This window comes from Phascolarctos cinereus, unplaced genomic scaffold (assembly GCF_003287225.1).
Source record: "Phascolarctos cinereus isolate Bilbo 61053 unplaced genomic scaffold, phaCin_HiC Scaffold_7;HRSCAF=346, whole genome shotgun sequence".
In the NCBI taxonomy this organism is placed as follows: Eukaryota; Metazoa; Chordata; class Mammalia; order Diprotodontia; family Phascolarctidae; genus Phascolarctos; species Phascolarctos cinereus.
The window spans coordinates 151,965,379-152,037,467 of NW_027556180.1; the positions used below are offsets into that span (position 1 = coordinate 151,965,379).

The window sequence follows — 72,089 nt, forward strand, 5'->3', positions numbered from 1 at the left end:
AGGCTTGGAAATTGTAGCACCTCTGTAGGGAGACAGAAAAGGGAGAGATTGCAATTGTGAGACAGAAGGGATAATTGAGATAGCAAAATTTTGGAGAAGGTGAGAGCATATTTGATAGAGTTTAGCTTTAGTGAAAAGTAGAGATACCTCTTCTTTGAAAAAGCAAAAAAGGAGAGAGTGAGTGATAAGAAATGAAGGGGAGAAATTAAGGGAACTCATCAGACATTCTCAGTGAAGTAAGAGGTATAATATATCCACTATGTGGAAAAAGAACAATTGGGAACTTGAAGAAAGAGAAGTTTGGAGAAGTTGATTGGAATGAACTGGGAAGGTTAGGAATAGCAAAAGATTGAAGAGTGAGAGAGAGTGAGAGAGGGCAAGGGATTTTAAGCCTGTGGAAGATTATGTGAATCCAATGTCAGGAAAACAGAGTGGGAGAGTAGAAATAGTTGAAGGAATTAGAGGTCGTAATAAAGGTAAATAGTAAGTTTACTGGGAAGGATAGAAGGATAGGAGGTTGTGGAATTACAAAGTTAGGTGATTGGAATTTATACAGTCCTTAGAGAAGCTAAGTTCTAAGGAGTGACCATGTCAGTGTGTAGCTGAGGTGAGGTAGAGAAGGAAATTGGTAAAGTTGAGGGGGTTAATGAATTTTTTGGTCAATTTGTTAGAAGAGTCATCATCATGAATACTGAAGCTGTGGAAAATGGCAAGGGATTGGGTAGAGAAGATAACCATGAACCAGTTTTGGAGAATGACTTAGAGATAGGTAGAAAGAAAAATACAGCAAAAGGAGGGACTAAGGGTGGCAAAAATGGATTGCATGAATATCTATTTTGTTCTCTTTGAGAGCTCTCCTAATGCAGTGTATTGCATTGATGTTACCAGGTTTCCTTTTCTTTCTCTATAAAGTTCCCTATTTTTAGCTTAGAAGAGTTGTTACTCACAAGCTGAGATATAAACAGGATTCCGTAACCCGCACAGTAAACATCTCATGATTAGAGACAGAGTTCCTGGAACTGCAAGACAAGTTTGGGTTTAGTCAATCTGTTAGGTTTCCACACAGGCGCATTTTCTTGTCCCATTATTTAATTTCAGCAGAGGCCTAACAGAAATTTCCATGATGTATTAATGATGGTTTAAAAAAATTCTCAAATTTGTCCCCCATAGTTTCCAGTGGTATTTCAACATTTCCTGAAGAAAATCTGTATGCTGTTGCATGCTATCTGCAAATAGGCATTCTTTCTTTCTCCCCAAAACATAGTCCTTGCATTCCTCAATGGGCTTTAGTAATACTTGCTCTGCTGGAAACAAATGATACATCAAATAGTCTTTCAATCAGTAAGTGTGAAATTTAGACTGGGATTAAACCGGTGAAATTATCATGTTGATCTAATTCTTAGGCTCTTCCTGTTAGAGTTAGAATGGACTTTTGAGGTCATTTAGTCCATCTTCCTCCTTTTACAGATGAGGCAGCTGAGGCACAGAGATATTAAGTAATTTGTCCAACATTATATAGATAATAAATGGCAGAGGTGAATGGAATCCAGGTCCTTGACTCTACCACACTTTCCATTTTTTTTGGACTGGTATTGTTACTATTGCTATGCCTACCCTCTCTAGGTTGCTGACACAATCTAATAGGAGTCCTGCCATACTATTTGTAGAAAACCAAGGCTTAACAGCCTGACCTAGTAGTTTGTGTCCTTGGTGAGGACACAAACTGCAGAAGTTGAGAAGGGAGTCAGGCTGTCATAAACCAAGGAAGTATCATGGAATCACAGAATTTTTGTTGAATTGGAAGAGACCACAGTTGCCATATCCAAACCAAAATCAGTAAAGAATCCCTATTATAACATACCTGATAAAGGGTCATCCAGCCATTTCTTGAAGATGTCCAATAAGAGTAGCCTACTCCATTTTTGGAGTTAGGAAGTTTTTATCCCTGACATCAAGCTTAAATTGATCTCTCTTTAATTTCTATCCTTTGCTCTAAGTTTTGCCCTATTAATCTAAACAGAACAAATCTAATCCCACTTCTATGTGATAACTTTCAAATAATGGAGTACAAATATTTCCCTCTGAGTTTTCTCCAGGCTAAACATCTCTAGTTCCTTCAACTGACCCTCATATGGTATGAATTCAAGTCCTTTCTCCATCCTAGTTCCCCCTATTCTGAGTACTCATTTGCTTATTAATTACCTTCCAAAACTCTGGTGCTCAGAATTGACTACAATATTCCAGTGTGGTTTGATCAAGGCAGAGTAGAATAGAACTGTTGTTTTTCAGTTGTTTCTGTCATGTCTGACTCTTCTTCACCCCATCTGGGGTTTTCTTGGCAAAGATACTGGAGTTGTTTGCTATTTCCTTCTCTAGCTCATTTTATGGATGAGAAAACTGAGGCAAATAGGGTGAAGTGATTTGCCCAGGGTCACACTGATAGTAAGTTTCTGAGGCCAGATTTGAACTCAGAAAGATCAGTCTTCCTGACTCTAGGCCTAGTACTCTATCCATTGCACCATCTAGCCCCAGAGTGGAACTACCAACTCCTTATTCCTGGAATCTGTATTTCTCAACATAAACCAATATCACAGTGAATTTTTTTGGCCACCATCTCACACTATTGACTCATATGGAGCTTGTTAATCCCCAAATTTCTGAAATATTTTTCAGACAACCTGACATCTAACTCGCCTCCCTTATCTTCTATTTGTAAAGTCAGTTTTTTTAACCAATCCAAAGTTCTAGCTAGTCAAGATTTTTTGGATTCTGTCTCTGTCCTCCAAGATGTTAGCTATCCTTCCCAGCTTCATATCATCTCTAAGGTAATGTGCCTGCGATGGTATGCTTTTATTCAAGTTATTATTTAAAATGTTTAAAAGCATAGCACTCAGCAAAGATTCCTGAGGCCTTCCACTAGGGAACTACTTCCAACTTGGCATGATGACTACTCTTTGAATCCAGCCATTCAGCTGGTTCCAAATGCATCTAATTGTACTATTGGCTAGCATACATCTCTGCATCTTTTCCACAAGAATGACATTCCGCTGGTCTCCTAGCCTAGTAACCCTGTCAAAAAAGGAAATAAGGTTAGTCTGGCATGACCTGATCTTGATGAAGCCATTCTGGCACTTTGTGATCATAGCTTTTGTTTTCTAAATGTTCACTAATAACCCCTAACCCATTCTAGAATTTTGCCAGGAATCGAGGGAAGTCTAACTCATTGGCTTACTCAGTTCTTCTCCCTTTTTGGAAAATTAGGACATTTACCCTTCTGTGGTCTCTCTTTCTCAATGATCTTTGAAATAACACTCACAGTGACACAACAGTCACTTCCACCAGATCTTTCAGTACCTGAGGATATAATTAATTTGGATCAGGTGAATCGCTCTCTTACTGTTTTTCTTAATTTAATTAGGCATCAAATCTCCATTAGCTATTTTCATGTTGTACTTATCAGTTACTTTTCCTATGTTCCCATCTTCTGTCTAAATCTTTTAAAAATCTAAGTTGAATGATAAGTTTTTTGTATATTCTTGCCTATATCTTCAGACTTTAGACAAAAAAAATGTTTTGTATGCCTTCAGCATTTTCTTCTTGAGACTTTCACTTCTCTCTGCAGCTAATGTTCCTGTACAGTTTTAGTCCATGGATTCCTACCTACCTTTTTCTGAACCATATGAAAAGTATTTTGAAATCTAGAATGTGTGTCAGACTATGCTCAATTTTTCTCTCCTCTATCACAAACTCTTTGTAAAAAATTTTGTATTTGTTTAATATTTTATTTTTCCTCAATTACATGTAAAAACATTTTTTAACATTCATTTTTTAAATTTTGAGTTCCAAATTCTGTCCTTTTTTCCCACCTCATTCCCTCCTTGAGAAGGCAAGCAATTTAATGTAGGTTATACTTGTGTAGTCATGTAAAACATTTTCCATATTAGTCATGTTGTATCACAAACTCTTTTTTTTCCTTTTTATAAATTTATTTATTTTCAGTTTTCAATATTTACTTCCACAAGTTTTTGAGTTCCAAATTTTCACCCCATCTCACCCCCCCCCCCCCACCAAGATGGCATGCATTCTGAATATCCCTTCCCCTAGTCTGTCCTCTCTTCTATCTCTTCCCCCCTTCTCTTATCCCCTTCCCCTTCTATTTTCCTGTAGGGCAGGACAGACTTCTGTACTCCATTTCCTGTATTTCTTGTTTCCCAGTAGCATGTGAAAACATTTTTTTTCAAACATATGTTTTTAAAACTTTAGGTTTCAAATCTTCTCCCTTCCTCCCTCCCCACCCACCCTCATTGAAAAGGCAAACAACTCAATATAGGTTATACATGTGCAGTTATGCAAAACACTTCCATAGTAGACATGTTGTGAAAAACTAAATCTATTTCCCTTAATCCTATCCTGCCCTCCCGTTGATTCTATTCTTTCTTTTGACCCTGTCCCTCCTCAGAAGTATTTGCCATCCTCTCTATCATGCCCCTGCTCTCTTGACTACTTCTCCCCCTATTTTCCCGCAGGGTAAGACAGATTTCCTTACGCAATTGAATGTGTATGTTATTCCCTCCTTAAGCCAAATCCTATGAGAATAAGATTCACTCATTCCCTCTCACCTTCCCCCATTTCCCCTCCACTGTAACAGCATTTTCTTTTGTTTATTTTTTTAAATTTAAAATTTAAAATTTTTTATTTTTTTTAGGCAATTGGGGTTAAATGACTTGCCCAGGGTCACACAACTAGTAAGTGTCAAGTGTTTGGTCTGAGGCCGGATTTGAACTCAGGTGCTCCTGACTTCAGGGCCGGTGCTCTATCCACTGTGCCACCTAGCTGCCCCTTGTATCACAAACTCTTAAGAGAAAATAATCACTTCTCCCAAGGTCTTGAACATTTCACCTCAGCAACTAGTTCCTCCTTGTCAGTGAGAATCAGATCTGAAAAAGAATTTTCCCTTCTTGGTTCTTCCACATTTTGAATTATCATTAAGGAGAATCGAGAATTATGAGCTTCTCTGCTTTTGGCTCCAGTAAGTGTCCCGTTAATTGAAATCTCCTTCCACTATTATGCGATGCTTATGTGCCAGGCTTGAAATCTCTTTCCTGAGCCAATACCCCTCTTAGACTTGAGCAAGCAAGGGCCCTGCCCTAGGTCCCAAGCTTCAGAGTAAGAGGGATTGCCTAGGTCTTGTAATGCTGACCTGCCTTATGGATTTTTCTTTCTGCCGTTCCCGTGCACCATTTGCTGTGCTAATTAATACATATTACTGAGATGTTAAAAGTAATAAATATGAATATAAGTATATGCTTTAGAAGAGGGTTCTGTAGTAGACTAAATTTGCTTAGTTCATTATAGATAACAAAAAGTGAAGTATTGATATTAATAAAATATTTTAAGAATCTATTTAGGCCTTTAAAACTATCCTGAGCCTCATTTAGTGAAATTATTTAATGATGTCAGTGAGAATTTTGAATATTTTAGAAGAAACAACATTTTAAAAATATTTAAAATTATAATTAATTTTAAAATTTAAAATTAAATTAAATTTAAAAATTTTAATTTTTAAATTTATGATGTATTTGCTTTAATTTACATTATAATGATAAATCAGTATACGTAACATGAGCCCATTAATTTTGTAATACATTTTAAAATCAAGTTGTTTACGTAGTCAGGGACCCCAAAAGAAATATTTGCAGGCATCCTAACACCTTAGAAGCGGCCCTCTTCTGAACTCATCTATTTCTTCTTTTTCTTTAGGTGATTTGCATAGTGTAATGACAGTGTCACTTCTATTTCTTCTTTCATTGATCTTTACCCAAATGCTCTTTACCATGCTTTCCCCTCTGGTTCCTGTCACATTCAATGTTATCCACCTTTCATTTTACTTATCCTGTTTCTTTTGAATAAAGCATACCCAAACAGAGCCATATCTATGCCAGGTTTCAACTCGCTAAGTCTCAATGAGACACTCTCAATCAAGTTTGTCTCTTTGCATTAGTGCCTTTAGTTTATCTTGTTTGTTGTTACTTGACTGTGTGTATTTGTATGCAGACATTTGAGGCCATGGATTTTGCTACTGATTTCTTTCTTGAATTTCGTCTCCTGTTAACTTCTGCATTTCTCAACTATTACTCTTCTTCCTTCATTGTAACCATTCTGTATGGTGTCTAAAATGATGGGAGTACGTAAGCAGTTTTCTCCCCCACACATAGCTTTTACTCTAAAACATCTCTGATTACATTCACAAGACACCAAGCAAATATATCGTCCACCCGCTGGCCAGGGCCTTCTCTTCTCTATGCCTTAGGCTGTGGCCCATCCATAGAAGTCATTCTTCCCAGACTGCATTTCGGCTCACTCTCAGGATTGCTTCAGCTTACCAGCAGCCTGGCTCCCAGACTGGAACCGTTCTCTCCCTGCCCCCTTTCCAGTTCCCTTTTATGTGTTGTCTCCACTCATTAGAAAGCAAACTCCTTGGGGTTAGGGACTGTCTTCCTTATATTTGTACTTGTATATTGTATATTGTACTCTTAGCATAGTTCCTGGTAGATTATGGTTATTGTGGTTCAGTCATGTTGTTCATTCATTTATTCAGTTATGTCCTACTCTTCATGACCCCATTCGGGGTTTTCTTGGCAAAGATTCTGGAGTGACTTGCCATTTCCTTCTCCAGTTCAGTTTACAGATGAGGAAACTGAGGCAAACATGGTGAAATGACTTGCCCAGGGTCACACAGCTAGTAAATGTCTGAAGCCAGATTTGATGAGTCTTCTTGACTCCAGGCCTGGCACTCTATCCACTGTGCTGTCTAGCTGGCCTGGCAGATAATAAGTGCTTAATAAACGGTTTATCTATCTCTCTGTCTCTAGCACCTAGCATCTATCTGTCTTTCTATATAATCTGTCTAACTCTCCATTTGTCTATCTGTCTTCTTAGCTAGCTTTTTATTTCCCAAATCAGTTTTTCTCTTCTGTATCCCTTGCCTTTAGTGGACAGCAATGATGAAAACACCACTTGTGTGCCTGTGGCCTTCAGTTTCTTGACCACAAATAGAAGTTGAGAAAACTAAAGCCAAAAGAATAGCCAAGTATAGATGTAAAGGAAATCAAAGCCAGTTTGAAGGATTAAAACCAAATGCCAGGAAAGCAGATCAGGGATGTGGAAGGTTGTAGAGAACACCGGAAAATGTCCCAAGGTGGCATGTACCTCTCCTCTGATGCCATTTTGTGAGTTGTCACATCTAGCCACATTCTATTCCTCTCGCCCTTAAAGGGAATGGGGTGCAGAAACTCAGACCATATGCAATAGGAAGCACATGAAATGCATCTAAAGGAGAATACAACTAAGTGCTGTATTGTATAGAACAGACTGTAATAAACATGAACATCCTCCACCTCACTCCCTTCCTGGGAATAAAAGAAATTGGGCAGTAGGCATGTTGAAAGAATAATATACTCAGCTTCTCCTGTATGTCCTTTCATATATGTTTTTCATATGCATCTGTTTATGGAAAGAAATTTGAGTCTATTTATAACAGACCAGTATACCTATCTAACCTTTTATGTTAGTAACAGGAAAAAGATAGTGTTGTATCCTTTGAGTTAAAAGGATAACAAATATTTTTTTAGAATTTTTTTTGTTTCTTTTTTTTTTTTTGAGATACTGTATCATAGAAGGAGCATCAGACCAGGAATCTTGAGAACTGGGGTCTATATCTGTCTCTGCCAACATTTAGCTGTATAACTAAAGACAAATTAAATGAACAAGTATTTATTCAGCACCTACCATATCTACAAAACATTGTCTGAGGAGCTCTGGGGGGAAAAAAGAGGACTAAGATGATTTTCATCATGTTTAGCTCTGATCATATAACTTTCCTACTTGATTAAATATATGAACGTATGAAAATTAAATAACAATGAAATTTAAATATTAGTTCAAATTATCAGAAGATGAGATAGCACTAGACATTATTAGATTAGTTACCAAGAGAATTGTAGAGATAATAATTGTTCAGAAGAAGGAACAATCCTTTTTTAGGCACAAGAGGTGGGATTTCAACTAGATTCTGAAGAATGGGTAGAATTTGGATAAGTGGCATTAAAGGATGGAACAGTTTAAGAAAAAAAAGTCCTGAAGGCGGGAGAGCACCAAATGTCCTGGTAATAGTGAATAAACTGGTATTACTCAAATTGAGGGTCCCTGTAGGGGAGTAGTAGTGGTTAAGAATAAATAGGGTTAAGACCAAATTTTGGAGCCCTTAAATGCTGAAGATGGGAATTTAGAATTTATTCTGTTAGCAGCTGAGGACTATCAGTGCTTTCTACCATCCCAGGTCACCTATGGGATGTAGGGTGGTAGCAGTAAAAGTGAGAAGAAAATGGATGAATATGAGAGAAATTTGTTACTTTGGGCAACTTGTTTCACCTCACTGAGTCTCAGTTTCCCCACTCATCAAATCAAAGATGAGGTAATTGCTAACTTTTACTCTCTCCTTCCAAAGTTCTCTGATTAAATAGATTTCAAAGGAAGAATCAACAAGACTTAGTGGCTGATTAGATGGCAACAAGAGAGAGGGAGGAGTCCAAGGGAATTCTTTGTGGATGTAGATGAAGTGAAAGTTATCAGAGGCGCAGCTCCAAATATGAGGTCTGCAACATGGAACATTGCCATGGGATGATGAATTCTGTGATGTGGTCATGTTGGACAAATTATACAACTTTTCTGGGCCTCAGTTTCCTCTATAAATTGAAGGTGTTAAATTAGATGATCTCTGCAGGTACCTTCCTAATCTAATATCCTATGATTCTAATAATTTACAAGGCTATTTTGTTATACTTTATTTTTTATTTTATTTATTTTAGGCAATTGGGGTTAAGTGACTTGCCCAGGGTCACACAAACACTTACTAGTGTCAAGTGTTTGATCTGAGGCTGGATTTGAACTCAGGTCCTCCTGACTTCAGGGCCAGAGCTCTATCCACTAAGCCACCTAGCTGCCCCTATACTTTCTTTATTTTAGCTTCAGTGAACAAGAAATCGGGAGACAGATTCAAGCCTTACCTCTCCTGTGGTCTGGCTTGGGCTAGTTAACTTCTCTGAACTTCACTATTCTCATCTGCAAAATGGGCCTAATGATACCAACCCTGATAACCTCACCCTGTAGTCCTTCAAATCAGAAGAAATAGTGCTTTTGGAAGGGCTTTGAAAACTACAAATCACAATCCTCGCGTAAATCATAGTCTATGATTACCAGCGCAGATATTGATATAGTTTGTGATTTCAGTTTTGAAAGGAAATTAAGAGAGCCTTTAGGCTCAAGAATACATGGATTTAAAGTCTTGACCCTGACAAATATTGACTATATAACCCTGAACAGGTCACTTAACTGCTTGGTGCTCCCAGGCACCTTTCTAAACTTAGCTGTTTGGGAGCATGTGTTGATTTGTATTGGTACTTCACTCTATACCTATAAAATTATGTTTTATAGGAAAGTTAAAAAAAAACTTACTCCATATTGGTTAGGAAATCAAAATCAACTAGTCATTAATTCTGTTAACTCACAGCCTTTGGTCCCTCTATTAGAAACCTATTGCAATGCCTCATTGGGTGCAGAGGTGATCACAGGTTCTTGGATTTTTTATTGGAACATAAGCTCTGGTAAATTCACTGGTGCAGCTCAAATGACCCAACATTAACTAGGTGTCTAAGAAGGCAGTGGGATAATGTGGGATTTTGAGTCTAAAGATGAAGGATCAAATTCTGGCTCTTACACTTATTGGCTAAGTGACCTTGAGTAAATCTCTTCACTTCTTGGAGGCTTTTTCTTCATTTATAAAATGAGGGATTGAATTAGATGACCTCTGAGGTTGTAGCTAGGTGGTGTAGTGGATAGAGTGCTGTACCTAGAGTTGGGAAGACTCATCTTCCTCAGTTCAGATCTGACCTCAAACACTTATTATCTGTGTGACCCTGGGCAAGTCACTTGTCCCTGTTTGCCTCAGTTCTCTCAACTGTAAAATGAGCTGGAGAAGGAAGTATCATTGCCAAGAAAACTCCAAATGAGGTCACAAAGAGTTGGATTTAACTGAAACAACTGAATGAAACAAAACAAAACAAAAGGTCACTTCAAGCTCTCTCATGTATAATAGCAAGTAGCCAACTGGAAAGTCTTCAACTGTGGGCTCATTAATGGTTGTGTGCCATCTCAAGACCAGCCTCATTAATAGGGGAGGGGGCTGGAAGTTTGGTCCCCAAAATGGGAGCAATGTGAACTTTTACAGGATTATAATCCATTTCCAGTACATGGAACACCCATACTGATTAAGTCAAGGATCTTTCAACATATCAAATTTAAACATCATTTAATGTTCCTTAGCACCATGATTTTAATTATGAGTTAGAGAGAGGTCTGCAAGCTTCAGATTCTGTCTAAACTTCTCTCCCATTGAGGATCTGGTTTTGGTGTGATGAGAATCATTGCTTTGTTCTATCACTCTAGGGCCCAGTGTTACTCATATATGTGCTGCAAGTTCAGAAACAGCAGAAACAGCATTATAGTTTTTCAGTTTTAAAGTCTGAGCTTGCTCTCTCTTTTGCTCTCTCTCTCTCTCTACTTTCTTAAAAATGTTAAGTGATAGCTTTACATTGGAGCTAGTTTTGGCATAAAAATTCAAAACTAGATATTTGACAGCTTAATTCAAAGTGATGTGATGTCTTACATTCTTTTTCATGTGATGTTGGGGCTCTAACATAAGAGCACAGATTTAGGAGGGGGAATGGCCTTTAAAGGCCTTCAAATCCAAATCCCTCGGTTTATAAATGCAGAATCTTTGCTCCCGAAAAGGTTAAAGGTCCGCAGGCTTACACAACTAGTGAGTATCTGAGATGGGATTGCCCCTTAGGTCTTTCCGACTCCAAGTCCTGTGCCCTATCTACTATGCTACATTATCAACTGCTTTATGCTTCTTACTATTGAAATTTCAGTGATATTTTCCGCATCAGTCTTTTAATTTTTTATTAGTTTGTTTACCCCAAGGAGCAAGAGTGTGTGAGATGTAATGTGAAACATAATGTACTAGTCTTCTTTGTATTAGAAAATTTTGTAGGACAAGAACTCTCTAGTTGACCTACCTCCAAACTTTTAAAAACACTGTAAACTATCATTTTCCTCTACACAATTCTGTGCTGTTGCAGCAGTATTTTTCTTTAAAGGTGGGACATAAAGCTAGTTTTTCCTTGAAAATGTTAGCTAGATGAATTAGAAAGATCCAGATGATAAGCTATTGACCCCACAAAAATACCAAACTAATATTTACTTCAGTAGAGTTTTTGCTTTGGCATATGGCAGTGCCTTTTCATGCATCTCACTAGAAAGTTTCATCTAACATTTTCAAAACTGCAGACTGTAAGACCAACACTGCTCCTGTTTCTACCAAACCTGTCAACACCAGGCCATTTTGCTTGGAAGAAAACCAATATTGTCAGCCAGATCAATCAGACCATCTTGAATTTTCTCCTTTGGTAACATATATTTTTCCAGGGTTTTAACTCCATATAAGGAGGCATACATAGTCCTTCTGTTTTTAGTTCCAAGGTGGGGGGAGGGAAGGGTAGTTACGAATAGGGGTGGTGGTGGAGGCATTATTGTGCAATTGATACAGGGTACAGGGTATGTTAAAGAATCCTTGAATCTAATGATGGTCTCTACTAACTACTTCTCTGCTTCCTACTCCATTAGAACAGCTCTTCAGCTTATGGAAAACACAAGGCACCTAACCTGCCTTCACTTTGGGATCTTGGCATTTGGTTGGATAAACTAGTGTCTTATTGTGTCAGTAATCTATGCTAATCCTGTAAATATAATAAACTAGAAGAGCATTCCTCCATATCACCCAGGGCTCAATAAACATCATCATTATTATTGTTGTTATGTTGTTTTTGTTGTTAATGATAACAATAAAGTATTATAGCATTTTATGTGATATATAAATATATTTGGTTGGCATTTCTAACTGTCTTTCAGACATCTTAAACTAGATGTCTTATAGACATCGTAAGCTCAACATGTCCAAAACTGAACCATCTTTCCCTCTAGTTCTCCCCACTTCCAGACTTCCCTATTACTATTACAGTATTGTACATCCTTCTAGTCTCCCAGGCTCACAACATAGGTGTCATCCTTGATTCCTCATTCTATTTAAGCCCCTATATCCAATCTATTGCTGGGGCTTATTGGTTTTGCCTTTGTTGTTCTTTCTCACACTCTCTTTTCTCCTCTGATACCGCCACTATCTTGGTACAAGGCTTCATCTCCTTGTGACGAGATTCTTACAAGGGTCTGCTTATTGGTCTCCCATGCAACAAGTCCCTCCTACTCCAGTCCATCCTCTACTCAGCTGTGAAAGTGATCTTCCTTAAGAACAGGTCTGATCCAGTCACTCCTTTCTTCAGTAAACTTTAATGCCTCCCTATAACCTCCAGGTTCAATGATAAAATCCTCTGTCATTCAAAGATCTTCATGCCCTCTCCCTCCCTTTCCCCAACCATTCCAGTCTTCTTACACATTACACCCTTCTGTCCTATGTTTTCAGTGATCCAGTGACCCTGGTTTCCTTAGCGTTCCTTTAATAAGACACTCTACGCTCTGGGCACTTTAACTCACTGTTTCTTACGTCTGAAATGCTTTCTCTCCTCATCTCTACCTTCTGCCTTCTCTGGCTTCCTTCAAATCCCATCTAAAGTCTCATCTACTGCAGGAAGCCTTTGCCAGTTCTCCTTAATTCCAATGCTTTCCCTGTTGATTATTTCCAGTTTATCCTGTATATGGTTTGTGTATCGTTGTCATGTTGCCACTATTAGACTAAACTCTCTAGGAGCAGGGATGTCTTTTTGCCTGTCTTGTCTTTCCAGTGCTTAATATAGTGCCTGACACATAGTAGGCACTTAATACAGAAATGTTTATCGACTAACTGACCAGCCAAGCAGTTTATAAATGTTATCTCATATAATCCTCACAACCTGTGAAGGACATGTTATTTTTATTCCCATATTTATAGGGTTTTTTTTATAGGTGAGGAAACTGAGGCTGGAAGAGTTAAGTGTGTTGCTCAGCGTCATATAGCTAGTAGGTTTCTGAGGCATAATTCATATACTATAATTAAGTCTATAAGATTGTAAGAATTCATCTACTGTAATTCGAGATTCAACCAACTCTAATCCATTCTAAGCTAGGTTTAGATGAACAAGAATTCCTCTATTAAATGAGAAAGGTCTACCTAGATTTTGACTTTCTTAGCCAGTGTCCCAAAGTGTCCTGCGTTGGCATTGCCATAATTGGCTCAAAGTCAGAGAAGCTGAAGCGGGGAGAGTGATCTGGTAGGCTATATAGGAAAAGACTTTTTTTTTTTAAAGTTTTCTTGTGTTTTGTTTTTACATTACAAATACTTGAAGATTACTCCCACTTCACAAGAGGTCCCTTGTAACAGAGTAAAGTTAGTAACAGTGATCTCATTTGAAAGTACATACAGTATTTCACATCTGTAACTCCCCCCCTCTATTTTTAAAAGAAATTAACAGAAATTTATTTTCTTATCCTCTCATTCCCCACCTACCCCATTGATAAAGAAAAACAAATTTATTGTATGCATAGTCAAGCAAAACAAACCTATTGAGATGTTATGGAAATTGCACTGGACTTGGCAATAATCCCTTTATTACCTACCCCTCATGGTTTTTATGAGGCAAAGCATTTTGTAAATTTTAAAGTCTATATTAATGTGAGATGTTATTTTTATGTGTCTCCTCCTCCTCCTCCTCCTCCCTATTTTCTTGCCAAGACTGCTTTTTAAAGGCTGACTGTGTTTAGAGTGTCAGCTCCTTCTGGGCAGGGACTATTTATTTTTGTCTTTGTATTTCCAGAGGTTAGCACAGTGGCTGGCACGTGATAGATTTTTTAATATGCTTGTGGAATTGGAGTGTTGAGTGTTCTACTGCACTTTCGGTTGAATCTTTTTTCCATTAAGCCCATAGGGAGAAAGGAAGGAAATAAACATTTATTAAATGCCTACTCTGTGCCAGGCACAGTGCTAAGTGCTTTACAGATGGTCTCAGCTGATCCTTGCAACAATCCTTGGAGGCAAGTGCTATTATTTTCTCTGTTTTACAGTTGAAGAAACTGGAGCCAGTGGAGGTTAAGTGACTGACCCAGGGTTACACAAGCTGCTAAGTATCTGAGGATTTGAACTCAAGTCTTCCTGGCTCCAGCCCTACAGGCATACCTACTGTACCCACCAACCTTTGCCAATAGGTTGGAAGTGGAGGCTTATTTAAAAATAGTGTCACATTAGCCTATAACATTGTTTACTTTTGATTAGGTAAAAGTCTCTAGGTAGATTTCCTAAATCTGTTCAACAAAATAACCTCTCTGAAATAAAGGTGCATGGAGAGAAGATGATTCAGTTGGATTTTGTGATTAACAAAGTAGTTTTATCAAATATGTGTGCATATACATATATATATGTGTGTGTATGTGTGTGTGTGTGTATGCATGTGTGTGTGTGTGTGTGTGTGTGTGTGTGTGTGTGTGTGTGTGTGTGTTAAACCTTTCCATAATGAGTTCCCAAGTGCTTTTTGGCCGTGGTTATTAAAGCTTATGTGTTTGCAATTTCTTTGGCGAAATGCCTTTAGTTGAGAAAGGATATAGTGTTTTCTTGGTTCTTTGCCCAAAGTAATTTTGGAAAAGTCTGTGACTGTATTTCGTGCATGTCATTCTTTGGAGACAAGTCATTGTAATTACATTTGATCACAATCAGTTTACAGTTGTTTTATCGTGTTTTCATGCTGCATATCTACTCAAACATCATAGCAAAACTTAATGGCTACTGTTTTATTTGTACATAAAACATTTTATAGCCTTTTTGTGCCATAGACATCAGGTTTCAATCATCACTGCTCCACAGAGAGAGGGAAAAGTTGGATGAAGAACTATCAAAAATTCTCATCTACATAAAATTTTATTTCAGGTCATTTTGCCATAAAAGATATTGAATGTATTTTGTGGGTTTTTTCTCTGCATGTTAACAATTTTAGAAGAGTTATAATATTTGGAGGAAGCTATATTGAAATGGGGAAGTTGACTCAAGAAGATGTTTCCTATTTGGGTTAGTTTTCCAATGGAAATTTATATATTAACATTTTAAAGGGCTCCTGGATTTAAAATAAAAGCCAATAATACAGCCACAGTTTTAGGATTTAAAAAAAGTTGTCATGGGAAGTATCAGAACTACTCATTTTTAATTATAAAATGAAGTATTTTCTTGTGTTATTTGAGGTCTGCAGTGAAGATTAGAAACCTCACTTTAAATGAACTTTAGGTGAAGATTAGAAAGCTCACTTTGTAGTTCAGGGTTGTCTTACTTAAATGCAGTATAATTTCCCCCAGTGGCCAAACCTTCCATCCTGAGCTATCTGAACATCTTGATTCACCAGTCAATCAAGGAAATTCATAAGTATTCTCTTCAAATGATAATTCTCATTATTCCTTGCTTTTCCAAAAGGTTGGTCCAAAACCCTTTGGAAAATCGGTTATACTGATATGTTTTAAGTAGTCACTGTTAAAGAAGCTCGTATTTGAAAAGTTTAATTAACAGGAAACTTTGATATCCAGCTGGGAAAATTAGTTTGCATCAAAAAAGGCAAGATAAAAGATTAAAGAAAATTTCCTTCTAATCTAATTAGCACCAATTAAAAGATGCAGAAGAATTTGCACCAGCAAATTGTTAATTATGTACCAATTTGCCTTTTCCCCAACCAAACTAAAAAAATAATAAATTATTATCCTTTTTGCTTTAAGGTTTTATGAATAGTATTTGTTACAATCATTTTTTTATATGATCATGGTAGAAGTTACCAATGTGAGCTATTTTATCTTCCTGATGTTTTGATTTATGTTTAGATTTTGACATTTAAAATTTAATTTTATCACTTATAATTTGAAAATAGCAAAAAAAGAACAAAAACTTTTCCCCCAAAGCAGTGATAAGCTTAATAAGTATACTGTACATAGCTGTGCAATAATTTAACTACTACAAAATATTTTTTCCGATATGTTTTTTTCTGATATGATATACCAAGAAAGGAATCTTTTTGTCGCAGTCATTTCAATGATTAAATAATTTTCTGTATAAAAATGATATGTGATTTTTAATCCTTCCTACCCATTGGAAAACCAGAGTCTTTTGGGTGGGAGTGGAGTAGAGGAGACAGGCACATCTGGCATTTAATTTTTGTTGTTATTAGCATACATTTTTGAGGTGGCTAACTAAAGGTGGCAGTTGCTAGTCTTAGAACAGAGTTTTTCCTCTATGTAAAAGAATGAAACCCTAGTCTCAAAAGTGTCATGTTAAACTAAAGGTGTCTGGGTATAGAGCTCAGTCCACATGAAACACATTTTGGACTCACTGGGCAGTGGGTCATGAAACCAAACTCTTTGGATTAAGAGGAATCTTCTTGCAAAGATGACATGTATGGATTGTAGGGTCATAAATTTAGAGCTGGAGGAGACCTTAGAAGACCATCTAGTATAATTCCTTCATTTTACAGATGAGGAAACTGAGGCCCAGAAAGATAATGGGTGACAGAGCCAAGATTTGAACTCAGGTCCTTTGACCCCAAATTAAGTGCTCTCTTGTTGGAGGCCAGCACCTGGTAGTGGGCCCCTAACCCCGTGAGAACACCACACCCCAAGCAGCTTGTTCCGGGGCAAACCGTACCATAACGTACCAGGTCAACAGATGTGCTAACCGCAAGATGCTGGCACACTGCCCTGGAAAGTCCTGAAGGCCTATCTTCCTCTTTTGCCACGTCAACAGAAGTTTTGCTCCTCCCCGCTTCACCCTACATAAGCTTGTAATGCTAAAAAATAAAATTAGACCTTGCCTACCATCTTTTTGGTCTCACTCCTCCTTTTCACCCATTCCTTTCAGCCAGGGTCCTCCTCGACCCCCCCACGTATACTGGCCCTGCAGGTCGGGGCACTCTCTCCATGGTTAAGGAACACTGGGAGGAGCTGTTTTAACTTAGGAAACTTCATTTCACTAGAGAAACCGGACTTGTAATCAGGAAGATGGATTCAAAACTCCCTTTTCACATTTACTGGCTGTCTGACTTCGGGCAAGTCAGCTACTGAGTACTTTAGTTTGTTGAGGAGGTTGGACCCAGGCCACTCTCTATGATCCTGTGACCCACTTAAACATGGACGGCACTGGAAGATCGATACTGCTTTCTTGCTTCTGTGGTTGGTACATGGCTTTAGTTGGTAGAAGTGCATTAGATTTGAGGCCTCCCAGGGTAGTCTGTGATGCACCGAAATCATTTTTTAAAAATAATGTGGCTTGAAAGGACTAATGCACCTTTTAAATTAGCTAACTTACAAAACCTGTTTACATGCTCATCTGTGTTCCTGTTTTTTAGAGCCTTTATACAAATTTCTATTACCCTAACATTTTTCCCTTTAATCTCCATTGCAGGTAATCGTCTAGTGGGTGGGTGGAGGAAACACAGGCCTGTTGTATCTATTTGAACACGATACATCTGCCAGAGCACAAGCTACTTTATAAACTAGCTTTTCTGCATCATGAAGATAATTGGAGTAAGCTGTGTAAAGGTATCCTCAGATATTATGTGCATGTTGATACAGATACCCCAGAATTCTTTCTTTTAAATAGTGCAATGAAAAGAACATTGGATAGAGTGGGAATCAGGAAATAGGCAAGTCATCCTTTTAACTACTGTGAGTCTTGGTTTCCTTTTTTTAAAATATGGTGTTTTTTTTTTTAACATGAACTAAAACATCAGGAACATTATTATTTTGATATACTAAGAACAAAAAATTGTGTATGGAACTGTAAATGTTATTATGTATATTCTTAAAGGTATATATTAAATTCAACATGATAGTGCGATATAATTATACTTCTTATTTGTCCACATCATTTTCTGACTTTCATTCAACTCTCTCCTAGGTATTTTAAACAATTTTCCGTAACATTCTTTTCTTCTTTTTTTTTTATCACTATTACTGTCCACCCATACCCTTACAACTTTCTCTCTCCCACCATATAAAAACTCTACCTTGTAACAGATAGATATAGTTGAGCAAAAGAATACATTGACCGCACCTGAACCTGAAATCATTCTGTATTTCTAGTCCAGGGGTAGGGAGCCTGCGGCCTCAAGGCCAAATGTAGCCTTCTGGGTCCTCAAGTATGGCCCTTTGACTGAATCCAAACTTCATAAAACAAATCCCCTTAATAATAGGATTTGTTCTGTAAAACTTGGACTTGGTCAAATGGCTGCACCCAAGGACCTAGAAGGCTACAGTTTCCCCACCTCTGCTCTAATCTATCAGTTCTCTGCCCAGAGTTGGGAAGCATGATTCATCATTAGTATATTGGAGGCATGACCAGTCATTGCATTGATCAAAATCTTTAAGTCTTTCAGAGCTGTTTACTTTTACAGAAGGAGTTCTCATCCAGGGTCTATAATTTTTAAAAATATGGTTTGATCATTGATCATATAATTTCAATATAATTGATTCCTTTGTAACCTCATATATTTAAAAAAAACATTATTCTGAGAAGGGGTTCATAGACAATCAATCAGTGAACATTTATTAAGTGCTTTCTGTATGCTAAGAGCTGGACATTACAAAGAAAGGCAAAAGACACCTCCTGCCTTCAAGGGGCTGATAGGCTAATAGGAGATCAGATGGACCTTTTGTTCTTCCAGATGAATTTTGTTATAATTCATCTGAAGAACAAAAGGTCAAGAATATCAAGGGAATTAATGAAAAAAAATGTCAAGGAAGGTGAACTAGCTATACCAGAACTAAAACTATATTATAAAGCAGCAATCATCAAAACTGTTTGGTACTAGCTAATAAATAGAGTAATGGATCAGTGGATAGGTTAAGTACTAAATGACTATAGTAATCTACTGTTTGATAAACCCAAAGATTCTATGTTCTGGGATAAGAACTCACTATTTGACAGAAACTGTTGGGAAAACTGGAAAATACTATAGTAGAAACTAGGCATAGACCAATATCTCACACTGTATACTGGGTACATGACTTACACATGAAACATACCATGAGCAAATTAGGAGTGCAAGGAATAATTTACCTGTCGGATCAATGGAGAAGGGAAGAATTTGTGACCAAATGAGAGATAGAGAACATTATGAAATGCAAAATAGATAATTTTGATTACATTAAATTAAAAGGTTTTTGCACAAACAAAGCAAATGCAACCAAGATTAGAAGAAAAGCAGAAAGCTGGGAAACAATTTTTATAGCTAGTGTTTCTGGTAAAGGCCTCATTTCTCAAATATGTAGAGAACTGAGTCAAATTTATAAGAATGCATGTCATTCCCCAATTGATAAATGGTCAAAGGATATGAACAGGCAGTTTTCAGATGAAGAAAATTAAAGCTATCTATAGTCGTATGAAAAAATGCTCTAAATCACTATTGATCAGACAAATGCAAATTAAAACAACTCTGAGGTACCGCCTCACACTTAATCAGATTGACTAATATGACAGAAAAAGAAAATGATACATGTTGCAGAAGACATGGGAAAATTGGAACACTAATGCATTGTTGATGGAGTTATGAAGTGATCCAACCATTCTGGAGAGCGATTTGGAACTATGCCCAAAGGACTATAAAACCTTTGATCCAGCAATACCATTATTAGGTCTGTATCTCAAAGAGATCATAAAAAAGGGAAAGGGACCCACATGTACAAAAATATTTATAGCACTCTTTTTGTGGTGACAAAGAATTGGAAATTGAGGGGATGCTCATCAATTAGAGAACAGTTGAACAAGTTGTGGCATATGAATGTAATGGAATACTATTGTGCTATAAGAAATGAGCAGGCTGACTTCAGAAAAACCTGGAAAGGTTTACATGAACTGATGCTGAGTGAAGTGAGCAGAGCTAGGAGAACATTGTACACGGTAACAGCAACATTGTGCAATGACCAACTCTGATACACTTAGCTCTTCTCAGCAATTCAAGAATCTAAGACAGGTCCAAAAGACTCACAATGGAAAATGCTATCCACATCCAGAGAAAGAACTATGGAGTCTGAATGCAGATTGAAGCATACTATTTTCTCTTTTTTTTTCTTTCTTGTGGTTTTTCTCTTTTTTTCTGATTCTTCTTTCACAACATCACTACTGTGGAAATATGTGTAATATGATTGTACATGTATAGCCTTTTTCAGATTGCATACTGTCTTGGGGAGGGGACAGAGAAGGAAGGGGGGAAATTTTAGAACTTGAAATCTTATAAAAGTGAATGTCAAAAACTAAAAATAATTATAAAAAGAAAATTATCTTTACATGTAATTGGAAAAAAATAAAATACTATTAAATGGATAAGAGATTAGATTGAGAGCTTCTTGAGAGTAGAACCTGTCTTCACCAAACTGCCAAAGAGGTCCATGAGACAAAAGAAAAAGGTTAAGAATTCCTGTTTTACTATCTTTGTTTTCTTCTTCTGTAAAATGGTGAGAGTGGGAGGGTGGTGGTGGTGGTGGTGGTGGATGGATTGGGATTAGATTAGATTAGATTAGATAATCCTTAAGGGCCCTTGCAACTCTAAATTCTGTGATTTCAAATGTCAACTATTGAGGATTTAGTTAATTTGAAAAATTAAACTACTATTTAAGATTCCTAATCCACATTTTCTCTGACTTGCTTGTCAGAGAAACCATGGTCTCCAACCACATGGGTCAAAGTTAAGCTTTGATTTGATGTGATATAAATCTTGTTTTCTAGCATCATGACAATATTTTATCCTTGGGGCATCAGGCATTTTAAAAATTAGGAATGCTCAGTTTGTATTTTTCAGTATTTATGCCTAAAACTTTAGCATTCACAGCTTTAGCTGAAAACAAACTGCTCTGAAATAGCTTTTACTGTCTGTTGTTTCATGAGCAATGCCAGTTTGAAGTTGGCTTGCTAATGGGAGATTTTCAATATGGCAGTGCCTCTGTAATAAAAACCAAATGGTAATGAAATCTCATTTTAAAAGGATGATGGCAGTTCTCTTGCTGGAATATATTCAAAAGGTACTCTCTGATCATTTGCTTTCTTATGCCGTGCTTTGTGTTTCTGTATGTAGGGAGCTGTAAGTCTTTGAGGATGTAAAAACATCCTTCAGAACACAAGGAGAAAAAAACCCCCCACACATACCAAAAATAACTAGGCCTTAAGCCGATGAGGGTTGTAGTTTGCAGTTTTGGTAAATAATGTTTGGACTTGGACCAGCTCAGCCTGATGAAAAGACAGTGGTAGTAAAAGGAGAGCAGGATTACATGATCACTGTTTCAGACGTGATGAAATGAAATCCACTTACTCCAAATGATAAGACCCTGTAAAATAAGATTCATTTTTTAGAAGGCCCTAAAAATAGCTGACAGAGTTGAGAAAACTTAGCAGAAGGTCAAAGAGGGTTTGATAGCTCTAACAAAACTGTTATAAATAAAAATGCTATGAAATAAATAAAGCTGTTAGAAAAACTGCCTGTAAATACGTGAATAAAGCATCCTGATCTAGTCTTAGAAGAATATTTTGGTTATTTTTCTGGTATTGGTGATTTTAAAAAATCAAACTCTATATCCATGCCCAGTTCTCCTCCTATTCACCAGCCCATTTGTGAGATAGCTGCATGGTATGGCCTTGGATAAGATATTTTTCTCCCGGTGGCAGAATGAAACCTTGATTTCATTAAACCTGTTAACCAACTGAGCCCAGATACAGAGCTTAGATAGCAGAAAAGCATATTTCATTCTAATGTCTTGTGCTTTCATCCTTGAGCCTGATGCATTGGCGAGAAGATTATAGTTGACTTACCATTCCTCCAGCTTGTCTTGTCCTTTTTTTCTTTTCTGCCCTATTCCTAGAAGAGACTCTTGTCTCTGCTCCCATCTCCACTTGTTGAATGCCTCCTTTGTTTCAAGGCCTACCTCAGAAGGAAGCTCCTCTTATAGTGCTCAGAATTTTTTATACATGTGTATTTTCGAGGATCATAAAATCATAGGGTTGAGAGGTGTGAAGGTTCAAATAGATCAGATATTATAATATCTCTTATTTTATAGATAAGGAAATTGGCATAGAGAGTGTCATTGACTGGCTAAGTTGCACAGTGAAAAAGAGTAGAATTGGAATTTAAACCCATGTTTTCTGATTTTAAATCCATTTCTTATTTCACTAATTCAGGTTGTCTTTGTTATAACTTGTATTATGATTATTTGTGTATTTCTCTTATCCTTCCTCCTTCAGTTGGGGGCACCTAGGGGGCACAGTGGACAGTGTGGGGTCTAGAGTCAGGAACACTCACCTTCCTGAGTTCACTCAGACACTTACTAGCTGTGTGACTCTGGGTAAGTCACTTAACCCTGTTTCCCTCATCTGTAAAATGAGCTGGAGAAGGAAATGGCAAACTACTCCAGTGTCTTTGCCAAGAAAACCCCAAACAGGGTCACAAAGAATCTGAAACGACTGAACAACAAAGCTCCTTCAGGATCACCTGCTTTAGGGCATAGATTATGTCATTTCCCATTTTTGTATTTTCAGTGTCTCATACATTTTTCTGTTGCTGCTAAGACATCACTGAATAGAGTTCAAATTTAGCCTCAGGTGCTTACTAGCTATTTGACCCTAAACTCTTTCTGCCTATTTCCTCAGCTGTAAAATGGGGATGATAATAGGACCTACTTTACAGGGTTATTGTGAGGATTAAGTAGGATAATATTTGTAAAGCTCTTAGCACAGTACCTGGCACACAGTAGGCAGTTAATAAACGCTTATTTACTTCCTTCTGTCCTAAGAGATGACTGTTTTCATGGACGAGAACATAGGTAGTAGTTACAGGAGCTGTCTAGTTGCAGAAAATATAGATGGAACTGCACTGCAGAGCTGACCTCACATGGTCTAAGCATAAAAAACTTGCTCACACCGTCCCCCCGCCCCCAAATCTCCATGCAATGGAAGAAAATGTTTGTGGAATAATAATAGAATCATTTTTGTTGTTCAGTCGTTTTCAGTCATGTCTGACTCTTTTGTTTTTGTTTTTTTCTTGCGAGGCAGTGGGGTGCCCAGAGTCACACAGTTAGTAAATGTCAAGTGTCTGAGGTCACATCTGAACTCAGGTCTTCCTGAATCCAGGGCCAGTGCTCTATCCACTGCATTATATAGGTGCCCTGTGTCTGACTCTTTGTGACCCCTTTTGGGGTTTTCTTGGAAAAGATACTGGAGTGGTTTGCCGTTTCCTTCTCCAGCTCATTTTACAGATGAGGAAACTGAGGCAAGCAGGGTTAAGTGACTTGCCCAGGGTCACACAGCTCATAAGTAAGTGTCTGAGGCCAGATTTGAATTCAACTCTTCCTCACTCTAGGTCTAGTACTCTATTTACTGCACCACCTAGCTGCCCCAATCGAATCATAGAATATAGCAACAATAGAACCATAGGATGTAATAATAATAATAGAATCTTTATAGGCTTAAGAATTTAGAGATTGTCAAGTTCATATTAACTTTTCCCATTTTACAAATGAAGAACTTAAGACCCTGAAAAATGAAGAGATTTGCTCAAGATCACACAGATAGTAAAAAAGCAGAGTAAGGATTCAAACCAAGACTTCAAAACCCCTGATCTTTCCACTATGCCATGCTGAAATTGTGGTCATTGCGCACGCTTGTGTAGTTGGTCAGTGACTCCAATTTAAGGAGGAGGTACAAGCCATCCACGTCTTCATGCCTCTCCAGTCTGCAGTTCTGACTCATCTCCACAGGACTTTCTCTTCCCTAAATGACCTTCACACCCCTTCCCTTTTCAGCTCTCTTTTATGTGTTGTCTTCAGAGACTATCTTTCTTTCTACTTGGATTTCTATTCCCAGGGTGTAGCACAGTGCTTACCTTGTAGTTAGCCCTGGATAAATGCTTGTTGATGATACAAAGTGAAGTGAGCAGAACCAGGAGATTAACTTATATTATAATGGCAATATTGAAAAGATAATCCACTTGGAAAGACACAGTAACACTGATCAACCCAGTGATCATACGTGCAATTCCAAAGGACTCACAATGAAGCATGCTATCAACCTCCAGATAGAGAGTTGATGGACTCAGAGTTCAAATTGAAGCTTTCTCTCTTCTTTTTTTTTAATTTTATTTTTGGACATGGCAGCTAGGTGGCTCAGTGGATAGAGCTCTGGGCAACCTGAGTTCAAATCCAGCCTTAGAAATTCATCTGTGTGACCCTGGGCAAGTCATTTAACCTCTATTTGCCTATCCCCTGGAGAAGGAAATGGCAAACCACTCTAGTATCTTTACTAAGAAAACCCCATGGGGCAGCTAGGTGGTACAGTGGATAGAACACCAGCCCTGGAGTCAGGAGGACCTGAGTTCAAATCCAGGCTCCCACACAACACTCACTAGCTGTGTCACTCTGGGCAAGTCACTTAACCCCAACTGCCTCACCAAAAAAAAAAAAAAAGTACAGATAACATTTTTGGGGCAGCTAAGTAGTGCAGTGGATAGAGCACCTGCCCTGAAGTCAGGAGGACCTGAGTTCAAATCCGGCCTCAGACCAAACACTTGACACTTACTAGTTGTGTGACCCTGGGCAAGTCACTTAACCCCAACTGCCTAAAAAAAAAAATTAAAAAAAAAAAGAAAACCCCATGAACAGTATATATTGCCACAGAGAATTAGATTTGACTCAACAACTGAACAGTGTTGTAATTTGTTTTGTGTGACTACTCATATCTGCAGCAAACCACTCTAGTGTATTTGCCAAGAAAATCCAAATGGGGTCAGAAAGAGTTGGAGAAAACTGAAACAACCCAACAACAACAACAAGAAAACAAGTATTTGTAATAGGTATTGTTTTTCTTGCCTTCTCAGTGGCTGGGAGAAAAGGAAGAGGAGAAAGAATTCAGAACTGAAAATAAAATAAAATTGAATTTTTAAAAATGTTTGTTGACTTGACAGGTTGTATAGGCACTTGTTTGTGCTAGATACTGTGCATGCTACTAGGAATACAAAAATAAACATGAAACAGTCCCTCCCTTCGAGGAACTTATATTCTCTTGGGGAGAAAATATATCTGTATATAAGTACATATAAAATATTTTCCTTTTTTTAGATTGTCAACAAACTTTAATTTGACTCAGTATTAATTTATTTTTCGTTTTCAACAATCACTAGCATGAGCTTTTGAATTTTAAATTTTCCTCCCCTTCCTCTCCACCTCCCTCCTTAAGATGGCATACAATCTGATATAGACTCTACATATACATTCCTATTAAGCATATTTTCATTAGTCATGTTGTAAAGAAGAATTAGAACCAATAGAAGGAACCACAAGAAAGAAGAAACAAAACAAAACAGAAGAAAAAAAAGACCAAATAGTGTGCTTTGATCTGCATTCAAACTCCATATTCCTTCTCTGGATGTGGATAGCATTTTCCATCATGAGACTTTTGGAATTGTCTTAGATCATTGTATTGCTGAGAAGAGCTAAGTCTCTCAAAGTTAGTCATCACACAACGTGGCTGTTACTGTGTACAACGTTCTCCTGGTTCTGCTCACTTCACTTAGTATCAGACCATACAAGTCTTTTCAGGTTTTTCTAAAATCTGCCTGCTTATCATTTCTTATAGCACAATAGTATTTCATATACCACAGCTTGTTCAGCCATTCCCCAATTGATGGGCATCCCCTCAATTTCCAATTCTCTGCCACCGCAGAAAGAGCTGCTATAAATATTTTTGTACATGTGGGTTATATAAAATATTTTCAAAGTAAGTACGAGATGGTTTTTGTGTGTGGTAGGGAGAAGGTACCAGCAACTTGTAGAGATCAGAAAAGACCTCACAGAAGGAGATGTTTGGGTAGAATTTTGAATGAAACTAGAAATTCTGATGGGCAGTCATGTAGCATAATAGAGCACTCAGCCTGGAGTCAGAAGACTCATTTTCCTGTGTTCAAATCTGGCCTCAGACACCTGGCTGTGTGACCCTGGGTGAGTCACTTAACCCTGTTTGCCTCAGTTTCCTCTTCTATAAAATGAGCTGGAGAAGGAAATGGCAAACCATGTTAGTATCTTTTCCAAGAAAATCCCAAAAGGGGTCAGGAAAAGTTGGACACGACTGAACAGCAATGAAAGAGATTCTGAAAGGCAGAGGTGAGTACAAAGAATGATCTAGGCTTAAAGGAAAACCAATTCACAGGCTTGGAAATAAGAGATAAGGAGTATTGAGTAAGAGTAAAAGTAAGAAGACCAGTTTTTCTATGAAACCAGGTTATGAAGGGCTTTAAATGCCAAACAGAGGAGTTTGTGTGTGACCCTAGGTGTGAATTTATTGAGCAGGGTCGTTGACAGGGTCAAACCTATGCTTTAAGAAATCACTTTATTAGGTTTGTGGTGAATGGAAGAGAGACAAGGCAGGGAGACTAACTATTGTGATAGTCCAGCTGAGAGATGATGAGGACTCGAACAAAAGTGCTAGCCATGAGGGTGGTGAGAAGAGGCAGACTTGGCATATATTGGTTGGATATATTGGTACATATATAGCTCTTCAATATTTGAGAAGCAGTTGCATCTCAAAATCCCTATGAAGTTGGTAGTGGGAATATTGTTATCCCCATTTTACAGATGAGAAACCTGAAACCCAGAGAAATTAAATGCCTTGCCTCCTGATGCCAGCCCTGTACTCTTTCTACTACTGTACGATGCTACAGATCCCCATTGTCATTTAAATTTTGAGTCCTGCATCCTGATTCTAGAACTGCAGGTCTCTTGCCTCATTCCTCAGATGTTGTTGTTGAACCTGGTACTAACCCTGTTTCTAATAATAAGCACTAGCTGCCACCTCTGGTCCCTTCCCTGGTTATTGATTTTGATCTGTTTTCCTCTTGACCCTCCCCATGCAGAAATTTTCTACCACCATCTTTTCTCGCAACCCAGCTGAGAGAGGCTTTGGTCTGAAGCATGGAACCTGCTTGGCACCATTCAGTATCAGGACTGGGAGGAGGAACGTTGTATTTAGTTGGTGTCTGTCTGTCCGTCTGTCTACCTATTACTTTTAACATTCATTCTAAACTTAACAAACACCAAATAGAATGGAAATTTCCATATACATAGTGGAAGAGGAAAAGAGGATTGTTCATGAGACAGTAGATCTCCATTAGATAAAGTTTGCTTTTCTTTTTAGTATATAATAAAGTTCAGCTAGTAGCTTTCAAAACTGTCCTGGTTGTTTATACTCCTTTCTGGCCTTCTATTCTCCATGTTAAAAAAAAAAAAGATGCCTCAGTGACACTCCTTTCCTTCCTTCCTCCCTCCCTCCCTACCTTCCTTCCTTCTTTTCTCCCTTCCTTCCTTCTTTTCCCCTTCCTTCCTTCCTTTCTCCCTTCCTTTCTTCCTTCCTTATAACAAACATGCATAGTTAAGCAAAGCAAATTCCCACATTGGCCATGTGTGAAAATGAGTTTCTTATTCTTCATCTTAAGGCCAATATCTCTCTGTCAGGAGGTGGGTAGCATGTTTAATGGTCATTTTATAGACTTAGTAAATGTTTAGTATTTCACATCACTTGGAAAGGAGACAAAGTATGTCCTGCTATGGATTATATAAAAAATTCTTGTTCTTGGCATGACTCCTGGTAATAAATGATTTCCTGTGGAATCATGGACACAAGCATCAGATATATGAATGGAAGTTAAAACTGACTCTGAGGCTTTGTCTACTCATGATGTCAGTATATTTTGATTGCAGGCTAATGTCTGCAAAATCCCTTGGCTTGTCTATATATCCAAATCAGGCTCTAAGACAAGAAAAATAGCCAGATGATTTATGCCCAAATTCAGTTATTTCTGATGCCCACTATACCAGTTAGATTGATCCATAAGTTTAATGGTCAGCAGAACTAAATTTCACTGTACTGTATGGTCCCTTTCATACAGAATCTTACAAAGGCCCTCGTTTACAAAGGAAATAAACCAAGCAAATAAAACAGTTCTAGGGTGTATTATATATGTGACCAATCATTTTATAAAATCTCATGTAAGCCTCCAGGCATAATTGGAGTTCTTTGCAAAATACTCTGGTTTTTAATATTTCTATGACCCTCTTAGGGGGACTGAGCAATTGCTCTTAAATTTTCAAAGTGGTGCATGGAGTTTTAGCAGTAGGACTTCCATTAAAGTCCATAGGAGTCTTGTAGCTAAAACAGCACACAACTCAGGGAAATGTGCTCCTTTTTGTGAAAATGCTAGGAAGTAATAGCATAGGAAGTATAACAGAGATATTTCTGGTGTGCCTTCTAGCTGGCTCTGTATACTTGTTTAGCATTTTACAATTTTATGGAAACTCAGCTGTTTAGTGGGACTTGCAAAAGGAATAATGAAAATACTACATGTATTCCAAAGTGGAAGGCCACAAGACATAGTAGAACTGTGGAATAGTCAGTTCTTTTAAAGTTTATTGCTTTTTTAGATTTTGTTTTCAAGTTTGGGTCTCCCTATCTTGCCTCTGCCAGAAATACAGCAGCCTCTCCTGGCCCCAGTACCATTCCTGATTGACACAGGAGCTTGACTTGCTTTGTTTCCAGAATGGATTAGTTAGCCCCGCCTTCAGCAATCTGATGACATCCTTCTCCCTGCTCCTGGGGGGCTCACTATATTGGTGACTTAGTAGGGATACCTGATTAGCTTTTTAGACCTACTATGAACTCAAGTCATCTACCAGCTTCTGCCTCACTAGTAGCAGGGACCATAGGTACATGTCACATGCCTGCCAGTTATTTTTGTTATAAAGAAAATTGTTGTTGTTGTTTGTCCTTTCAAAGAGGACCAGTGATGAATACAAATGCTTCAAAATATTTATTTTTATTTTAAAATGAATCTATCAAAGACAACATAAAAATACTCATTAAAGGTTAATGTCTTTGCTATTTCATGGCTGAATTTCATTGCAATAATATGCAGTATTTTTTAGCTATCGATACTCATTTAAAAATGCTCTAAATCACTATTAATTAGAGAAATATGAATTAAAACAACTCTGAGGTACCACCTCAGACCTGTCAGAAAAGGAAAATGATCCATATTGGGGAAGATGTGGGAAAATTGGAACACTAATGCATTGTTGGTGGAGTTGTGAACTGGTCCAGCCATTCTGGAAAGCAGTTTGGAACTTTGCCCAAAGGGCTATAAAACTGTACACACCCCTTGATCTGGCAATACCACTACTAGGTCTGTATACCAGAGAGACCATGAAAAAGGGAAAGGACCCACATGTACAAAAATATTTACAACAGCTCTTTTGGTAGTAGCAAAGAATTGGAAATTGAACAGATGTCTATCAATTGGGGAATGGCTGAACAAGTTGTGGTATATGAATGTAATGGAATATTATTGTTTTATAAGAAATGATGAGCAGGCAGTCTTCAGAAAAACCTGAAAGACTTGCATGAACCTATGTTGAGTGAAGTGAGCAGAATCAAGAGAACATTGTACACAGTTAACAGTAACATTGTGTGATAATCAACTTTGATAGATTTAGCTTTTCTCAGCAATACAATGATCTCAGACAATTCCATAAGATTCACAATGGAAAATGCTATCCACATCCAGAGAAAGAACTATGGAATCTGAATGCAGATTGAAACATGTTATTTTCACTTTGTTTGTTTGTTTGTTGTTTTCTGGTGGTTTTTCCCTTTTGTTCTGATTCTTCTTTTACAACATGACTAATGTGGAAATATGTTTAACATGATTGTATATGTATAACCTATATCAGATTACTGTCTTGGGAGGGGGGAGGGAAGGGAAGGAGGAAGAAAAATTTGGAACTCAAAATATAACAAAAATTAACGTTGAAAACTATGTTTACATGTAATTGGAAAAAATAAAATACTATTAAGTGAAAAAAAACTTTAAATATGCAGTATTTGGAATTCCTTGATAGATTTCCATTATGGAAATGGAAGCAACTTAAACATCTCGAGGAAGTACTTTCCTAAGAGAAGAACACTGAAAATGACAATAGGTGCTTATCCAGCTTCAGATACTTGAAGAAAGGCTTCAAGGTAGGAAAAGATATAAGTGCCCGCAAGAAATGAAGTGCTTTTTTTGTAGTTGCAAAGAAGTGGAAACAAAGCAAACGTTCATCAGTTTAGGAAAAGCTAAACAAATTGTGGTACATAGATGTAATGGAATATTATTGCACTGTAAGAAGCATTGAATATGAAGAGTAGAGAGAAGCATGGGAAGGCATGAACTGATGCAAGCTGAAGAAGAACCAGGAAAACAATATACATAGTGACCCCCCCCCAAAAAAAAAGGAAACTCAATTCTGTGAAATTATAATGATCAGGGGCAGCTAGGTGGTACAGTGGATAGGGTACTGGCCCTGGAGTCAGGAGGACCTGAGTTCAAATCCAGCCTCAGACACTTGACACTTATTGGCTTTGTGACCCTGGGCAAGTCCCTTATCCCCAATTGCCTTGGGGGGAGGGAAGAATCAAAATTATAATGATCAAATTTTGCCCCAAAGAAGAGATATAAGAAAGCACTTCCTCTCCCTTCATCGCAGGTATAGAAGACTATGGTTGGGACACGTTGCACATAAAATCAGACTTGGTCAATGTGTTGTTTAGTTTCACTGAATTGTTTTTTCCCCTTTTAAAAAAATTATTATAAGAGATAAATCTCTGGGAAAGGAAGATGGGGAAAATAGATTCAGAAATGATTTTTTTGTAAAACAAAAGATATCAACTTTTAAAAAAGTAATCAAGTGTTACCATTTGTGTGAACTCTGTGCAAACTTCATATTTTCTCTTTTATCCTAATATTAAGGCTTTCAGCCTGATCCCCAGACTACATCTTTCCACTTAGTCATCAAACTCTATTTGATTTCCGGTACTGATTACTGTTTCTGACTCACATACCGCCTTTTGTCTCTGGTGCCTCAGTTCAGCATCTATAGCCCCAAAAACAATTGCAACCTGATGTTTTGAGGTTTTTTGCTGGCCAGGATCCTTTTTTTCCTTGATCTTTCCTTGTTCCCTTTCCCAGTAGGCTTCAGCCAGTACAATGGAAGTTTTCAGCCTTAGTCCATAGTAAATCCCATCCCTGAGCTTAACTCTAGGGAGGAGGGCCAGAGGGAACGATACATACATCATCAGTATTGCCCATTTTAGATGTATGTAATACACAGGATATAAAGAAGGATCTTTTTTCTACCCATTAAAACAATATAACACAAAACGTAACACCAAATACCGATGTTACTAAAATGTATTTATATGATGTTATGAGTTATTCTACACAATTTTAATCTCATGCTTCTCATTGCCAAACTACAGAGCATCCTTCCTATTAATATAGATCTACTTAGCTATAGTCTTTAAGATCATCTAGTCCTTTCCTCTGAATGACAAACCTGAATCCCAGAGAGGCTGTCACTTGCTCAAAAGTAGACAACTAGTTAAGTAGTTGTGTTGGAACTCAGACCCAGGGTCTCTGACTTTCAGATCCAATGCTCTTGTGAATATACCCATATAAGAAGGCTTGTTTAGATATATCAGCTTTGCCATAAAAGAGTAAATTTTTCATGTACATCAAAAATAATCAAAGAAAATATAGGATTTGAGTATTATAATATGTTGTGTGAGGACTAGTAAGTGGAATGCGTAGAGTGTTGAATTTAGCATCAGGAATTCCTAAGATCAAATCCGGTCTCAGACACTTCTAGCTATATGACCCTGGTCAAACCATTTAACTTCTATCCTTCTCAGTCTACTTATCTATAAAATGAGGATGATAATAGCACTTATCTCCCAGGGTTATTGTGAGATAATATTTGTAAAACACTTTGTAAAACCTTAAAGTGCTATATACATGCTAGCAATTTCATTATCATCATCATCATCATCATCATCATCATTAAAATGAGAAAGTTTTCTTGAATATCTAGTTTTAAAAATGAAATTAACAAATTTTCATTTCAAAAGAAAAGGGATTTTGTTGAGGGAATATAAAGAATTTATTTTTTCAACTGCTTTGCCAAGCCTTTCTGGTATACAGTTTGGGGTTTTGGTACCCTCCAAGGGATGCGTGGATAGATTTCAAAGGATCTGTGAGCTTTGATAAGGAAAAATAAAACCACATCTTTATTTTTACTAACCTTTACTTTCCTTTGTAATCACATGTCATTTATTTTATGCATTTTAAAAATAATATTCTAAGAAGAGATCTGTAGGTTTCACAAGACTGCCAAAGGGGTCCATGACACAAAAAAGGGTAGGAACCCCTGTGTAAAGGAGTTAGCTGTGAGCTACTTCTTTTCCACCCTGAACTCCACAAGATTTTCATAGCATTTTATGGATTTTCTTGTTCAAAATATCCTGATACAAAATTCCACTTAACAGATGCCTAATACATTCTTGTTGATTGAAGAACAAAATAAAAAAGAAAGCAAATCTATTTCATTTTTATAGGTGAAGAAGCAGAGATACAACCAATATCATTGAATTCTTGAGCTAGGAAGAGAACTCATGAGTCATTACCACCAGCTCATACAACAAATTTTTTTTTACCAGCTCACTATCCCAGATGTATGCAGAAAATGAATAAATGGATTCAATATTCTTTACTATTCATTCAGGAAAGCAAAACAAAAGAGCATCACTTGATTTAAAGTTGCTTTATTATATCAGTCTCTGACCAATTGATAACCCTTGCTCCATTCCTAAATTCAAACGCATTCCTGGCATTTTTCAGTGAAGTTTTATGAATTTGATAGGTCATATAATTTTTTGTGGTCATTACATCCAATTTCTTTTTCCTACCCACTGCTGTATAGAAGCTATCAGTGAGCTAGTGGGAATAATGTGACTGTTTTAGAAGGCTTCACTCCAAGTTAGAGCCAACATCTTTGAGTATACCTGAGGTAGCACATTTCAGGAGGGGTTTCAAGGATAATTTCAGGGTACAAAAAGAAGGAAATAAACTGCAATTCTTTTTTTAAAAAAAAAGAGCCGTGAAATAGTTTTTATAACAGTGACATTTTAATTTCACCTCACTGAGAGCTCTATTGGTCACTTACAAAGAGCCTGAGGGTCACACCTGCCTTGCATAGATTAGGACAGATTGCAGCTGCCCTCATTTGCAAGACTAAGGTGTGGCCCAAAGGGGCCAGAGTCCCAGTTTGGAGTACTCTTTCATGATCTTAGTGGACAGGTTGCTCAGATTAAGATGGTCATTGCAAGCCAAACCCATGAGGTGCAAGCAAATAAGGGCTGGGTCTCCGTATCCAGGAATGCCCATGTCATAGACTTTTCTTATCTATTGCTTAATATGAAGCAGCATCCTTGAACAAGCCTGAACTGAATTAGTTAGCTGTACCTTTGAAAGCCCTCCAATTGACCAGCAGCTGCTCAATGCTATCTTCTATATCCATGGGATCAAGCACTTCCTGGCCCGAAAAACACATTTGTAAAGGCTTGCTGATAAATGTTGTGTGGATGAAGACAATAGGAAATGGTCTTTGGTCCCAATAGTTAATCAGCATTGGTATGCGCATATGTGGGTTAGGCGTACTTTTCCTGTGATTTGGATTTGTTTCACAGAAAAACACAATTAGGAGAAATCTTGGGTGTGCTCTACAGGAAGGAAGAAGTACACTGCCTGTGAATAGTGGAATAAATGAGGGAATCATTAAAGTGTTTTTAATGGACTTTTTGAACCAGAAGACATAAGGGATTATAGTTATGTTTCCATAATTGAGAAATATTTTGAAGTATGTAGAGACTCAATCAGATTTTCATTATGTACCAGGTCAGGGACCAGGCTGAATGTTTTTTTAAGCAGTTTGATAAAATGTTCATCGAAGAGTTGTGTGAGAATATGTATTAAGCACTTATCGGCTCTCCTGTGGGTAACCAAGTATCTGATACTTGGTGTACTGTGTTAGGTTTTAATGCTTCTGTTCTAATTTCTAATGAACTTTTACCACCAGACTACTTGATCATGACTAAGCCTAGGAACAATGCAAATGGAATTGCCCCCTGATGGTGAGGAATGGGGCCCAGATGGCCCTTAAAAGGTGATAATTAGGAAATATAGCATATCTGAGTAGCTAGAAAGAGAGAAACTTGTTAAAGGCAGTCAATCTGTTTGAAGCAATGGTCTTTCCCTTAATTATATGCATTTTCATTTAGAGTTGCTTTAAAGTAAATTTTCCCAGGGAAAGAAAATTATTAGAAACAGAAAATGAGAAACCACACATTTTTTTTGCTACTCTTGTATCATGTTATTTGAAAAATTCATTTCTTCATAAATTTCCTCCCAGATCTGAGTAACAGACTTGCTGGGTGTGTTTTTAGGGGGCTATTTGAGGTTATTTTAGCTCTTATGTTAAAACAGTGGGGGAGTGATTAAAAGTGAGAAAAATATTGGTATATATTTGTAAACTAAGCTTTTAAAAATTGAGATATCAGTTGCAAAATATCACAATCTGTGATTTTGTGTAGTTTGGGGAACAGTTGTTGGGGCTGCCTTGAATTCATTGGCCTCTTGTGGTATGATGGCCAGAATACTCATAACTGTTGAAACGGTCCTCAAAATGATTTTTATGCAAAAATGATTCTTAGAGGAAATTGCCTATTTACATTGATAATAGTGTACTATAGTAAATTTTTATTTTAAAATCTTTTTTTAGTGTTTTAACTTAGCTTTACGCGAGAATACTATATGAAGTAAGGATTGGGAAGTGGTAGTATTAAAAGCAAGAGAGGAGGTGATATACCCCAAATATTTGATCCAGTCTCTAAATTGTATGGAGTTAACATGAAAATAATATTCCTGAGAATTTTGATATTTTATTTGGACCATGGAGTTATTAAGGAAAATGCAACACCCTTCCCCTATTTCATAAATTGGCAAATTATATCATTCCAAATGTTCTGGCTGTAATACCTGGCAGATAAGTTGCTTTGCTGGAATTACAAAACACCATTATTTATCCTGACAAAAACCCAGTTGTACAGATGTAGCTTTGGGACTGAGGCCAAGTTGAGGCCTGGATTCTAGGATCTGCCCATGCACACAGGGTTCTATGGGTTCCGTTTTCTCTCAGTATTCTTAGAAAATGCTCTGTGGTTGAAGTATTGGAACTTTGTATGTCCCTCTCAGGTTCTGACACTGAGGCTTGGGTTCTTGTGACCTAGAGAGCAGACTATGTGCTATGGTGGCAAAAATTCTGTATTTACAGAAGACCTGGGTCAAATCCTGGCTCTGCTAGTACCACCAGTGTGACCTTGAACAACTTATTTCTCCTCACCGGACTTTAGTTTCCTTATCTATAAAATGAGGGGAGATAACCAGATAACCTTTAAGGACTCTTCCAGCTCTAAAAGCTATGATCCTATATATTCATTCCCTGTACATATAACTCTTTATTGATACAAAAAAAAATCCCTCCTTGGGAATTTGCTGCTTGGAGTTCTTCAGTTGAAAAATGTTAAAAAGGGGCAGCTAGGTGGTGCAGTGGATAGAGTACTGGCCCTGGAGTCAGGAGGACCTGAGTTCAAATTTGACCTCAGACACTTGAGACTTATTAGCTGTGGGACCCTGGACAAGTAACTTAACCCCAATTGCCTCACCAAAAAAATAATTGGAAAGCTCATATTCAACTTTTCTAGATCAACACATACTAAGAAAGAATGAAAAAGTACCTTGTCTGCAATGAGTTTCTTCTGTATTTATTTCTTTAGGATTTTGTATCCCAACTACTCTCATAAAAGATTTGGACTGGCTGCAGAAGAGAGAAAGAGCAATAGACCTTTTCTTAGCAATAGACAGATGTCCTTACCTGTAACAGCGAAGGATCACAGAAGCTATCTAAGCCAATTCCCTTAATTTACAGATGAGGAAACTGAGGCTCAGAGAACTTAAGTGACTTGCCCAAGGTCACACAAGTCGTAAGTAATTGAGACAGAATTTGAACTCAGGTCCTCTAGCTCCAAATCCAACATGCTTTCCACCGTGGCAGAATGGAGGATTGGATTAGTTTATCCCGAAAATCCATTCTAGCTCCAGCAAACTGTGATATCGTGAATGTTGTTCACTGGAAGCTTAGAATTTGATCCCAGTAATTATTGACAGGTAGTTTAGAGAAGATAATCTGGCTATTTTGTCTTCTCTCTTAACAATATGAAACTAAAGTTATATAGTAGGAAAAATACTTAGAAGGAGACAAAAGTTATAGGAAAAAAGAGAAATAAAAATCATTCCTTCTGTTTAATTACACAAATGTTCACAGCAAGGGTGGGCCATGGTCTAAAGCTGCATGACTGTATCTATAAATGAGGATTTGCTCTACAAAGACCCTGGTTTAATTATTTCAATATGTGTAATTGAAAAAGAAGGCACTGTAAGCATGTATGCTTTTTTAATGAGCAGATATATAAATAAGTGAGGGATATCTGCTAAGACTCATTGTAAGATGGTTTCAAGTCATCTAAACTATAAAGTTTCCATTTAATAATCAATTTAACAGACACTTATGAAGAGCCTACTAAGTATGTGACACAATGCTAGGTGCTGGGACACAAATATGAAATAAGAGTCTCATGGGCATTGAAAGTAATTTGGAGGAGAGAACAGTTCATGCTTTTTCAAGAAATTAATTTGATCCAATACTCACTTAAATTTTCTTTAGCTGAAACACATTTCTTTAAACCACATTCTGAAGAATTTCTTTTTGACATGAAATGTCAACAAAAGAGGCAAAATTGAGCCCTAAAGACATGACAGTGATTGTTATATTTATTTCATACTGATTAATGAATTAGCTATCTGTCCTGGAATGGATAGCATCTTCTATACCTTCATTCAAGTCCCACTTTCATTTCATACAGAGGAAATTTGCAGGTGGTCTTGAAAGCTATTCACCTTGTTATATCAAAAAGCAGGTTTGGGTTTTTGTTTTGTTTTATTTTGAATCTCTTCAGACTGTTCCTTTTTCCTTCTTGGGCTGCTTCCCATAGAAGGTTTCACCCACAATTCTGGGAGGAATGGAAGCACTCACTTAATTTTGTCACTGGCTTAACTGACTGAAGGCCCTTGGGTGTCATCTTTTTTTATTCTGGCAATTGTTAAATCAAATAAAGCTGGTCACGCCTGGTGGCAACAACTGAGCTCTTTCCTACCTTTCTAGTTGGATAAACACGTGCAGTTCTGCACTATTTATTTACATTGAGTGTTGTCTGCTTCTTCTTCTTCTTCTTCTTCTTCTTCTTCTTCTTCTTCTTCTTCTTCTTCTTCTTCTTTTTTTGTTTAGGAGCTGCTTACAAGGGGCTGTAAAAGAATTTGTTTATTTTGCATAGATTCCAAAAAAATTCTCAAGGCTCCCTTTCTCTATTGTCTCCCCCTCTTACATTTTATGACTTTATAAGTAATTTAAGAAGGAGTTTAATTCTGCACAGCTTGGAGGACAAGGCAGAACTGGATGGAACCTTCATTACCGATTGATGGAATCATTAGTGTCTCAGTTCTGTTTATTATAATGATTTGAGAATGCTACCTAACAGCTGCACACTATATTGTGTTGATATTTATGTAGAGCTGTTTATAATATATCTGAATTGCAAGCACACAATTTAAAAAACTAATAATAACAGACTTGTAAAAATCTATGATTTATAATGAACTGAGTCTTTTAAATACATATTTTTCATTTCAATAGAGTGGATCCTGCCTATTTAAAAAAATAATTAATCATGTACTTCTGACATTTTTCTCTTTGAATTTCCACAGGGGGAAAAAGTTATTTGAATAACAAACAAATGAACAAAAAAAAAAGCCCTCATCACAAATAGCTGACAACCTCCCACCCCAACAAAAGCTTTTCTCCCAGGCTGAAACCAAGACTGTTTTGTTTTGGTTAGAGGCAGCAGGATAGTATAGACCAGCACTGCAGAAAGGCATGGGTTAACAGGCACATTCCAGGCTTAGTGTCTTTCCTAATTAACTCTTGGATAACTGCCTCCAGTTTAGTAACCCAGTATTACCCTCTCCTCCAGTATTTCCAACATGGCGGTCTCTTCTGAAGATATTGCTCTACAGATGCACAGGTGGGGGATTTGACAGTGTGAAATTGTAATAATATCTTAGATTTATAGGGTCATTTTCATAATGAGCACCTGATTTATCCTAGGCTGAGATTTGGAATCCATGATTAGATTCTTTCCTGTTTCTGTGCAGAGTCAAGTCTGGAGGTTATTTGAACTGACACACCCTTTAAACTTCATATTAGAAATCAGTTTGATGGGAAAGTTTCCTAGTATCATAGAATTTAGAATTGAAAAGGCATTACTGGTCGTCTAATCAGATTCTTCACTGAGGCAAAATGACTTGTCCACCAGCAATAAAGTAGCAAAACCAGAATTCAAACCCAGGGCAATTATATTGGGCAATATATATACATATTATAGATGTGGAAACTGAGGCCCATAGAGGTTAAGCGCTTTGTCTAAGGTAACACACGTAGTAAATAGTGATGACAGTTCTATATATGAGGCTAATACCTTCCCTATTTGTGGTACTATCTGTATGATTTATATTTACTACTAGAGCCCATTAGTATTTTGTTAAGTGTACTATTCTATCATCTTCCTTTAACTGATGAGAGGCACCATGGTACAGTGGAAAGTGCCTGTCTCTGGAGTCAAGAGGCCTACTTTGGAGCACATGCACTAGTCCTATTTCATTAGCCTTAGAGTTTTGTGATTGGTTAAAAAAAAAAGGTGGGGGGAGGGCTCTAATAATACTCTAACTGCCTATAGCAGGGTTACAGTGAGGAAAGTGCTCTGCAAATCATGAAGTGTTATATAAATGTGAGTTATTATTATTATTTTCAGTGCCTGTTATATTGTAGGTGCTCAATATATATTCACTGTTAATGAAGAGGACCCAGAGCAGGGCCTTCCGTAGAAGTTATAGCAGCATTTCATTCCCCTAAGTTCAGTCTGTTTCTTTTATCTGCCACTTCTTCACACTGATACTGTGGATTGTATCTCCAATGATAATAAATAGCTTTGGCGAGGGCAGACTCTGACTGTCCATTCCCCACAGCCAGGAGGCACCAATGCCCTATTTTCTAAGGTTGGCCAACCCTCTGCCTGCTTTGAGCATTCACCTTTCCAGAGGAAAACCTTTGAGATCCTTAGAATGCTCAGTACAGGCAAGGATAGCATGATGGCGGCTCTCCCTGCCCACTGCATCACTGAACCTGCACAAGAAACATGGGGCAGAGACATCATTTCCTTTGATGGTGGCAAGTGACAAGTCATGTCAGTCATGGGAGGAACACAGTTCATCAGCCAGGCAACCGACCCTCCCTGTCCTCTGTGCAAGAGCTAACTAGCAGCTTTGGGGTTCCTCAGTCCACCTCATTACATCCTGCAGCAATCCCATGACCGTGCTTTGATTTATGCAGGAAGCTTTAAGAGAGATTATTTTAAGAACCATAGAAACCCGAAGCAGCCACGGCAGCAGCATCTTTGTGTCTCACGCTCTGCTTGACATGGTTCAGTAATGATTTCTAACATCTATTTTAGTGTGGATTTGGAAACGAAGCCAGCCTACACTAAAGTACATGGCCATGCTTTGACTCGTGAGTATTGTGTGGGAGGTTTAAGGAAGATTATTTTAAGAACTGCACAAGCCTGAAGCTGCATCTTTATGATTATAGCCCCTACTATCCTTTACACACAGTGCCATGGTGATTTCTAACATGTATTTTAGGTTGGATTTAAGAGACAGAGCCTGCCTACCCTGAATTGGCCACCTTTGATGTTACTGTGTTGAAGGAGGGGAGGGACAGATGGAACAAAAGTCCTAATTGCCCAAATTTACAATAGGTTCCCAGCAGCAGCAGCCAGCACAAAAGAATTGTTAATGCAATAAACTGTAAATGGAAGGAATCTGAGCCAGTTTTATGGATGGCTCAAAAACCTTCACCAAAGTATTTTAAACTCCTTCCTTCATTCGTGGAGCATTTTGATTGTCCCTGGAGCATTTAGTTCATTTGCTTCTCTCTGTACTCCCTAGGGTACATTCCTTCCCCACCCCCACCCATACATGTAATAAGCTGGAAAATTTGGTAGAATGGTTGGAGAAAATATTAGTCATGGAGGCCTTGAACCTAAAGTCTTGGCACTGTCCAAGATTTCACATCAGTTATAAGCATGTGTGTGCTCCAGCTGCAGCCAAACCATTAATTTTTCTTCCACTGATATGAGTTGGGGATCTCTGTAAAGACAACAGATGGCTGTAATGTTTCCATGTTTCAGCCACGAAGTGAGAGGGCAATATGTCATTCACCATTCATGCATCCATCTATCCGTCAGCAGCACAGTTATAAATGGCTATTTCTCACCTTTGAGTTTGCCCTGGGTTTCATTTCCAATATACCTTACCTATGTTATGGTGTGTGGGCTTTTTGTTGTCACCTTGTGCAAAATGTTGTCCCATTTGGTTATGTAATTAGTTTAAGAGCAGATTTTAAATTGAAAATTGCTTTTTGGAGACATACATGCCCCAGTTTCATGCTGTGAGGAGCTCCCTGTAATTAAACACATTTTAAAGTTGTTCTCTTGCCTACATGCACTGGACATCATTACCTTTTCTGATAATCAGTCCAACTGGGGATTGCCTTTCAGGTCTTAAGTTTGCATATTAATGAGTGGTTAATTAAAACCAAACTTTCATATCAATTTATTGAGTGTGAGGATTAATTTTTCTTCTGAAGTTAGCAACAAACTCATCCATTGGGAGGGTATTGATAATTTTTAGTGCTTTAGGAGATGGGAGAAAATGTTTAAATTGTTGAGGTGAAGGGAGGTAAGACTGAGTGTCAGGAGAACAGGATCTACTAACTAACTGTAATTTTGGATAAGTCACTTACTTCTTATGTGTATCTCAGTTTCCTTCCAATAAAAAAAGAGTATTGGACTAGATGATCTCTAAGGTGCATTCTAGCCCTAAGATTGTATGACTTCACATTTCTATCGCTTTCTTCTCTTCATATCTTCTTACCTAGCCCTTCTCAATGCTTTCAAAATTGTCAACCACTAGAATTTTTAGCAATATCCTGGTCAGGTGTTGTTACAGTGTTTATCCTAAAGTAATGAACAGAAATGTCAAAGTGTTCCTTTAAGTGAAAAGATTAAAATAGGATGAAAAAGATTTGGGAATCTTTTACCCTTATTCCAAATAATCATTACTTTTAAAACATTAGAACAATTTGGGGAAATTCCATTTATTTGTAATTGTTTCAAAAGGATATAAGCAGGATGGTGTAGTGGAAAGAGTGCGGTTGGTTTGGCATCAGTAAAACTGAGTTTGAATCCCTTCCACTTATACCTGTACAACTTTGGACGAATCACTCCATCAACAAACATTTATGAAGTGCTTACCACGTGTCAGGCTCTGGGATAAGTACTGTGTATACAAAGAAAAAACAAAAAGTCTCTGCCCTCAAGGAGTTTACATTCTAACGGCAGAGACATGTACAGTCATAGGTATATAGGATATTTTTTAAAAGACATTTTTGTTTGGGACCCAAAATGTCCATTCATATCACAGGTGCCTCAATCGCCATAACCCCTAGAGAGATTTCAGTTTCAGGTCAGGTTCTTAGCAGTGCTCTACCAATTCTGAACAAACTTTTAGATAAAGATGACAGAACTGTTCTGACAAAGTTATGAAAGCTAATGTTTGCAGGAAAAGTAGAGCTCCCAATGCATAAAATAGAATATTTTGGATTGATGAAAGCATTGGAATATAGAGTAGATGGAAGGAGTCCTTAGAGGGGAAGGATTAGCAGCTAAGTTTGATGGAAAGGAACCAGGAATGGCCTTCTGGTGTTTAAACTGAGTCTTGAAGCAAACCAGGTATGTTCTTAGAGGTAGAGCTGAAGAGTAAGAGCATTGCAGGCAAGGGGCACAGCCAGTGCAAAAGCATAAGGGTAGAGATTGAGTATTGTGTGTATAGCAGAACTGTAGGCTATGTATGGGGGAATAATGTGGAAGAAGACTAGAAAGATGGCAAGGGATCAGGTTGTAAAGATCTTTAATTGCCAAACAAACCTCAGTTTCCTCCTCTGTAAAATGAGAGAGTTTGACTAAATGAGCCTGAGGGCCCCTTGAACTTCCTTATATTTCTTAGATAAGATAGAAAAAGGGAACAGAGTGAGTAAAAATAGGATGGAGGGAAATTCTCAAGTTGGAATTATAACTTTGAATGTGAAATAACCTATTTTCATGTCAACAATGTGTAACCTAGAGGAGAGTTGGACATGAGCTCTGCATCTGGAACAAGTTCATTCAGCTTGTCTTTGGCCGCCCTAAGAGATGATCAATAAAGTTTGCCATCCATCAAAAAAAAAAAGGGAACAGAGATCTTAGATATTGGTTCTTGAACAGCACTGCTAGAGAGGTTTCCTGATTCTAGTTCTGCTTTTCCCTTTCTTTTTAATTTTGTAACATTTAGCTTCCTTTTCCCCCCACCCCCAACATTTAAACTGTACCTGTTAAAATGAGACATATGACATACAGCACATATTATAGTTGTACATGCTGCCCAGGCAACCGCACCCTAGGCCAGGGGTGGGAGACCTGGCCCCTGGTCTAGGTGGGAGACATGGTCTGTGTTCTTGGTGGGGGAATTTTGGAAGGGAGTGGTAATGAAAAGAAAGATTTCCTCCCTTTGCTCGTCTTCTGATTAATAGAAGGTTACAGGAGTCCTTGCAGAAATTTTTGTTTGGTGTGGTGGCAAAGAACTAGAAATTGAGGGGATACCTATCAGTTGGGAAATGGCTGAATAAGTCATGGTATATGATTGTGATGGAATACTACTGTACTATAAGAAAAGAAGAGCTGGTTGATTTTAGAAAAAAAAACATGGAAAGACTTAACATGAAATAATGAAGGGTAAATGAGCAGAAGCAAGAGAATGTTGTATACAGTAATAGCAGTATTGTTGAAAGAATAACTGTGAATAAGTAAACTATTCTGAGTAATATGAATATTCAAATCACCTACAAAGGACCTATGAAGGAAGATGCTATCCACCCTCAGAGAAAGAACTGATATATGGATGAATGTATTATGTGGTTTTACATATATATATATATATCTCTGTGTCAGATGTTGGCCTTCTCCAGTGCAGGGTTGGGAGGGAGAAAAGGAGGGAGACAGCTCAGAACTCAAAATGTAACAAAAGGTAAATTTAAAACAATAAAAAATACATTTTTGTTTGGTGCTGGGGTATGTGGGAAAATCAGGACACTAATGCACTGTTAGTGGAGCTATGAACTAGTCCAAGCATTCTGGAGAAAAATTTGGAACTATGGCCAAAGGGCTATAAAACTGTGCATACCCTTTGACCCAGCAATATTTCTGCTGTCTGTATCCCAAAAAGATCAATGAAAAGGAAAAAGACCAAGATATAAAAATACTTATAGCAGCTCTTTTTGTGGTGGCAAAAAAATTGCAAACTGAGGGGATGCCCGTTAATTGAGGAATGACTCAAGAAGTTCTGGTATCTGATTGTGATGGAATGCCATTGTGCTATAAGAAGTGATGAAGGGTATGTTTTAAAAAAAAAAACCTGGAAAGGCTTATATGAACTGATACAAAGTGAAGTGAGCAGAAGCAGGAGAACAATGTATGCAGTAACAGCAACATTTTAACTTTAATCAACTATGAAAGACTTAGCAACTCTGCTCAATATAATGATCCACAATAATTCCAAAGCACTCATTCTGTAAAATATTATCCACCTCAGATAGAAAACTGATGGACTCTGAGTGCAGAATGAAGCACCTTTTTTCCTCTTTATTTTTCTTGGTGTTTTGTTTTGTTTTTACGACATGGCTAATGTGGAAATATGTTTTGCATAACTTCATATGTATAATGGGTATCATATTTCTTGCCTTCTCAATGGGTGGGTAAGGGAGTAGAGGAAGAGAGAGGATTTGGAACTGAAAGTAAAAAATTTTTAGAAAGGAATTTTTGTTTGGGGCCCAAAATGTCCATTTATACCACAGGTGCCTCAATCACCATAGCCCTTAGAGAAACTTCAGTTTTGTTATGGTCAGGTTCTTAGCAGCGCTCTCCTCAATTCTGAACAAACTTTTGGATAAAGATGGAAGAACTGTTCTGGTAAAGTTATGACAGTTAATGTTTGCAGAGAGAGTAGAGCTCCCAGTATATAAAATAGAATACTTGGATTGATGAAAAGCCTTGGAATACAAATATGCTATTTGTGGCCTGACAAAAGTTTAAGGAACACAGTTTTAAGTGGAGTACTTCAGTCACATCACCGAAAATGGAATAAAAAACACTTGCAGAGATACAGGCTTCATAAATTCTCTCTCCCTCCCTCTCTCTTCCCCCCACCTCTCTCCCTCTTTCTCTCCCTCTCTCCTAATACAACCTGACCCACATTTTATCAGATCTACTTTACTATCACTTTCAGCCTTATTTATATTTCCATGGAGTATTTCCATTTTGCTGTAAGTTTTCCATTTTGGCCTTTTCTGGGTTCTGTGTCCTTGAGCCTGCTCATCTGACTAACCTCTTTCAGTTCCTTTTGTATTCTTTCAGGATCTTAGCAGAGATTCTCAACAGCCTTCTAGTTTAGTCTTAAATGGAAGTTCTGCTAGCTTGTCCTTTACAAGCTTTTTTGTTAAAAATCATTAACCTCTTTTGTGCTGACAAAGGCTTCCTTTACAGGCCAGAGGCTGTATGGAAAACACCAGATCAGCAAGACCGCCTTATATGCATGTTCCTAGGAAAGTGCTTTGGAAATCATAAAGTGCTATAGAAGTGTGAGTGAAGATGACTGTGATGTTTGATAAGGTTTTGCAATAAGAAAAGGTAATATAAAATGTCAAAACAATTTAATAGACCTAATACAATCTCACTGGACTCTTAAAAATAAATCATGCAACTCTGTGTATATATGTATGCATATAGAGATAGAGAAATATATCTCTGTATACACACATATCCCTTTGAATTTTTGAGAGAAATTTCCATTCTGATGTCTTCATATTTTTACTTTAGTTTTAAACCAGATATGCTAAATGCCACTATTCCTTGATGCAATTTATTCTGGCCCTGAGACACTTAGATCTTAGTGTCCTTTATAGGTCCCCTGCCAGAATTCACTTCAAGGTATATGTAGTTATGTAAAGCCATAGGTTAAATGATTTGGGAATAAAATGTCATTTGACATGACAGAAATGAACCCTCCGAAGCTCACATGTCCTTGGGGATTTGCCTTCACTTACATGTTTAGTGTTAAGTGATTTTATTAACTGAGGCAAGGAGGGGCAAAGACTGGTAGGGGGAATATTTTTTTTGCTAACATTTTTATCCTAATCACAAAATTTATTGTGTGTTGCTTTATAAACATTTTAAGCTAGCAAGACCTGGAAGGCGATGAAAGTAAAAATTAGAATGTGCCTTTTTTTCTTCCCAGGTGTTATTTAAAACATGGTATGAATCGTCAGAAAGATTAATTGTTGTGGCTTGCAGCTAAACAGATGATAAATTTAAAAATTATATTATTACAGTGTGTCAGCATAAAAGCTCAGTGTCCCAAGTGTGTCACCTTTTTATGTGGCTGTTGACAAGGTTCATGTTTTATAGCACGCCACCAGAAGGTGTTGACATATATTCAGATCACTGATTAAATGTTTTTAAAACGTGCCACTCAGAAACTAACCCTGATGTTCTTTGAAATAGTCATTTTTAGGAGTACGAATGTGTTTTCCCTCATCATTGACATGAGAGGGAATATAAACAGTGCTATTAAGGGGGAAAAAAACACCCACCAACAAAACCCTGCAATGCTTTCTTATTTTAAACATAGCACAGCAAAGAAAAATACTTTCTGCCTCTCCAATTTCTTCTGTTTTCCTTCAGAGGAAAAGTAACCTAGTGTAAAAATATCCAACAGGAAGGTGCTAAATGGCCACTTGTAAACACCCCTTGTTAGCCACTAAAATCTGTGATGTAGGAAAACTGGTGACCGTAGCCTGGTTGTGTTTCCTTGTGAAGCTGGGCATTTTGACTCTTTCATGCTTCAGTCACTGTGACAGCCCCTTGGTTACAAAGACTAATCAGCTGCCCAACTTTAACAACAGCTGCTGGGTGCAGAATACTGCATTTCTCCTCTCAACACAACAGCTCAGAAATTGTGACATTTTGTGCAAAGCATGCTGGACTGGGTTCCAAGAATTTTAGAAGAGCAACAAAGTATGTTGGTTTAACAAGTAAACTTAATGCATCAAAAATCAGAAATCTTGCTGTTTTTCTTTCCTGTGCTAAGGAATTTATGGGACACAGTAAGTGTGGTTCCTCTGTCTTTCTGAACGCAGCAGGAAGGAACTTTAATACAAAGATTTTAAATTCATTATGGGAAACTTGGTATAATGATGCAAGTTGTCAAGAGTGTCACTATTTTTTTAAAGTTCCTTTGTTGATGTTAATTTTTTTGAGTATTAATTTTTTTTCTGTAGTGGAGAAGGAATTGACATTCATTCAGCAGAGTTAAAAGAAAATAGTGTAAAGTATTGATTTGTCCTTATCACCAAAGGTGCTAAGTCTTTATAGACTACTGTCGCTTTCCCATAGCCTGATACACAGATGAAGATTTTTCTGTTGGCTACTTATTTTACCTTGGTGATTGCCAGGTAGACCAAATCTTTCCATGAGAAATATGGGACCAAAAAGCAGAGTTGATCCTTGCAACAGGAAATAATTATACTTCTTAACCTGTGTTTACTTAAATTGAGTTCTTTGGGCTTTTAGGAATGGACCATCCCCAGTCCTAAGTCTCATGCACAGTTCTATACCAAATTAAATATGTAATTGTTTTTGATAGCTGTCATTTCCCCCGTAATCTGCTAACAGTTGTTCAGGTAGGCCAAACACCAAATTTTAGAGACTTTTTGTTTTATAGAAGGGTTACAGGAAATTTAAGGGAAAGTTGCCAGGATGAGTTTTCATTTTAAATAGACTTTTAAAAAACCCACATCATATACACCATATCATACTTACATTAATGGGTTTGAAAAGGTAGTACCCTTTGAAACTGTATTATAGAGTTGGTAGCATTTGTGTTTGTGTTTCTAAAATCAAGTATTTTGAAGATATTTTTTGTTTAATTCTCCTTATAGAAAGATTACTGCACTCATCAAAAAATTCCTAACTTCCAGTCACATCTAGCTTGATGTCAAACTGTTTAGAAATATCTGGAAGTTAAATGGTATTGGGAGAAGACTCTGGAACTTCTAATTGAAGAATCTCTTTGTCTTAGAAGGATACACTCAGTAATCTGATTGAACTGGAAAAAAGTACTGGGGCCATAAGGGGACTGGTCATTATGCAAACTTTGCTAGTTTCCTCCTTTGGTGTCCATTGGCCCACTCAGCTGGGTTATCTCCATTCCTATCTTTAACAGTCTCTTCCTTCCTCTTTTCATTTGGCTTGTGAATCCATACTGAATTCCTCATTGAAATGAAATTAGCCTGTAATAATAAGGCTGTTTTTTTCTATGTAACCAAGTACCTTCCCTCCCCTAGAATTTCTTAGCTCTTTAAAAGTTCTGATCTATATGAAGATGCCTCAATTTCTCCTATTCACTGTACACATAGGACTCAAACCTAATTTTAAAATTAAAAAGATTTTTCCCCTTTCATGTTTTCCCCCAAATCTTTTCCTTCGGTACTACATCTTTTGCCCCCCCCTCCCCAAAGCACCTCTTTGGGTTGGGAATGAAATACAAAAGATGGCCTTAATCTTTTCCCATCTAATGCATACTTTCTTTTTTTTATGTTTGCATAAACATGTTTTTTTTTCCTGTAGATTATAGTCTGTAGCATGCACAAAAGAATGTTAGAATATTCCACCAAAGGTAGACTATTAATTTGTTTATAAACTAAGTTTATACATAGAGAGTTATTTCTGTATTCCCAATTGTTAATAAAATCTAGAGAAAGCAGTTTTCCTCTAGAGGAAGAAAGCATCAATGGAAATTACTTATGTAAATACCAAAGACATCAATAGGAGAATAGACTTCTTTATATTGTTAATGACATTTAGATTTTTCGTTTCCTGTCTCTTCCCTACTAGTTTTGTCATTCCTTCTCACATGGCTTCAGATGTCTCTCGCCTTTATCTTGAGACTTTCAGAGGGAATTGGAAGGAGCACAATTTTCTTTTCTTTTCTTTTCTTTTCTTTTCTTTTCTTTCTTTCTTTTCTTTCTTTTTTTTTGGCTTTAATGATTTTCTTCCTCTTTGGGAAATCCAATGGATCTGTTTAGGTGGGGGTAGGGAGTGGTCCTGACTATAAACTTAAAACTCAATATTGAATTGTGAATATTTCTATCCTGTAGAAAAATCCTTGATATAGTAAATTGAAATTATCATTGTAAGGGTAGGATCTCTGCCTACCTAGTGAATCACTGGTACTCAACAGATGTTCTGAGGATGGTGATGAAGCCTACTGCTTCTTGCCTTATGTCAAAATTGCATTCATTTTCTTAGTTGGTCGTTAATATTATGATATATATATATATATATATATATATATATATATATATATACATACATATATATAAATGTTTTGGTTAAAATTTTATTCATAATTCTGGCCTTATTCAATTCATAGAATCATAGATCTAGAACTGGAAGAAACCTCAGAAGTCAACTCGTCTATCCCTCTCATTTTACAGATGAAGAAACTGAGGCCCAAGGAGGTTAAGTGACTTGCCCAAGGTTATGCCAATATTAAATTTTTTTTTTTGGCTAGGCAATGGGGTTAAGTGACTTGCCCAGGGTCACACAGCTAGTAAGTGTTATGCGTCTGAGGTCGGATTTGAACTCAGGTCCTCCTGAATCCAGGGCTGGTGTTCTATCCACTGTGCCACCTAGCTGGCCCTACCAATATTAAATGTTTAGGCAGGATTTGAACCCAAACCCATTCTTCTCCAGAGCCAATACTCTTTCCCTAGCAGCATGCAAATTTAAAACTAAGAATAAGTTTTTATATAAAGAGAGAACTATCCTTGTTTACTTGGGATTAAGGTATTCAACCTGAGCATATTTTCAAAGATGACTATTATTAATCATAATCTTGAAGTCATATTCTTATAGTAGTAATAATAGTGATAATAAGTGACATTTACATAGTGTTTTAAAATGAACAAAAATGCTTTCCGTGCATTATCTCATTGCAAACTAAACCTCATTCCTCCTAGTGGAGAAGATTAGCTTTGGGCCAGGACTTTTGGCACCATTCATTCTCACAGAGACTAAAACTTTGCACAAAACTCTGAGCTGGTACTATCTCCAAACCAGATTTCAGACCACAGGATGAAAGAATATTAGGCCCACCCAAAGACTAGAAATGCCGACATTTGATCCTAGACACTCAACTCAATTCAACAAAAGTATTTTGGAAGAGGAGAGGAGGAGGAGGCAGCCTGCAGTTATGGAGAACTGAGTTCAAATCCAGCCTTAGATACTTACTAGCTGTGTGACCCTGGGCAAGTCACTTAACTCTGTATGCCTAGGTTTCCTCATCTGTAAAATGAGCTGGAGAAGGAAATGGCAAACTGCTTCAGTATCTTTGCCAAGAAAATTCCGATGGCGTCATGAGACGTGACTGAAACAACTAAACGTGAACAACAAAAGGAGTCGCAGTAGTATAGTTGTTATTGGTAGTGGTGGTGGTGGTGATGGTGTTATTATTAACAGCTGGTATTTATAAAACACTTTAAAATTAACAAAGCACTTTACAGATGTGATTGAATTTGATTCTCACAACAGCCCTGTGAGGAAGGTGCTATTGTTATCCTCATTTTACACATAAGGAAACTGAGGCAGACAGAGGTTGATGCTGATGCTGATTACAGTAGTAACTCTTATATAGCACCTACTATGTGCCAGGCACTGTGCTAAGCACTTTACAAATATTATCTCATTTGATCCTTGTAACAACCTTGGGAGGGAGGTACTATTATTATCCCCATGTTATAGATGAGGAAACTGAGACAAACAGAGGTTAAGTGAATTACTTGGGGTCACAAAGCTAGTAAGCATTTTAGACAAAATTCGAATTCAGGTCTTCCTAACTCCAAGTCTCATGCTCAGTTCACTTCATGATCTGGCTGCCTATTACATGCAAAAGCAGTGTACTTTGTTGTCTCCAAACAACCCCGTGAGAAGTAGTGTTGACAGTGGTTAGAGCAATGGATTTGGAATCAGAGAATTCATGTTCAAATCTCACCTCTGCCTCTTACTATCTGTGTAACTTTGGATAAGAACCTCTCTTGGTCTCAGCTTCCTGTAAACTATAACCAAAGTTTACACGAGATGATCTCAAAAGTTCTTTCCAGCTCTAAGGATAGCCTTCTCATTGCACCTTTGTTTAAAACAACATCAAAATTAATGAAGAGGACTAATTCTACCATGTTGGAATTTCCTATTTGGGAGTGGGAGGTAAACATTATGTTGATAATTTGGTTTTACATTTTATTTTACTCAAAGGTTTTCCTCAACAGTTTTAGCCTGAACTTTCTGGATGTGAAGACCAAACAAAACAAAACAAAACAAAACACCTTTCATTGCAATAGCCACTGATAATATTGTAGCTATTTATAAGGAGCAGCTAGGTGGCTCAGTGGATAGAGCACTGGCCCTGGATTCAGGAGGACCCGAGTTCAAATCCAGCCTCAGACACATAACACTTACTAGCTGTGTCCCGGGGCAAGCCTAATGAAAAAAAAGAAAAAAATAATATTGTAGCTATTTATGGAGCACCTGTTACTGTACAAGTAAGTGGTGGTATTATGTGACATTCCAGAGCAGCGTGCCTAAACTGGATGAGTACTTATGAGAAGAGTCCCACTGTCAAGTTTCTATCTATCAGTTTTGTCAAAATATGAATGAATGAATGAATGAATAAAACATTTATGAAATACTTGGTATATATTAGGCATTATGTTAAGATATGGGGATACAAATAAAAAAGCAAGAAAATTCCTGCCTTCAAGTGGCTTACAGTCAAATAAGGGGGAAAAAAAGACATATTGAAGAGGGGCATTCTGGTCTAGGAATGCACAAAAATGGATTGAGCATTAGGACAATGATATAGAGTTAGAAGTGAAAGGCACTGGGGGAGAGGAGGAAGAAAGATGTGAGAATGATTGAAGAGGAACCATGAATATCTCTCACCAACCTGGAGCCCAGGGTCCTAAGACAGTTGCTAAAGTGCTGCCTTTCAAGGCAGAGACCTAGGCAAGCTGAGATAAAGCATAATTAAAATTATGCAGACTCACAAACTGCTTTATGTTCTGATGAGATTTAAGTATTAACTTCCCTAACAGAATATAACTGTAGTTATAAATTACTGAATCCTATTTAAAATTTTTCTATCAGTTGTACCCTTGTGCTTTTATGTTTAAGTATTTCTTTTGAGTGTAGCAAATAAATGCCTGCCCCATACTGGATTCATATTGTAGATTGGATAAGCTTTCTATTTCCCACTTTGAGATATCCTAAATATGAGCCAAAACCTAAGCCTCAAACAATTTTTTTAGTTGTTATTTGCATTAATCATGCATCTCAGTGCATTCTGGAGTTTAGTATTCTTGATATTTTCTCAAGAGCATGCAACTTTTAAAAAAATTGATCTTAAAGATATGGGTCCTTGATTCTATCTTTTTTTTTTTTTCAAAAATCAGTCTCTTTAGACATCCTCCTTCCTCACCTCCATTTCTTCCTTACTGGAGTCATTTGTGTTTTTTCATAGAAATCTAGCCCCCATAATGGATACTCCCATTGATCTCCTGGTGGCAGGTGGTTGTGAAGTTGGATAAGTGATTGAATAATGGCTCCCTGATACAAGGAGTAAGAATGGCTAAGTAGGTTCAGGATTCCTCCAGGTGCCTTTTCTTCTCTGTCCATGTCAACAGCCTTCTGCTAGAAAGGCAGTCCTATTTGTGCCTCCTAGGTCATCCTGTTTGTCTGTTTCTTTTTCAATAAGCACTTTTCTTCCAGGGCCAGTTTTCCCATTCTAAGGGCATGTCCACTGAAGATTTTCATAACATCATAGGTTAAGAATTTAGAGGAACCCAAGAGGTCATCTCTTCCAACTCCTTCATTTTACAGATGAGGAACCTGGGGCCAGAGTAAAATGGCAGAGCTAGAATTTGAACCCAAGTCTAGATGATGCTTTTGACATTAATATCAGTACTTTTGGAGGATTTCCCCCCTTAAACCCTAGAAGGACAGAAATATTTATTAACCATCTAATGTATGTCAGACACTGTACTTTAGAACATTTGATCCTAACAACAACCCTAGAGGTAAGTTTTATTGTTCTTCCTTTTTAACAGAGGAACAAACTGAGACAGACAGAGGTTAAATGACTTGCCCAAGGTCAAACAGGTAAGTATCAAAAGTTGGATCTGAGTTCAAGTCTACCTGAATCCAAGCCCTAGTGTTCTATCCACTGAACCACCTAACTGCCTAGAAGGTCTGGCAGGAGTAGTGAGCCTCAAGAGGGAAAGGAGAGAATGGGGAGAGCAGCGACAAGATCTTCAAGGAGGGAAAACTGAAGCAAAGAAGTCTCTCTGGGACCATGATTGTTTATACCTCCTGATTCCATCACTGTCTTCCCACCCACATTGCAGGAGGCAGCAGAAATGGACACTGGTCTCCTTAGGTCAGTGTTTAAGGGAGTTGCCAGTAAAGCCCAGTTCTGAAGCTTTGCTACATATCAGGCTAGGGTAGCATTTTTCATCATCAAAGAGGGAGGGGTCACCTTGGACTAGCCTGTTCCTTTGATGGGAAGAACTGAGTCTTTGCTGAGGAATTTCCATCCGTCCAAAGGAAAGTTCCTTGTGGTTTTTAGGAATCTGAACAGAAGACATGATATAACTGCCATGGTGCTGGCTTTACTTGAATATATTAATAAATTTCATCAGCTACAAACCATCTAAGAGTAGGAAGAGCTAGGAATGTTGGAAATATTTTTTTAAATTATATTTATGTTCTTTAAAAAAGTAATGCTGTCATTTCTTAAAACAGCCCTGATTGATCGCTCACTGTCTTGGCAGGGGGAGGAGGTGGAGAAAGAGAGGGAGAAAAATTTGAAACTCAGAAGCTTATGATTGTTGATAATTCAAAATAAATTAATTAAAAAAAATTTTTTTAAATAGCCCTGATCACTAAAATAGAACCATCTTGTAAGAGATCATCAGGGAAATGTATCGGGTAGAAGGTGGTATTTAAGCTAGCTTTGAAGGAAGCTAGAGATTTTAAGAGGCAGAGGGGAAGAAAGAATGCAGAATTAGGGGCACAATCTGGACAAAGTCAGGGAGAATGTCTTGTGTGATGAAAAGCAAGAAATCCAGCTTGCTTAGACTGTAAAGTAGATGAAGAGAAATCTATAACTAAGCCTGGGAAGATAGGCAACAACCAGATTGTGAAGGGGCTTGAATACCAAACACAAGAGTTTAAATTTGGTCCTAGATCAATAGAAAGCCACTAAAGCTCTTTGGGGTATGGGTGTATGTGTGTGAGGAGGGGGTAAGGGATAGTGGAAATTGCCAGATAGATCTGTGCTTTAGGAAAATCACTTTGGAAGAAGTATGAGGGAATGGATAAGAAAGGGGAGAAACTTTAAGAAGGGAGATCAGTTAGGTCCCTATTGTAATAACTCAGGTAAGAGGCATCTAGAGTCTGAATTAATGTGGTGGCTACTTGAGTGGAGCAGAAATGAATGCCAGAGACATATAAGTAGAAGTCATATAACTTGAAAAATGGATGGATCTGGTAGGTGAGGAATTAAAATGACTTTAAGGTTGCAAGCCAGGGTGACTGGAAGAATGGTATCCTTTACAAATTTTTCTTTTTAATTTTACAATTAATGGGCATTTGTTTTATTTTCACTTCTTCCCATTTTCTTTTCCCAGACTTCCAACTGAAAAAGAAAAATTAAGCCTTTGAACCAAAAAAGCATAGTAAAGCAAGACAAATTCTCACACTGGCCATGTATAAACATATATATTTCATTCTTTATTGAGCCCAGGAAGTGGGTAGGATTTCTCATCATTAGACCTCTGCAATCATGCTTGGTAATTGGTCAGAGTTCTTAAGTCTGCTAAAGTTATTTGGCTTTACAATACTGTAGTTAGTGTATAAATTGTTCTCCTGGTTCTTCTCGCTTTATTCTGCATTAGTTCATACATGTCTTCCCAAGGTTCCTCTTTTTCACAATTTCTTATGGCACAACAATAATTATATTAATAACAAAAACAACAACAATAATAAATTAATTTGCAAATCATAATTTGTAGATGGATAGATAGATAAGACAGATAAGTAATGCATTTGCTAAATGCTTGTTATATGCCAGGTACATAATAAGTATTATTTACTGATTTGTTTATTCATCATATCATTTATACCTAAGTGGTGTAAAGGTAAACACAAGAAAAAGAAAGACAGTTCCTGCCCTCAAGGAGCTCACATTCTAATGAGGGAAGACTATAATTCTTTATTATAAAACCGAGAAGACCTATGTGACCTGGGTCTTTAGACACTGGCGAAGAGAGACATTTTTGGGACTACTTAGGGGGATGCAGTTTGGTTCTTTGGTTCCTAATTTCCATGGGCCCTTAATTCTCTTAGAGTTGAGTTTAGGATTTGAAAGTGGGTTGGGGAAAGACAGCTATGTGGACTGAGCTTTGACCTTTAGTGTTCTTTTCTTTATAGTATTTTATAGTATTTATAGTATTTTCTTTATAGTATTATGGAGCTTTGTCTTTGGTTCTTACTTCTGGGTTTTTTTTGTTTGTTTGTTTGTTTGTTTTTGCTAGGCAATGGGGTTAAGTTGGTTCTTACTTCTGTATCCACTCATCCAAGTCTTCCCTTTGTCTGAATTCTTCTTCATCTTCTTATATGCCACAGTTTGTTCAGCTATTCCTCCCATTGATGGCTATCCATTTCTGCACTATAAAGTGCTGATATAACTATTTTGTTACACAGGATATCCCAAAAGTCTTAGTGCAGCTTTAAGCTTTAATAGCTTAAATGTAATTGAAAAATAATTAGGTCTTGAAAATAAAACCTGTCATTTACCTCCTTGGGGTAATGGGTGAGATATCTGAATCAAAAATTAATATGCATATGTATACATACACATATGTATTTATGTGTATATATATTTATACCTCTGTGTGTGTGTGTGTGTGTGTGTGTGTAGCGACCTTCCTGGCATAGTTCCTACTGGAGATTTTTAAGGGAAAGCTAAGGAAAGAGATTAAAGATCAGTTGGTAGGACAGTCTTCTGATGAACTTAGCTGGCTTATTTGATATCCTGATTCAGCTGAATGGTTGCCCCAAAGAGAGGATTGCCTCACTTGGGTTTGAGAATATAAGGAAGAGCTACAGATGAGCAGGAAAGCCCCAAGCTTATTCAACTAGGAGTCAGCCAGAAACCTGTTACCCTTCTGGACCTCATGCAATGTGAATTTGTAAATCAGAACCCACTGTTGTCTAACTTGGCAATTCAGACAGGAACCAACCTGCAGGGAGAACAGGTCAGAACAGCCAGAATGAAAGGGCAGTTGTTAGCAGGGGTAAGAGTCAATGTACCTTTCCTAAGTGGGCCCCAGCCTGAGCAAACATTAGAATACTACTCCCTCCTTGCACACATACGAGTTGCCGACTACCATATCACAAGTAGGATTGTCTTTTGAGCCTTTTCCAGGAACTCAGCTTCCCCTGTGGTGAGATTTAAGTGTTAAGCAAACAGGAGCAGAAAGTGATCTGGACGGAGATCCAACTGAGAGAGAAGGGCTTTATCTGACCCTCGTGGTCACTGGCTGGTCCTTCATTGTTCTTCATGTCCTCCTACAACAGCCTCTGTGGAATTAATGCAGTCACTGAACTCAGTAGCCACCATGGGCCCTTCCAACAGCTAACCGTTCCTCTTAACTTTGGATATTTGGGGAGTAATCCAGGGGCCTAAAATTTTGTTTGTTTTTATTTTTAAATAAACATTAATGGAATCACACAGTTTAAAAGTTCAAAGGCACCCCAGCAGTCATCTTGTCCAACCCGTAATGGAAAAGGAATCCAGAATATTATATACCCAGTAAGTGGCCCAGCCTTTGCTTGAAGGCCTTCAGGGAGGGACAACCTACCACTTGTAGAGACAGCCCATTCCATTTTTAGATGGCTCTTTTAGGGAGTGTTTTTCCTAACAGCAAGCCCAAATTTCACCTGTTGTTCCTGATTCTGTCTTCTGAGGCCAAAACAAATCTAATAGCTTCTTTAACAATACTTGCCATGTCCCCTTTCATTATTCTTCACGACAAACATCCCCAGATCCTTTTAGCTGATCTTCAAGGCTCCATAAGTAGTAAATAACTGAATCAGGATTTAAATCCAGTTATTCTGAATCCAAATCCAGGCCTCTTTTGGCACCAGCCAAAATGCATCATCATTTAATAAGTATTTAGGTACTTAGCACTCTGTCAGGTGCTGGGATGTTATAGAGTTCCAATAAGACATAGTCTCTGCCTTCAGAGAACTTATACTCTAGAAGGAGAAGATACAAATGGATCATAGGATCATAGTTTCAAAGCTGGAAAGAACCACCGTAGACCATCAAGTCCAACCCCCGCATCTTATCAATGAGGAAACTGGTGTGTGAGCGGTAAAATGACCTGCCCTGTGTCACATGGCTAATTAACTATAATTGACAATATAAGATAAATACATTAATGAGTTGGTAAAAAAACAAAAACAGAGAGAAGAGAGAGAGGATTACAAAATCATTAAGTTTTTTAAAAAACAGAAATAGAAAAGAACACAGCCACTATCAAGGCCATAAGTTCTTTACCTTTTAGGGGGTTCATGGAACACTTTGGCAGTCTGGTGAAGCCTATGAACCTATTCTCCTAATAGCTAACATTCATGTAGCATGTGCTAGACACTGTTTTAAGTGCTTTACATATATTATCTCATTTGATCCTAATAGCCCTGGGAGCCATTATTGTCCTCATTTTACAGATGACGAAACTGAGGCAGAGGTTAAGTGACTTGCCCAGGGTGACATAACTAGTAAGTGTCTGAGGCTGGATTTGAGTTCAGCTCTTCTTGACTCCAGGCCCTGTGCTCTATTCCGTGGGCCACCTAGCTGCCAGAATAATGTTTTTTCAATGCATAAAATAAAATGCATAGAATAACCAATACATTTAAATAGTTATCAAAATATTTTTTAAAAAACAAGTTCATAGACACCCACTCCTCCTCCCCCCACCCCAGGTTAAGAACCTCTCCTAGTCCAACTCATTCTCATTAACATGCTAATGAATTGTCATCCAGCTTTTGATTAATTTACTATTTTTTTTTGGTTTTGGGTTTTTTTTTTTTTAGGCAATTGGGGTTAAGTGACTTGCCCAAGGTCACATGGCTAGTAAGTGTTAAGTGTTTTGTCTGAGGCTGGATTTGAACTCAGGTCCTCCTGACTTCAGGGCCGAGTGCTTGATTAATTTGCTTTTGAATAGGGTTAATTGTTAGCTTTCCATGACAGCAGGCTTATCTGGATGGAAGCTTTGAAACTTCTACTCATTTTTCCTAGTTCCAAATGGAAGAAGCCTAGTCCCTTTACCAAGAGGGCTCTTCAGATACTTAGAGACAACTGTCTCTTCCCAGTGTTCCTTTCTCATGCTAAATATCCCCACTTCTTCCAACTAATCCTCATATGACATGAATTTAAGAACCTATGCAAGACAAATCAGCTGAGGAAGAGGTAGCTAAGGTCCTCTCCACATTGATTACCCAGTGTCTGTGGATTGAGAAACATCTGACCTTCTCGAAAGAACCTTTTTGCCATAATACGTACCCTATCTTTACGCCTAGCTGCAATCCATGGCCATTGAAGATAACATTTTCCAAGATCTCATTAGACTGTGGCATGTGGTCTTATATTTGGATGACATGCTGCTCTGTTTGCCACCCACAGAGGCTGATTTGATATGATTGGGTTCAGTCCAGCACGAGCTCACCCCTAGCCAAGAGTGAGAAGCACTGGCCAATGGCCAGCCTCTGTCTGCATTGTGGTCAGGCTGGAAACTATACCTTGTCCTGCTCTGCCAAGTAGCACCCACTGCTCCTGGGAGAAACTTCCTAACCCTGTTTTAGAGAGACCTAAAAAATTGGAAGTCCTTTCAAGTCTGGCCTCCTATTATGTAATATTGATTTATAGCTCTTGGTCCTCCTGAAAACGACCAGGGTGTGATAGATATGGGTACCTCAAGGAAACATATTAACCATAAGCTGTTGTTATGGTTGTTTTGAGATAATGTAGTTATCTCATTCTGATAGAAGTCACACTCAGAGGTGGAAGAAGCCATTGGATTAATGAGTATTTATGATCATTAAGAGGAACCATCATTATATGTGACAGGCAGCTGGTGGTACAGCCAGTGAAATCTAGCAATTGCTTGGTGGTCTTAGACCACAGCTCTGGACTTCAGTTCTTGTCTTGAGCAGTTACAGGAACTCTTGTACCTCTTGTACAGTAGTCCTCTTCCCGGTTTAAAAAGGCTGGTTATCTTCATGATGTATTTAGCCAAGTCAAGGCAGATACATTGCCCCTAAATGTGAGTGATTGATCTTATACTATATATTTTGGTCACTCAGATTTCTTTTTCTGAGAGAACCAGAAGTAACAGTCCTCATTTTAAAAAAACAAAAAACAAAACTGAATCAAGCCTCCAATGAGGGTTCCCAGTCCAATTCATTTAGAAGGAAGCTACATCTGTATAAAGACTGCATGATACTGTATTCAACCACCAAGCCTCATGTCTGATGCCAGACCTTCTGGAGGTATACAACCTAGTCAGAATCAGGAGTAAAGAACATCTCACAGTTCTGCTATGGTCAATTTGAATGCACAGGAATGCTGGTTGGGCTAGGTAATATACCAGCTGCTTTCTAACATCTCATGGGAAGCATCACCTGGCAACTGTAAGATCATAGGATTATGTATTTGGACACCATCCTGATCTGTTCTCATTTCTTGAATAACATACAACTCACTTCCAAATAGCACTCCTGTTCTGAGAATACTCCCTCCACTTATACATGCACTTGTAGGTAGCTAGATGAGGTTCTTGGGGCTTTTCATCCTCTCCTCTTGGGGAGACAAGAATAGTATAATGTTGTACTGGCAATTTCTCTTGGAGACATCCAAAGTCCTAAAATTCAGTGCAATACCATTTGCCATCCATCTTAAGGGCCTAAAGGGATCTTAGAAAATATCACTTTCAGCCTCCTTATTTTATAAATAAGAAAACTGAGGCCCAGAGAAGTCTTTGACTAGCTCCAAATGACCTAAGTAGTAAGTGATAAGAGTCAGGATTTGAATCCAGGTCCTCCAAATCCAACATTCTTTACAGCGTATCACAAACTTCACTTTCAAACACTCCTTCCTACCTAACCATGGGCCCTCCCTTGCATCTCTCTTCTATACAAGAACCAAGTCTTTTTTTTTTTTTAAGAACCAAGTCTTTCACCACTTATCAGCAACCCGGTAGGCTTTCATGCTTTTTAAATTACACATTTAAATTTTTTTCAATTACCAAGTATTTATTTTCTCTTCTTCCCATCTCCCTCCCCCTCAATTAAAAAAAGAAGACAACAAAATTTTTATAATTAAATAATACTAGTCAAAAAAATTCTGGCATTGGTCACATCTGAGTAGCATTTTTCGTTATCAGTCGTTTGGAATCATGGTTAGTCTTTGTCATATAGTTCAGAATTGTAAAGTTTTTCAAAGTTGTTTGTCTTTATAGTGTTCTTATATAGATTGTTCTTCTGATTCTACTCACTTCACTCAGCATTGTTGTTGTTGCTATTAGTTGTGTCTGACTCTTCGTGACCGTATTTGGAGTTTTCTTGGCAAAGATGTTGGAATGGTTTGCCATTTCCTTCTCTAGCTTATTTTACAGATGAGGAAACTGAGGAGGGTTAAATGATTTGCCCAGGGTCACACAGCTAGTAAGTGTCTGAGGATACAAATCATCCCAGCGTTCTCTGAAATTTTCTCTTTCATCATTTCTTATGGTGCAATAATATTCCATTACGGTCCTATACCATAATTTTGTTTTGCCTCCAAACATGGAGTTTCCAGGTCTCTGTCACTACAAAAAGAGCTGCTATAAATGTTTTGACATACGTGGACACTTTTCCTTTTTCATTGATCTCTTTAAGGTTTAAGACTTTCACATTTCTAGACTTATAATTTAATTTCATTATGGTATATAGCACGGAGCCCAGAATTGTCCCCGGCTCGATGAGGAGTTGGGGTGGTCATCCAGTTGTGTCCATGGGCCTACCTTTACATGGAGGTATTAAGTTATACTGTTTGGAAGAAAGAGGTTTAGTTCATCATTAAAACTGTATGTCAGGCTTAGCAGCACTGTCCAAAGGGAGCCATGCGTCTCTGTTTCTCATCACCACAGATTCCTGGAGTCTTAAATATTTAAAGACAGTAAACAACAAATTCCAGGTCCGTTAGTCTATACTCTTCGTTTGCTTTAATTTTCAAAGTCAGTATGTCCTCTGCTCACATAACTGGCAGGTCTAGGCCATCTCCCCAAAAGTATACTTTCATGCACAACCTAAAGAGTATAGGAGCCAGAGCACTTCATTGATATAAACCCTCAGGTAGACCTTATGTGTCCTCAACTAGACCATTTGTCCTCAGCTAGACCTATGTGTCCTCAGATAGACATGTGTATCCTCAACTAGACCCTGTCCTCAGCTGTGTGTCCTCAGCTAGACTGTGTGTCCTCAGCTATCCTCAGTTAGACTGTATGTGTCCTCAGCTAGACCGTGTGTATCCTTTCTTCAGCAGCGACAAAAAGATTCCTTCATCTAAGAGCCAGTAGAAGCCACATATCAAGTACCCTGTTGGTCATAAGAAAGCATGTCAGGTCTTCCCTATATGTATTAATCTGTATGTATTGTTATGCCACATCTATGTCATGATACTTTGACTTTCTGATATTTCAGGGAACTGGCTATGTTGTTACCTGAAACTTCTGGTGGCCTCATATCATGGAGTTCATCCAACAATGTGTAGCCACACATAAAATTTGTGCTTCTGCCAAGAAAAAGATTGGCAGAGCTGAGGACCTCCTCCATCCCTTCCTCAAACTGAACAGATTTTGGACTGTCTCACCATAGACTTTATTTTGAATCTTCTCTGCCCCAAGTATTTTTATACACTTTAATTTTCATGATGGTACATGGACTGAAGAATATGGTACCCCTCCTTCCCTACTGTGGCAGCCTTGCAACTCTAGCCATCACTTCTTCCAAAATAATTTTTGGCCCTATGCTCTCCCAGATCATATAATTTCAGAATGTGAATCCCAGTTCATTTCCTATTTCTGAAAAACCCTTTCATACTGTAAAGTTAAAAATATACCTACCTGTCTTCTGGCCACTACTCAAAATCCAACAAGTAGATAGAACATATGAACTGGACCCTGGAGCAATACCTCTGCTGTTATATAACTTATCTACAGTATAATTCTTCACTACCACAGTCTTCACTTATAACAACACCATATGCTTCCCCAGCCAGAACCCTCCCATCTACGCTAACTATAGATTCTGCCTGCTTTACTTCCTGGCACTCACTCCTCTCACCACCATCCCAGCCAGAGATGATTATCTCATGGAGCTCAAGCTTCCCAGGGCAACCAGCAAACACTTCTGTAATGATGAGCCAAGGCTGCCTATAAGAGAACAGATAAGTAAGAGGCCCCTGGGGAACTTGCAGGTGGGGAATCGAGTATAGCTGTCTACCTCATGCTAGTGTTTGGATAAGCCTTCCAGGAAACTAGTGAATCTCTACACTAGGCATTTTTCTATCCTGAAAATTGTTTGTCCCATTATCTACAAATTCTAATTCCTTGATAGACAGAATCACTTGATGTTCCATAAGGTCCTTCTTTTCTTGGTCACTAGATATAAGGCTGAACCCATAAATACATTAGCAGCACTGAGGGGTTTAAGGTCAAGTTAATTCTGGACTTTTGGAGTATAGTAGAGATAATTACAGTACATAGTGACCTGGAAGGGGTGTAACCCAAAAAACTGGGCTCAAAAACTCAAGCTATTCACAAGCCTTTGGAACTTAATGCCCTGGATCAAGGTGTGAGTGAACTAGTCCTCACCTCAGTCCTATATCCAGCTGGCCCCAGACCATATTTCATTTCATGTGGTCATACCCAAGTACCCAAGAGCTTCACTCATCCTGCTGCTCCTAATTTTATGTTTCTTGCTCAGGGAATGTAGATGATAAAATCCATTCAGTATTAGCATTGCTCCTGGAAAGGATGGGATGAGCTTTATGGAACCACTCCTAATCCTTGTAGCTGCCTAGACCAGGGGTTTTTCATTTGGTATCTGTGAACTTTAAAAAAAAATACTTTGATAACTGTATTTCAATATATTTAGTTCCCTTTCTCATCATATGTATTTTATTTTATGCATCTACAAACATCATTCTGAGAATGGGTCCATAGGTTCCACCATAATGCCAAAGAGACTGATGGAACAAAAATGGTTCTTAACCCTAACTTGAACCGATGGTTCCTTCTCTAGACATTACTTTCCAATGTGTTTTATCTCCTTAGGGCCAGTAGAATGTAAGCTATTTGAAGACAAGGAATGTCTCACTTTTGTATTTCTTTCCCTAGAACCTAGTACGTAATTGGCACATTAGCAGATGCTTCATAAATACTTTTTCAGTCCCCCACTTCTCGCCTAACTACTAGTCCCTGCCTCTCCAAGATTTCCATCTATCTACTCTTCTTATATCATGTATGGACCTAGTTTTTTACCTCCATTTTTTTTACCAAGCCTAGTCTGGTCTCCCCCATTAGAATGTGAGCTCCTTGAAGGCAGAGATTTTTTTCCCTCTTTCTTTGTATTCCCAACACTTCTCACAGTGTCTGGCACTTGGCACTGAATAAATCCTTTTGGTTGTTTGTTGTTCATTTGTCTTAGTCACGTTTGTCTCTTCATGACCCCAAAACCTTTTGGGTTTTCTTGGCGAAGTTACTGAAGTAGTTTTCCTTTTCCTTCTCCAGCTCATTTTACAGGTGAGGAACTAAGGCATACAGGGTGTTAAGTGACTTGCTCAGGGTCATACAGCTAAGTGTCTGAGGCCAGATTTGAACTCATGAAGGTGAGTCTTCCTGATTCAGAGCCCAGTGTTCTATCCCCTGTGCCACCTAGCCGCCGTGTTTGTTGACTTACTGAGTATTGTTGATTGATGTCCAATCTAGTTTGTGAATTCCATTACTTACTACCATGCCAGAGAGGAGTGATGTTATGGCAGAACTCCTCTTCCAAAATCCAAATTCCATTCCCGGGGGAAATGTGGCCACAGAAAGGGAACCTGGGGACAGTTTACCTTTACTGAACCCAGGGGTAATCTGAATCTCTAAAAAAGAAAACTTTAACTTTACAGACTTTGCTAGCAAGACATCCTGCATGGAGCATGACCTAGCTTCCAACATTAAGGAACCAGATATAACATGCTCCAGTGTTTTAAAATCAAGTAGACTTTGGTTCAGAGGCACATAGATATAGACTTCATCTGAATAAAAGAGTTCATTTTCTTTAGTCCTATATTGGAGTAACAGGCATCCTCTGGAGCTGTCTATAATGCTGGCTTTTGACAAGTATACTTCTATTTCTTCACTGGCCTGCTACTGGATCATCTCAGCCTCTTGTTTGCAACAAGTAACCCCCAACTGTATGCACTGCAGCCTGAGACATGACTGGTACTGGTCATCAGTCAGTTAGTTAGTGGGGTAATCAGTTAGTCAGTATGCATTTATTAAGTACCTGCTACGTGCCAGGCGCTGTGCTAAGCACTAGGGGATACAAGGAAAGACAGAAGACAGTCTCCACTCAAGGAATTCATAATCTATTGGGAGGAGACAATATAAAAACAACTATGTTCAAATTATATGCATGTGTGTGTATAAATCTGAGATAATCAATAGAGGGAAGATGCTAGCATTAAGGGGGATCAAGAAAGGCTTCTCATGGAAGATGGGATTTTAGCTGAGACTTGAAGGAGGCCAGAGAAACCAGGAAGCAAAGATGAGGAAGGAGAACATTCCAGGTATGAGGGACAGCCAATGAAAATGCCCAGAGTGGGAGATGGAATGTTTTATAAGTACCAGTGAGGAGGCCAGTGTTACCGGGTCACAGAATACATGGGAGGTGTAAAGTGTAAGTCTGGAAAGGTAGGAGGGGTCTAGGTTGTGAAGGGTGCTGAATGTCACACCCAGGATTGTCTTATGGGCTGTTAGCCCAGCCTTCCCTATGAAGCCTTAGATTAAGTAAACGTGGTCTTATTCCCTTTTCACCTTAACTGTACTTTCTCCCTACCTGTTTCATCAATAAAATATCTGCTGTTGGGAACTGGGGTGCATACACAGTGGGAGGATTATTCAAGTATGGTAAATATATATTTCGGGGAGCACACTTTTCAAGTGTCTTCAGATACATGTTTACATATAAATAATTCCTATGCTAATTATAAATTATTCTTATGAGGTCCCAGAAGGCTCTCTATAAGGCAATACTTTACTATACTAGTTCTGATTATTATTAGAAATTAAAATTAATGGAAATTGATCTCCTGAAAATATTGTTTAATGCAGACTTTTTATGTTTTGGTCCTCTTTCATCTTGTCCATATTAGTGACATTTCATTGTACATAATTGGAAAGGTAAGGCTTTTATCTTGTAGTAAACTAATATAGTTATGTTCCATCATTATAAAGAGAAAACTTAGATTAGGAATTTGACTAGGTTGAATTTTATATGTCAGGTAGTTAGGTGATATGCAGCTATCCAGTTAGGTATGACAGCTATCCAGGTAGCTGAAACCATTCTTGTATATTTATAGCTTCATGGTTCTATTTCTTAATCTTTTAAAGAGACTCTAAACTTGAAAGAATCCATATTCCATCAGTTAAAGGATCTTCCTGTCCAAATTGAGAGCTGTGCATCTGGGCTAGGTCCTAGGCTATGCAGTCATGCAGTAGCATTTGGCATTTGTTCTTCTATATGACCGTCTGTTCGATTTTCCTGCCTCAGTGGAACTGGAGGAATAATAAAGCTGTTATTATTCATCATTGGTCACCATTCTTGTCAGGGGTCTTTGACTGTCATTGAAAGAAAAGTAAAATGGCATACTTAGTTTTGTCCTTGGAGAAATATTTGGCTAATAGGACATTTTTAAAAGTAGATTTTCTTTCTTTCTCATGAAGTATTCTTTTTCCAAATCTTCATTTGGACTTTATGCAAATCCCTAAAAGTTATTTACTTTAGGTCACAGGTAGGTCTTTATATGATTTGTGTGTATGTGTGTGTGTTTTATGGTCAATGTGTAGTATATATATTGATGACTGAGCACTGTTTTTTTTCCTTACTCAGCCTTGTGGATAAATATAAGCCTACATATGTCTAAGATCTGTAAAGCATAGAAATGCTCCCAGAGAGATCAGGGCAAAAAAATAATATTATTAAAAATTGGGGGGAAAACCCCACCTAACTCTTATAGCATTAGAGAAATTCGTAGCCATCATTTTTGAAGCAAGCAGTTTGCCTTAAGTGCCCCTTATTTCCTCAGTCCCTGAACTTTTCTTGACTTTTAATGTTTTCTTTTCTTAAGCTTCCAGGTACCCAGTATACTCATGCTCCAGACTTACCTTATTCTCTCACTACCATCCTCATGTCTAGAATGACTATTGTAATAGCTCCCTAACTGGCCTTTTCCCATTCCAATCCTTCCCATTCATCACTGCCAGATCAATCCCCAAGCATTTATTGAGCACCTGTTATCTACCAGGCACCATACTAGGCCCTATGGATACAACGGTACAAATGATATCATCCTTGCCCTCCAGAAGCTGAGAGTTGACTGGACCTTCTAATGCAATGATCTATAATGGCTCTTCCTTATTCAGGCTTCCTGTTACCTTCTGAAGTTCAAAGTCCTTAATGACTTCATCTCAGCTTACCTTCTCTTCCTTCCTACTCTGTGCTCCAACTGAACTCAACACTAGAAGTCAGTTCTTTCATTTGGAGTTTCTGTCTTTTCTGCTTACCTGACTTTCCTTGAAATAGTCAAGAAAACACTCCATCTTTCATGCTGTAAGATTCTGTAAGATGTGAAGCTTTTGCCAAGACGTCCTCCATCGCAATTTAGTCCATAAGCACGTATGTACACATCCACTTCATCTTCAATGTGCTAAATATCAGTATGTGTTATAGTAATACAGAAGACAGAGAGAGCCAAGAAGGCCCGGGGTTAAGTCCTTCTGCTGACACAGAGTATCTGTATGACCCTGGGAAAATCACTTGACCTCTCAGTCAGCACTCTAGGCAACTTTCTAAGACTGTCAGTTGTATATAACATGCTGATCTACCTTGACAAAGGGAGTTTCTTCATTAGGTAGTTCACCATACCAATGAAATAACAAATCTGATCCCTACCTTTATTTTAGTGATGGTTCTGTTTGAAGTTATAAGCTTCTTCCCTGCTAAAGAATGAGCATTTGCCAGCAGACCTACTCTTGTCATTTCAGTGTGTCAATGAACATTTGTTAGAATCCCCTAACCTAATTTTCCTTCACCAAAGATGATGCCACTTTAAATTTTATCTCAAAAGGTTTTTACCACTATTTCCCTCTGTTTTCATTGCATATTCACCCTGAAATACTGTTCTTACGGGAGAGAAAGCTAAAGCTGACAGATCCTACTGGGCCCTTGATGGAGTTCATCCTCTGTAAAGTGCGCAAATGCTGAGCAGTCTCTCCTTTTCCGAAGAAAGCAGTCTGATAACCTCATTTATGCTAAAGAAACTTATTGTATTGCCAGATCCTCTCAGGAGTATTTGCATTTTGAAAGACAACTCCACAAAATGAACCATAATGGTAGAATTTCAGGCATCAGCAGGGGGAGAGATTCTGGAGTCAGGTCTTTCCTGGGATTCCCCAAACCTTGTGGATTAATACCTACTTTGCTATCATGTAAAGCCATAATACTGGACTCTCCAGACTATAGATTCTGATTGCTATGACATGCCTCCTTATTTCAGTATTGCAGTACAATGAGCTAATAAAAAAAATTAGGTCCAAATGTTTTTAAAAGTTGTTTATAAGGTGGGAATTATTCTAATAATGCCTTTTCAATCCCTACCCATTCTAAGGAAATAACACTAGTGTAAATTTAGATAGAATCAGTCTAAGGTCTTCCCAACAGAACGAAGTAAATGATTAGATTGATATATTTATGTTATTGTAAGTACTGCCAAATGCTAAAAACTATTCTCTTTAGCTACGGTATAGACAGACTCCAAAAACTGAATAACAGCTAGCAACCCTACCTCTAATCTAACTTGAACTATGACTCTAACCCACCAATTCCCACATGCCTATCATGCTCATGCTGTCTACCTCCTGTGCCTGCTGTATACTTACCATTGGGAATGGAGGAAGTATACATTCTTCTGTAGCAGAAGAAAAAAATAATCATCACAGGAAACCAGTAAGGAAAAGAGGCCTGGAGCAGAAGAAACCTGACTGAGTGTGAAGGACAGAAGTATAAGAGAAAGGGTAAGACAGAGGAGAAGGAGGAGTGAGGAGAAAGCAGAGGAGACATCTGGTACAGGAAATGATAACAGAAGAAGTTTGCCAGATGGTTGGGTTGTAGAAGGTCAAGAAACAATAGTGGAGGCAGGAAATCAAGTAATGTAAAGGGGGGAGAAGATACCTGTTTTGGTGTGTTGCCTTTTTGTCCAGAGTACTCCAGATACCTGAAGCTCAACTTACATCGAGTCTTGATGGTCCACTAGTGTCACTGTGTCCTTAAAAAAGAAAAAAGATGGCCGAAGGTCTACATGTATAATGTGTGTTTTTGTATGTATATAAATACATAAATTTATGCATACTTTTATGTGTGATATACACATATACATGTACATAGGTGTATGTGTATGTGTATTGTATATACACATGTATATATGTATAGATAGATTTAGATAGACCTATCTCACAATGAGAGACTATCACCTTAGGATGCTCTTACTTCTCTACTCTGAACCACAGACTCATAGCTATAGCATGATTGGGAACCATATTGTGGAAAAAGGGAAGGGAGCTTGAAAGAGGAGCCACAGGAAAAGGATAGTTTAGGAAGAGGGGGAAAAAGGATAGATTAGATCAAGGTCAGAAGAAGACCAGGGAAAAGATAATTGAGGATGTGTTAGAATAGGAAAAGAACAAAGAAAATGGTGTGATCAGTAAAATGCTATAAGGGTACCATGTGCTTTGAAGAAGTCAGAAGATTCTCAGAAGGGAAGAGAGGGTTTAGGTCGAAGAAAGTAGATTATCACCAACCTTTATCTTCTAAATACTCTATCTAAATTTCCCCGTGATGCCCAGTCCCCTTACTTTTTCTAATCTGTACTGGGCAAATGTAGCTTGAAATAAGCCAATCATTCTTCCCCTGCCTCCCCCTTTCAGTCTACTGGGGTCTAGAACTAGTGGAAAGTCACACTTTTCTTAATATTTTTATACAAGTGAAATCAGCTTAAAGGGAACATGTGATCTTCAGGATTCGTACCTAGGTCCTTGACACTCAATCAGCATCCTTTTCACTGTACCATTCTACCTTCGACTTGAGGATGGTCAGGCAAGAGGAAATTTGTGGATTGATCTACACATATGAACAGGAGTCTTTTTTAAGAACCAGTTAGGAGCACTCCCCTCCATCTCCCACATCTGTCTTGGTTAATCTCTATCCAATCTAACAGCATACTGGTAACCCTCATAGCTTGGGTCTTGCCATGATTACCCCAGTTTTCTAGGATCAGCTCTGCCTTCTCCTGGGGACATTTTAAAGCACTCTGTTAGTCATGGACAGTTGGACAGAAGTAGCTCTTGCTTCTTAAGTATCCAAAAGTATTACCCCTGAGGGTAATGTTAGATGCTTTAGCCACACATGTATGCCCAGTCTCTGTCAAGCAACCTACAGAATCACTGGAGATTTTGTATGTTTTTCTGCTTGTTGTTCGCTTATTTTTAAATGTCACTACAGTAGTGGATAGCCATTGAAGCCACATAACAGTTTATCTTCAGCCTTTCCCAGCTTTGTGAGCTGCAATCTTCCAGATTGCAGACAATCTCAGCAAAGATTTTAGGTTGTTGTTGTTGGGTTTTTTTTTTCCAGCATTCATAGAGCTTAATTGCTCCTTATTTTGTTTGAAGACCTCACCACAATTAGAATATGGAGCCTAACTGGTGTCCTGCTCTTACCATTTCAACGCTAAATGCCCATCTCACCCTCAGGAGCAGATGAAGAAACAGCAGTATATAAGACCCAGCCCCTTCTCAAGGGGCATTGGGTACGTGCAGAATTTACTTTTCTATGAGAACATAAGCAAGGAGGGTTCACAGTAGAGCACAGGACTTCTTAAGTGATAAAAAAAAAAAAGTAGGAGGATAATGGAATCATTTAACTGCCTCACATTGCTTGATGTATGAAGGTGGACTGATGAGTGGGTTCCCATACCGTTTTGCTGGTGGTTTAATACACAGCATCATTACCAAGAGAAAAGACTAAAGAATTGCCGAGGACAGGACACTGAGCTCCCTTTCCCCTCCCCCCTCCACTCCTGTTTTTAAGAAAAGCCTGTCTTTGATGAGATATAGCTGCAGGCTATGGTTTTACATTTTATGTCAGCTACCTTTGTCAGAGACTCATTATTGATGCTGTACTCTGTTTTAATTCACACTTCTCTGCTAATCAATTACAGCGTTTATCCATTAATCAGGTATTCTGACAGGGTCAATAACTGCTTTTCGGGTTTTGTGAGCTTGCAGTCTTGTAAGTTATCCAGTAAGAAATAACATTCGGTAGCTTTAGTATAGAACACAGTATTATTTTCCCAGGCTGTTGAACTTAAGGGAGCAATAAACATCTAGTGGAGATTTTTCTTTTGTGTGTCTGTGATGGGATTTTCTCACTGAAAACTTTCATTGTTAGCGAGGCTCAACTTCATTAAAGTGTGCACAGGTGTGTCCCTCTTTAAGAAAATCCAATATGTGAAGATTCAGGCTTCCCAAACAGAAAAAGTTTGAGGGTGATGATTCACATTACAAAAAAGGACTCCTTTTAAATATTGAGTTTTCCTGGTGCATTTAATTGTTTCCAGATCATTAACTAATTGACAGAGAGTCTTGAGGGCAGGGAAATTTACACTGAGCGTGTTAGGAGTATTTGCCAATTGAAGATCAGTCAGAAAAGAAAGCATCTCAATAATTATATCATCGGGAAAATAGGAACTGACTACATGTACGTGGGAATCACTTTAACTTTCCACAAACAGATCCCTTACATCAAGAGAAGTGCACCTTTCTGTTTGTATGCCCCTATAAGCACATCAGTGTGTGTGTGAGTGTCTGTGCACATCTGTGTACCTACAGGATCATATAATTTATTATAACAGATTCAGATGTGGAAAATTGTCCCTGAAATGGAAGCTTTTCATTTTAGCAAGTTGTGTAGATAACAGAGGGGGCCACACTTAATTGGACAGTTACAGTTTTGGTAGTGAAGTTGCCGTCCCTAATGATGGTAACAGGTTTCAATTATCTTTTTTTTTTATGACAGATGTACCAACATTTAATTGTTTTTTCGTCAAGTGTGGAAAGAAAAGCCACTTGTGTAGATTTTTCAATTCTTCGACATGTCACTTAGCTGTCTGCACTATTGTCTGAGCTCCTTTCTCTCATCCTTTTTGCAGCAATGAGTTGTGTCATTCCCTCATGATCAGCACTTTTGTTGTCTTTGTTTTTTGCTGTACCTCAGAAGTCCATCTTTTCTTTCATCTCCTTCCCATTCATGCATGAGGGAACAGTTGTGCCCTGTTGTGGGGATGTTCCACTGGATTTCAAACAGTAGGGTTTCTTTTTCTTCTCTTCTAAGTCATACAATGGGGCTGAATGTCTGTTGCAGAATGCACACACTAATATGCCAGGTTATTTGGTTTCTAAGAAGTCAATAAAAATGCTACATTTAGGCTCAGTCCTTGGCTTGCTTTTTTCCCCCCATTTGCCTTTCAGTCTTCAGTTATAAATCTGTTTGTTTGTTTCTCATTGTAAAATGTAATCCGCCATATTAAATCTAAGCATATCATCAACAAACACTTAGGGAAAAATGTTACTGATGGTGCAGTATTTTCACACTAGCAGATTTGGCAGCCTGCATCCTCCCTGATAAGAGCCTGAAAACTGCCGCCAGAGCTAATTAATGGGAGCTATAACTGGGAGTGGGGGGGGGGAGATAGTTGGGGGGGTGAGTTGGAATGTACTCTCAACTTGGTTTTGGCAAAACTTTCCTATTTCAAGAGACTAATACATTTCTAGGTTTAGGATTACATATCTCAGATTGTTTTAATCCAGTGTATTTTGTGTGACTTTTTTGGGGGGAGGGTCTTGAAGTGTGTGCAAGTGTGTGCTTAGCTATCAACACAGATTCAAAAGCCATCTCAGCAGCAAAAGGCTAAAGACATAAAAAGCTAGAGATGTCTTGAGACACTTTGTTCTCATATTCAGGGACAATCTTCAAAATCCTTCTTAATGAGGTCATAAAAGAAAAAAAATTGAACAAGTGGTACTTGTGTACCTCACTAGGGTGTGTCATCAGGGTCACTTGCCACTACGTTATCCTATTTAAAAAGGGATTGGGATAGTTCAATCAAGCATTGCATTAAGAGAGAGACTTTGATTAATTCCTTCTC

At 38.0% G+C, this 72,089-nt stretch overlaps 1 long non-coding RNA gene across 1 annotated transcript; it reads left to right on the forward strand.

Moving 5' to 3' along the window:
* Window positions 1-16,433: 16,433 nt before the first annotated feature.
* LOC144454769 (uncharacterized) lies at window positions 16,434-18,154 on the forward strand. The gene is made up of 2 exons (XR_013483294.1): window positions 16,434-17,298; window positions 17,531-18,154. It is a non-coding gene; the product is annotated as an uncharacterized LOC144454769 (long non-coding RNA).
* The last annotated feature ends 53,935 nt before the right edge of the window (window positions 18,155-72,089 follow it).